A 65986-nucleotide genomic window follows, 5' to 3' on the forward strand; every position below is an offset into this window, starting at 1 on the left:
CGGGGCACCTCGAACTGGTCCACCACCATCTGCACCCCCTGCCAGGAGAGAGGAGCCTGTCAGGCAGGGGCAGCAGGTGCCGGGAGGGCATGAAGCCGCACGTTACCTTTCCAAATACATTTTTAATGTGGTTGCTCCACCTCCTCTCACCTCCCAAACTACTCCATGAGGGAAGCGCAGCCAGGGCTTGGGCTGCACCCCATGCCAGGGACGGGGAAGCCGCTCGGGGACCCACCTGGGGGACGTTGTTGATGTGCTGCCTCAGCGTGCGCAGCGTGGTGGGCACAGCCCCCAGCCCCGGCTCCATCTGCCCCTTCACCCGCTGGCTGCTGACCAAGGCGCAGGTGACACTGATCCTGCCGGGGGCAAGCAGGAGGTGATGGAGGTGCCCGGCAGAGCCTCCCAGCCCCATAGGGCAGGGCTCCCCTGACCCAGGGTGGTTCGTGGGGTGATCTGGGGGGACTCACAGGATGATGAGGGAGGTGAGGGACAGACAGGCCAGCAGGCAGCGACGGCGGCAGCCCAGCGAGCGACGGTGGGCACGCAGGCGGCCCCCGCACCGTCGGCGGCTCCGGCAGTAGCAGAAGCACATCCCGGCCACCGGCATGGCCACAGTGAAGAGCAGAGCCACCACGGCACAGACAACGTATCCCAGCTCATAATGCACCACCTACGTGATGGAAGAGCCTGATGGGCACCAATGCGCCCAACTTGGGGTGCTCCATGTGCCCAGGCTGCCTGCCCCATCTGGGTGCCTTCCCCATGGGATCCCACGCCCCTACTCACCTGTGATGTCCGCACCGAGCCAGGGTCGTTCAGGGCTGCTCTGAGCAGCTCTGCAAAAGAAACCACAGCACCAGTAAAAAAGAGGTCCCAGAGGTCCCACCCTGCGGACCCCCGCCAGCTCTCTCCAGGCAGTGGGGCTGGCACGGAAGCAGCATCCTGCTCCGTGAGGAGGTTCAGACTCCTCGGGGCGGTTCTGGACGCAGGGATTGCAGACAGCAAAACTCTGTAGGTCCTGGCAGCTGCGGCAGTGGGGTCCTGGCATCCCAGCGTGGGACTCACCTGTGGGCAGAGGATTCTGCTGGATAAGGTCCAGGCAGCGCCGGACGAGGCTGTAGAGGGGATCGAGGGAGCTGGGAACTCGGTGCAACGCCGGCACCCGGATCTCGGCATGCCTGTCGGTGAAGCGCAGGACACCGGCGGGGCCGGCAGGATGGCATTGCTGGGTGCCAGCGGGACGCAGCAGTGCCCAAGCCAGCAGCAGCAACCCGGCTGCCCGCATGGCTTTGGCAGCGAAGGAGAGAGCCGGCAGGGCTCTGTCAGCCTGCGAGCGGGCAGAGGGACATGCCCGGCCCTGGATGGCTCTCCCCGGCTCTGCTCCGGGAAACCTGCCTGACGGGTCGGCCGCCGCGCAAAGCCCAGACGCTGCCGTGGCTTGTTCCACAGATGGGCTCCCTGGGGCGGCTGGGCTTGGCGGGGCTGTGTGGAGGCGTCTCCCAAACCATCCCAGGCCTGTTTCACAAGCCCCAACATCCCTGAGTCACCACCATGGGATCCCCATGGTCAAGGCCGTTCCCAAAACGGATGGCAAAACCCCTCGGGGGTTGTGGAGGGAGGGCCAGGTAGCACCGAACCCTCTGTCTTCGGACTGGGAGTGCTTATCTTTACCGTGGCCACCTCAAGGAGAGATCTGGGATTTGAGCATCACTTTGCAGGTGGAAAAGCCCTTGGGGGTGGATCTGTGCCTACAGATGGGGTCCCCAAGGGGCAGAGCACCCTGTGGAACAACACCCTGAGATCTGGAGCAGCAACGGGCTGGGGAGGAGAAGGGAAGGCAGGAAGAACACGGGCAGAGGGATGCATAGCCCTGGCTAGTGACGCCTGCACGGTGTCCGGGTGTGAGATGAATTTTCCAGGCTCAGCTGGTCCCTGCCTCACACCCTGAGGCTGCTGCGGCTCCTTCCCAGGGCCGGATCCTGCTCTCCAGCATGGGCTGAGCACTAATTACAGGGTTGACTGGAAATGAAGGAGGTTCAACTTGATTTCCCCAGCACGGGGTGGGGGCAGCCCCCTTGTGCCCAGACGGCCTCAGGGCACCCTGAGAGCTCAGCCCCCTGCTCGGCCGGTCGAGTCGAGCCAGCCCCGGTGCTGACGCCTCCACCTTCCCAGCACTTCCTTGCCTATGGAAAAGAGGCTTTTCTCCCAGCTGGAGATGCCAGCAGCATCTTTCCAGGCTGGGCACACAGGGTGCTGTTCCCCCACCACCTTCTTGAGATGCTACCAACTGGAAAATCCTGACCTGGCTTGGCTGAATTTTTGTCCCAGGACAAAACTCCCAGGGGCAGGAAAGTGTGGAGGCTGGAAAGGGAGGATGTCAGGGTACAGGGACATACTTGTGTCTGCCTGTGGGAAAGGAGCCCCAGCCACTTCCACTGCCACTGGTGTGGTGACGGTGAGGCTGGTGATGATTTCTCATCCTCACGATGGTTTCGCCATCCCAACAATTACCCATCCCAGTGGTGGGGGTTTTATGGAGGTGATTTTCAGCAAGACTAAGGGTTGGGTCCTGCACTGGGATCACAACAACCCCATGAAGGCTCCAGGCAGAGGCAGAGCGGCTAGAAACTGCCCAGCTGAAAAGAACCTGGGGATGTTGGTCAACCATGGCCAAATATGAACCAGGGGGTGCCCAGGTGAGCAAGAAGGCCACCAGCAGCCTGGCCTGGAGCAGCAGTGGGCAGCAGGAGCAGGGCAGGGATTGTGCCCCTGTGCTGGGTACTGGGGAGGTCACAGCTTGAGTACTGGATTCAGGTTTGGGCTTCTCACTGCCAGAAGGACTTTGAGGGCTGGAGCAGTGCCAGAGAAGAGCAACAAAGTTGGGGAAGGGTCTGGAGAGTAGGGCTGGGGAGGAGCAGCTGATGGACCTGTGGGTGTTCAAGCTGGAGAAAAAGAGGCTGAAGGGAGACCTTCTGGTTCTCTACAGCTCCCTGAGTGGAGGCTGGAGCCAAGTGGGGACTGGGCCCTTCTCCTAAGCAACAAGTCACAGGACAAGAGAAAATGTCCTCAAGCTGCCCTGAGGGAGATTTAGGTTGGACATAAGGGACAATTTCTTCCCGCAGAGTGTTGTCCTGGCATGGCACAGGCTGCTCAGGGCAGTGATGGAGTCCCTGACCCTGGAAGGGTTTTGAAGCCATGGAGATGTGGAGCTGAGAGACAGAGATGCACAGTGACACTTGTACTGGCATGGCTATGCTGGTGCCAATATTGGGGCAGTGGTGCTGGTAGTGGGAAGGTGATGCTGACACCAGTACTGGGAAGGTGATACTGGTATTGGAGCAGTGATATTGGTACTGGGATGGTGATGCAGCACTCCTACTGGGATGCAGGTGATTGTACAGGGGTAGTGTTGCTGGTACTGGCACAGTGACACTGGTATTGGGATGATAATACCGTTTCTGGTGGTACTGGGACAGTGATGGCCATATTGGGCTGATGATGGTGGTACTGGGATGGCTATGGCGGTACTGGTGTGTGTGGTGATGGCGGTACTGGGTCGGTGATGCTGTTACCGGGCTGGCGGTGCCGGTTCCGGGGCTGTTGCACCCATTTCTAACCGCTAGGCGGCGCCAGCGCCTCAGGCGAGAGGCGGGGGCGTGGCCTCTCGAGGGGCAGGGCCTCGCCAGGTGCCTCTGGCAGGACGGCGGCCGCGAGGGGTCAGAGCCGGGGAGAGCGGAAGTGACGTCACGGGGCCGAGTGGCGCCGCTGTCGCCATCATGGTGGGCAAGTCCCGCGTACCGGAGCGGTGAGTGTGTGCCTTCCGTCTTCTCCGCGTGCAGATCCGCGGCTTCCTCCCTTCCCGCGCTCTCCCGGGGCTCATCCCGGGGCTCCGCGGCGGCCTGCGGCCAGCTACTGCCAAGAGCCGCGGGGCCCGGCCGGGCCCTGCCGCCGGCCGCGCTCTGTGCTCCGTTACATTGAACGTGGCACAGGCCCCGGCCAGCCAGCACCCGCGGCTGAAAGAGTAGGGGGATGGAGAGATGAGAGTCCCTTTGCCGGGCGGGTTTGAGTCTGGCTGGGCTGGGGGGGAGCTCGGGTCCAGATCCCTGTCAGCGGTTTGACATCTCCGTGCTGCGGGCTTTAGGTGGACCGACTACCTCCCGCTGGGCAGGAGGATGCCGGGCACCCGCTTCATCGCCTTCAAGGTCCCCCTGAAGAAGGTAAAACCCCACTGAACGCGGTGAGCCTGTGAGGGCGGCAAGTGGCTGCGGGGAGGGGTCGTTTTGTGGAACAATCGGCGAGTGAATTGCCTCCCAACAGAGCCACACCGCTTGGGTTTGTTGTTTGGGTTTGGTGAGTGGTTTGCAACGCGTAGGAGGGAGGAGCGCAGCAGCTGTTTGAGCAGTCAGAGCGTGTGACAGGATCACGGTGGTGTCAGCAACTCGCAGGTGACCACGATCGATTTCTGGGTGTGGTTGGCAGCTTTCTGGGTGCTGGCAGCACTGTCTTGGGACAGAGCGTTGGCACTGTCAGGACAGGAGGGATGCTGTGGGCAGCCCCTGCCAGTGCTGCCAGGTGCCTGATGGCCATGGCAGTGCCATAAACGTGGTGCCAGGGCCAAGTTTCAGGAGCAGAGGCTGTCAGAGGTCTGTAGATCTGTCTGGCTTGGCTCTGTCAGGGCAGGAGGAGTGCTGTGGGCAGCCCCTGCCAGGTGCCTGGAGGCCAGGGCAGTGATGCCAGAGCCAAATTTCATGAGCAGAGGCTGTCAGAGGTTGGTGTGACAACAGCACTGCCCACTTGGCTGTACCTGGAGGTCACTGCCCCTGTGTGTTGTGGGGAACTCTGCTCCAGAGTGGTTTGAGCACAGCATTTGTGCCTGAAGCACCACCTCTGTGGGAGTTACAGGGCTCATGATGGGGAGCAGTGCTGGTTACTCCTCTCCATTTCATCTGCAAAGCCTTTGTTACAGCTTCCACCAAACAAAAACTTAGTTTCTGAATGTGTTGTGCTGTGATGTGTCTTGCCACACTGTGAAGTCTTCAGTCAGTCCTGGAAACCCTCACCTGAAGAGTCCCAAAGCACTGAGGACCCAAGCATGTTGTGGTTTGGCTCAGTGTGACTTGTGTGTCAGCCTGCACCTGCCTTTCCTCGTTGCCTGCATCTCCAGTTTTTCAAGGGGTGACTTTTGGAAGGTTCTGGAGCTTGAAGACTGAAACAGAATCCCCAGGGAGGTGGTTGAATCCCCATCCCTGGAAGAGTTTAGAAACCTCAGAGATGTGGTGCTGAGCAGCATGGTTTAGATCCAGACTCAGAGAATGGTTGGACCTGGAGATCTTAAAGCTCTCTTCCAACCAAGCTGACTCTCTGAACCTCTTCCCAACAGTGACAGTGCACCTGAGTTTAGTGTCTGCTCTTAAACATTCTTTCCCCTCAGAGCTTTGATCAGAAGCTTCCTCCAGAGGAGAGATTTTCACCTTGTGACCTCCTTAAGAAAATCAAAGAGCAGAAGGAAGAGCTGGGGCTGATCATTGACCTCACCTACACAACTCGCTACTACAGGCCAGAGGTCAGTCTTGGTCTTGCTGCTGGGGCAGTGAAGCTCAGAGCAAGTTCTGATGTTGCTGATCAAGTGCACAAAGTCTCTTGTGAGGAATCAGCTGTAAAGAGAGTGTGAGGCACTGGCATCCTTTGGCAGGGGGCTGAGGTGAGGCATTGCAGGCCCATTGGGATGGGGTCTTCATCCTTGATCGAGTACAAACCTGGTGTCTTCAAGCCCCACGGGGCAGATCCTGTTTGTACCAACCAGCACAGGTTTGGGGACACCCTGAAGCTGCTCTTTGCAGGTTCAGCTGATGACAGCCAGCTCTGGCTTGGGTGGGTAATTGCTTGGAAAGGTTTTCCAGCCCTCTGCATGTGCTTCATCCTCCCCAGGGAGGAAAAAAGCAAAGGCATGAGAAGCAAAAATGCAAACAGGCTGCCCAGGAGTGTCAAGGCAGTGCAGCAGAGGTTTTCTTACCTACATCTGTGTTGCTAATCTCTTAGGCTCAGCAAAAAGCTGAGCAGCTCTCCTATGGGGACAGGCTGGGAGATTTGGGGCTGTTCAGCCTGGAGAAGAGAAAGCTCCAAGGAAACATTAGAGCAGCCTTCCAGGACCTGAAGGGGCTCCAGAAGAGGTAGGGAGGGACTTTGGACAAGGGCTGGGGGTGCCAGGATGAGGGACAAAGGTTTTGAGCTGTGAGAGGGGAGATTGAGACTGGAGATGGGGATAAAATTCTTGAGGGTGAGGAGAGAGTGGCACAGGTTGCCCAGGGAGGCTGTGGCTGCCCCCTTCCTGGAGGTGTTGAAGGCCAGGCTGGATGAGGCCTTGAGCAAGCTGTGCTGGTGGGGAGGTATCCCTGCCCATGGCAGGGGGCTGGAACTGGATGAGCTTTAAGGTCTTTTCCCACCTAAACCATTCTCTGGATCTGTGATTTCTTCTGGCTTCTGATCTGTGGCTGTCAGATCATTAAGAACCCTCAGGGTTTTCCTGGACTCTGTTGATGTTCTTCCTTGTAGGAGCTCCCAGCCACGCTCTGCTACTCCAAGATCTTGACAATGGGCCATGAAATCCCAAACAAGCAAACCATTTACCAGTTCAAATATGTGGTAAAGAAGTTTTTGGAAGACAACAAAGACAATGGTAAGTGGGCAGGGCACCCAGTGGAGTTGGGAGGCCAGAGAGGTTTTAGTGAGCAGCAGGAATTCATTGGCCATCTCTTGGTGTGTGAATGTCAAGGGTGGTTTGATGAGGAAAAGGAATTCAGCAGTGCAGAGGCTAGTTGGAGACCTGTAGGCTTGTGTTCTCCAGGGGTCAGGGCTGGGTCCAGCCTTGGGCAATGTCTTCATCAATGACTTGGATGAAGGGGGAGAGTGAACCCTCAGGCAGTTTGCTGGTGATGCCAAGCTGGGAGGAGTGGCTCACACCCACCAGGCTGTGCTGGCATCCAGTGAGACCTGGGCAGGCTGAGAGCTGGGAGAGAGGAACCTCTTGAAGTGCAACCAGGGCAAGGGCAGGGTCCTGCCCCTGGGGAGCAACAATGCAGCAGAACAGGGGAGGAGGGGATCTCCTGGGAAGCAGTTCCAAGGAGTAGGAGCTGGGAGGGCTGGGGGACCAGAAGATGCCCAGGAGCCAACAATGTGCCCTGGTGGCCAAGAAGGCCTCAGTGGTGTCCTGGGGGGCATGGAGAAGAGTGTGGGCAGCAGGACAAGGGAAGTTCTCCTGCCCCTCTGCTCTGCCCTGGTGAAGCCACATCTGGAGTCCTTTGTCACAGACACAAATGGGTTTCTGCTGGGGGGGATTTTGGAGATAGAGCACTGGAATCTAACCTGCTTGTTGTGTTCCAGATAAACTCATTGGAGTTCACTGCACCCATGGCTTGAACAGAACTGGCTACCTGGTCTGTAGGTGAGTTGGCTTTAGATGGCTGGTGGCATCACCACCTTCTTGTTGCTTCAGGAGAAAATAGTTTTGCAGCAGGACAAGAAGACTCAAATGATCTGCAGAAATAAGCTCACATGTAGTTAAGACAAGGATCCAGAGCTTTTCAGCTTTGAGAAGGTTGTTGTTAAGGGACACTTTTTATCCCTTATTCCACAAGACCCAGCATGGAAAGGATTAGAAGGGAGCTCTGGAGCTTATCCAGTCCACCCCCCTGCTCCAGCAGGGCACCCCCAGCTGCTTGCCCAGGAGCACAATGGCCAGGGGGGGTTGGAAGCTCTCCACACAAGGAGACTCCACAACCTCTCTGGGCAGCCTGCTCCAGGCTTCCAGCACTCACACAACAAAGTTGTTTCTCTTCCTCTTCAGATGGAACCTCCTGGGTGCCAGTTTGTGCCCCTTGTCCTGTCCCTGGGCACCACTGAGCAGAGCCTGGCCCCAGCCTCTTGCCCCCCACAGCTCCTTCAGCTCTTGCTGAGCATTGCTCAGCTGCCCTCTGGGGCTGCTCTTCTGCAGGCTCTCAGCCCCAGGGCTCTCAGCCTTTGCTGCTCCCAGAGCTGCTCCAGGCCCCTCAGCAGCTTCCCAGCCTGCCCTGGACTCTCTCCAGCAGTTCCCTGTCCCTCTTGAACTGGGGAGCCCAGAACTGGACTCAGGACTCCAGATGTGATCTCACCAGGGCAGAGGAGAGTGGGAAAAGAATCTCCCTTGCCCTGCTGCCCACACTCTTCTCTGTGCCCCCCCAGGACACCCCTGGGTCCTTCTTGTCTCTGAGGGCACATTGCTGGCTCCTGGGCACCTTGTCCCACAGCACTCCCAGCTCCTTCTCCTTGGAGCTGCTTCCCAGCAGGTCCCACCTCAGCTGCCCTGCTGCAGGAGGTTGTTCTTCCCCAGAGGGGCAGGACCCTGCCCTTGGCCTGCTTGCACTTCACGAGGTTCCTCTTCCCCAGCTGCAGCCTGGCCAGGTGGTTTTAACACCCAACACCAATATTCCATTCTGGCTATAAGGATTTGGTTCTCAGCTCCTCTTCCTTTTTCCCTCACCACTGAACTGTCAGTTTTTGCAGAGTTCATGGCTTAATTGGAGCTTCCTTTGCTGATCTCTTCAGGTACCTGATTGATGTCGAAGGCATGGAGCCCAACGCTGCCATCGAGCGTACGTCTGTCTGCTTCGCATGTGGCCTCTCTGTCCTGGGCTTGTGGCTTTAGGTGGTCAAAAGCTTTGGGCTGGCTCCAGAGAGCTAATTGTGGTTCAGCTCTTTTGTATGTGGAATGGGAGCTGGAGCTGTTGGGGTTTCTTGGAGGTACTTGGAAAGGATTGCTCAGGGAGGTGCTGAAAGTCCCCTCCCTGGAGGTGTTCAAGGCCAGGCTGGATGAGGCCTTGAGCAAGCTGGGCTGGTAGGAGGTGTCCCTGCCCATGGCAGGGGGTTGGAACTGGATGATCTTTAAGGTCCATTCCAACCCCTGATTCTATAAATTCAGTGTCTGGCCTGACTGTGGAGCTAGGGAGGGTTGAGTGAACATGGGGCGAACAGAGGGAAGGTTGGGTAGTGCCACACTGCAGCTCTGCCTTGTCACAGGCTGCCATGTGAGGGGCTGAGCAGAGTCACCCTTGTCACAGGCTGTGGTGTGAAAGGCTGAGTGGAGTCATCCTGTGTGAGCTGAGTGTGGTGACTGAAGGGGTTCAAATCCTTCTAAAAGAGTTTCAGTGCCCCAAAGAGGACTTGGACAGAGCTTTCTTGTAACTCAGATCTGCTTCTCTCCAGTGTTCAACAGGTCCCGAGGGCATCCCATAGAGAGGACCAATTACATCCAGGACCTTAGGAGGAGAGCTGTACAGAAGTAAGGGTTTCTTTTTTGTGTACCTGTGTCCAGGGAGAGCTGCTGTCCAGCTGCAGCTCCAAGGAGGGGAGGTAGAACAGGCCAGTGGGGAAAGAACAATGTGGGCATTTGGGAGACCTGGGCTTGGAAATCTCCATAGGTCTCCTGCCTGCCCTTTTTGGGGTGGGGGTGGGGAGCAGTGAATGGATTTTATGTATAAAATAGTTGTCATCACCTGGTGAATGGTTTCTGGACAAAGTCAAGTCATACAGAATTCTTTTGAAGGAACTGTGGAGTGGAGAGGTTGGACTCAGGCTCCTTCAAAGACAAATCCAGTGCTGCAGCAAGCACTAAAAAGCAGATCACCAGACATCATCCACATCGCTCCAACCAGCCCCCCTTGGCAGTGCCCAGGTAGGTTTTTGCTTCTCACCTCTGTGCAGACAGAGCAAGATGTTTCTCAGCTGGGAAACACTTCAGCTTGGCTTTGTAACAGTCACAACTCCCTTGTTGCTTGCCAGCTCTGTGCTGGGGGGGAGAAAGCCCTCCCTCAAAGTTGTCTGCAGCTTCTAGGACTTTGGGGTGCTGGGGGAGGAGAAGCTCAACAGGAGCCAGCAGGGAGCACTTGCAGCCCAGAGAGCCAAGCAGAGCCTGGGCTGCAGCCAGAGAAGTGTGGCCAGCAGGGCCAGGAAGGGGATTCTGCCCCTCTGCTGAGACCTCACCTGGAGCTCTGTGTCCAGTTCTGGAGCCAGGCGCTGGAAGGTGTCCAGAGAAGGGCCACGAGGAGGAGCAGAGGGCTGGAGCTGCTCTGCTGTGAGGACAGACTGAGAGAGTTGGGGTTGTGCAGTCTGGAGAGGAGAAGGCTCCCAGGAGACCTAATTGTGGCCTTCCAGGATCTGCAGGGGGCTCCAAGAAATCTGGGGAGGGACTTTGGAGGGTGTCAGGGAGGGATAGGACTGGGGGGGATGGAGCAAAAGTAGAAGTGGGGAGATTGAGATTGGATGTGAGGAAGAAGCTCTTGCCCATGAGGGTGGTGAGAGACTGGCAGAGGCTGCCCAGGGAGGTGGTGGAAGCCTCATCCCTGGAGGATTTTAAGGCCAGGCTGGTTGTGGCTGTGAGCAGCCTGCTGTGGTGTGAGGGTGTCCCTGCCCATGGCAGGGGGGTTGGGGCTGGCTGAGCCTTGAGGTCCCTTCCAGCCCTGACTGCTCTGTGATTCTGAATCAACATTGAATCATTGCTTGTGTCTACAGCAGCCAAGCTCTTTGCCTCTGAAGGATGTTCTTGTGCCTGTAGATGTGGAGTAACATGGCTGACAGTGCTGCTGCTTGTTCCCAGGGAGGGTGAATGTTCTCAGACTGTCTTGAGAGGTTTCAGGGAGAGCAGGAGGTTTTGGGATTGGGTGCCAAGTCAGGCTGCTCTTCCCCGAGAGTGAAGCAGTAACTTCCTTTCTGTTCCTAGGCTGCTCCCAGCTCAGGAGGAATGGCAGGGGAAGAGTGAATGCAGGTAAAGAGCTTCCTCTGGTGCTCAGGGACATGGTTTGGTGGTGACCTGGCAGCGTTGGGTTAACAGTTTGGACTTGATCTTAAAGGTCTAATCCAACCAAAACAATTCTGTGGCTCTCTGAATCTCTTGACCGGGGATGAACTTCCTAGAGAGGAGATGACCTCTGGCAGCTTCTGGCCATGGATGAGCTCTTGAAACCATTCCAGGAACAGACTCATGTTGGCCAGTGCCTGCTTCTGGCAGAGCAGTGACTCCTTCAGCCCTGCTCTTCAGGGGCAGATGAAATGTTTCCTGCTGCAAATGTTTTCCTATCACTCTGCACAGGCAAAGCCACACCTTGAGTAATGGGTTCAGGTTTGGGCCATTGAGGGCTGGAGCAAGGCCAGAGAAGGGCAACAAAGCTGGAGAAGGGTCTGGAGAGCAGGGCTGGGGAGGAGCAGCTGAAGAACCTGGGGGTGTTGAGCCTGGAGAAAAGGAGGCTGAGGGGAGACCTGGCTCTCTACAACTCCCTGAGTGGCAGCTGGAGCTAGATGGGGGTTGGGCCCTTCTGCCAAGGAACAGGACAAGAGGAAATGGCCTCAGGTTGCCCCAGGGCAGGTTTAGGTTGGACATGAGTAAAAATTTTTTTCCCAGCAGTGGTTCTCAGGCATTGTCTGAGGCTGTCCAGGGCAGTGGTGGAGTCCCCATCCCTGGAGGGGTTTGAAAGCTGTGGAGATGTGGTGCTGAGGGCCGTGGGTTAGTGATGACCTGGCAGCGCTGGGTTGAGGGTTGGCCTTGATGGTCTTGAAGACCAAAACAATTCTATGAGAGCTTCCATTACCATAAGAAGTCATCCTGTGGAAGGAAGCTGCTGGCTGGATCTTCTTGGGTGTGGGGTCATTCAGGCTGGAACAAAATGTTCCAAGTGAACTGCTGGAGGAGGTCCAGAGGAGACCACAAAGATGAGCACAGGGCACACTGGGGAAAGTTTGGGCTGTTCAGCATGAAGGCTCCAGGGAGACCTTAGAGCAGCCTTCCAGTACCTGAAGGGGCTCCAGGAGAGCTGGGGAGGGACTTTGGACAAGGGCTGGGAGTACCAGGCTGAGGGACAAGGGCTTTGAGCTGGGAGAGGGGAGACTGAGACTGGAGATGGGGTGGGGAGACACTGGCACAGGTTGTCCAGGGAGGCTGTGGATGCCTCTCTGGAGGTGTTGAAGGCCAGTTTGGATGAGGCCTTGAGCAAGCTGGGCTGGTGGGAGGTGTCCCTGCCCGTGGCAGAGGGTTGGAACTGGATGAGCTTTGAGGTCCCTCCCCACCCATTCCATGAATCTATGAATCTGGAAGGGCTGAGTGGATTCTCAACCATCCCTTTGATGCTCTGCACCCAGAGACACTGAACTGCCATGACTTCTCCTGGCACTGACTTATACGTTTCCTTCCAGGAGCTCCAGCAGCGCCAGGAAGAGTCGGCAGCGAGGCCCCAAGGTGCAGGCACACCCCCGGGAGCTGGCCCCCGGCGCAGCCGAACAGAGGCAGCCCTGCGCTCTGGCAGCCAGGAACTCGCAGCTTACGGTGCCTGCTGAGGAGCGGCGCAAGGGACTTTGCTTCTCCACCCAGACCCCCCAGTACCGCCCACCACAGAGATCTCCAGCAGCCAGGAAACGCAAGCGCCGGCGTAAGAAGCCTGCGGAGACAGCCTAAGGACCTCACCGAGGCGCGGCCAGGGCTGCGGCACCGCCCCGGGGGCGGCTCCGGGATCTCTCGGCTTCAATGAGCATCGTCTCTGTAACCTCCCACCAGCAGGAGTCAGGAACTGCCAACGCAGAGTTCTTAACCCTAACACACAGCTCTTGGGTTTGACTTCCCCCCTACCCCCCCCGCCTTCTTTCCTCTCTTCCCTTTGATACTTTGACGAATCCGACAGGAATTTTGTAACCCTCTGTCGTACCAGAGACTCCCTGGGGGATGTTGGAGCATGGGCAGAGTTGGAATGAAACATCCCTTTACCCTTCAACAAAAAAAAAGGGCTTTTCCTTCGTTTCTTCGGCACGAGGAATGGGATTCGGCCTGGAACGAGATTTATTTTTGTTCCTTTCACCCACTTTTGCTAAAGTAAAGCTCCGCCGTGTGTAAAGCTCACTCCCTGCTCCTGTTGTTTGTACCCTGGATGGGCCTGACGCGCCCTGCGGGAGTCACCCGAACAAAAGGCTGTGGGGCGGTGGACTCTGGCCTCGCCGCCTGCCGGTTTTGGGGTGAGAAGGGCGATTTTCGGGGTGTTTCGGAGCGGGGCGGCTCAGGGCAAGCCTCTGACGTCATGACGCTCAGCGTCCGCCCGGGGACAGGAAGCGGCCGGGCGGAAGTGAGGGCGGTGGAACGTGCCAGGATGTTGCGGCGGCTTCTGATTGGCTGTTGGAGGGGGGGCGGGGCTGCCGGCGTTGGGGCAACGAACCCGGAAGCGCTGAGGGGAAGCGGCGGCTGGCGGCTCCAGGTCAGGGCCGGGCCTCAGGCTGCGGGAGAGGGCGGGCGGGGGGGGGTCCTCTTCCTCTCGTGGGGGGGCCGAGCCAGGCAGGCTGCGCCGGAGGAGGGGTGGGTGTGTCTTATCGGCATTCCCCTCATGGGCCTCCGGTCGTGAAGGGCTCTGCCTGTGGATGTCTTTCCCTCAGCAAAGGGTGTCCGCTTTGGGGCTTCCCTTGTCGTGTTGTGTGCGGCTAGGAGCCCGTGGGGGCCTTATTTAGAGGGGAAGGGCAGGGAGAGGCTCTTCTGGGAGGGACAAGCAGTCTTGGGAGCTTCTCTGCTCTTGCCTTGCACGGCAAGGGCTGTGAGAGTTCTGGAGGGCTCTAATTTATTGGGGGGGCGGGGGGGACACGGGCAGAAATCTTTCCCTCTCATGGCATTCAGTGGCTGGAGGGCATCTGTGGTTTAGGCGTTGTCTTTATCTCGAGGGGTGCTGCAGGAATTAGAAGGGGGGCTCTGGGTTGGGGCCGTCAGGAGTTATGCTGCACGGATGGTGTCTGTTCTGTGTTGAGGGGAGAACTGTGGAACTTTGGCAGGTGAGCTTTGGATTGGGATGACTGAGAGCTCTGGCTTGGGAAAGCAGCCAAACCTATCCCCTGCTCCCCATGTACAAGCTCCTCCTCCAGTGAGGAGGAGAGGCTGAAGCCCACTCTGAGCTGTGGCTCTGGCACACCCTGTAAGTGAGCAATTTGGCACAGCAACCTCTGGCAGGACTCAATCCCACAGCCCCTATTTAGGGCAAGAGGCCTGTGGAGGCCACTCCAGGATGTGGGCTGGGAAACATGGGACTGGCTGCCTTAAAAGGGGGCTTCTGCTCTGAGGTAACCCCAGAAAGGCAACTCCTCCACTGCTCAGGATCAGGACCTTTCCCCTCTTTAGGAAGGCACTGGAGTAAATCATAACCTTGTGTGTGTGGCACTTGGGTTGCAGGAAGGCTTTCAAGGTGCTCTGGATTCAGGTCTGTGATTTCCTAGAGAGTTTAAACCTTACACTACACCAGGGTGGCTTTTCCAAGGGAAAAGTGCTTTTGCTGCAGCAAAAGAGAGGATTGAAGGCAGCCTACAAGAAAGCTGGGAAGGCCTTGTAGTGGTAGGATGAGGGGCAATGGCTTTGAGCTGGAAGAGAGGAGACTGAGACTGAAGATGAAGAAGAAATTATTGAGAGTGAGGGTGTGGAGAGACTGGAACAGGGTGCCCAGGGAGGCTGTGGCTGCCTCCTTCCTGGAGGTGTTCAGAGCCAGGTTGGATGAGGCCTTGAGCAACCTGGGCTGGTAGGAGGTGTCCCTGCCCATGCCTTGGTGGTTGGAACTGGATGATCTTGAAGGTCCCTTCCAACCTAAACCATTCAGTGATTCTGGCCCTTCAAACAGTCACAGTGGTTCCTCCACTTTGCATTTGTGGGCTTGTGCCAAGAGGCTGTGGGTGAGAAGGGCTTTGTTGGAGGCAGACATGGGGATCAGGTCGAGGTGCATTCCTGGGGTGTGCCTCCCACAGCACAGGGCAGAGAGGCTGTGCCCAGGCAGGGAGCAGTTTGGGATGGAGCTGGTTGGGTAAGGACAGCTCTGCTGAGCAGCAGTGGCTGCAAAGGTGACCTTTAGCTCTGTCCTCTTCTCACTGCTGTGAGAATGGTGAATGCTGACGTGTTGGAAACACCTTGTGAAGCTGCTTCTGCTCAAGCCTGGGTGAAGCACTTTGGCCACCTCCCCCCAGACTAGAGATCAGCGCTGGTTGTGCTGTGTGGAGAGACAACTGGGAAGGAAGCACTGCTGTGAGTGGGATTTGGATCATAGAATCTCAGAATTGGTTGAGTTGGACAAGACCTTTGAAACAATCAGCTCCAACCATTCTCTAACTCTGCCATGGCTGGAGCTAAACCATGTCCCTCAGCACCACATCTCCATGGCTTTCAAACCCCCTCCAGGGATGTGGGCTCCACCACCTCCTTGGGCAGCCTGTTGCAGTCTTTGAGAACCTTTCCAGTGAAGAAGTTTCTTCTGATGTCAAACCTGAACCTCCCCTGATGCAACTTGAGGACATTTCCTCTTGTTCTGTGCTTTGTTGCTAGGGCAGAGACCAACCCTTCCCCGGATTCATTGCCCTTCTCTGGCCCTGCTCCAGCCCTCAATGTCCTTCTTGGAGTGAGAGGCCCAACCTTGAGCCCAGCACTCAAGCTGTGGCCTCCCCAGTGCCCACCTTGGGGGCACAATTCCTGCCCTGCCTCTCCTCCCCATACCATTGCTGCTCCAGGCCAGGCTGCTGGTGGCCTTCTTGGCCACCTGGGTACCTCCCTGGCTCATCTCCAGCTGCTGGCACCCAGCACCCCCAGAGCCTTCCCCACAAGGCAGTTTCCAGCTACTCTGCCTCCAGCCTGGAGCCTTCCTGGGGTTGTGACCCAAGGGCAGGACCCAGCCTTTGGCCTTGTTCAACCTCATCCCATTGGCCTCAGAAGTGGATCCAGCCTGGTCAGATTCTTCTGAAGGGATCTGACCCCTCTGGATGGAGCAGACCATAGCTTGAAATCAGTTACCAAGGACTGAGCTTGAATTTCCTGTCAACTTTCAGGTTGTAAAGGTAAAACCCAAACTGTGCCCAAAAGGACCTGAGCTTCTCCCAACTTCTCCCCTCAGACCCTAGCTTGGCCCCTGTATTAAACAGCTCTCTGCTGAGGGGGGATGAGTTCTGTCAAGGAGGGACATTCCTGAGGAGACTCCATGAGTTCCCTGGCTTGTGCTGGAAAGAGTGGTCAGGGATTGGCACAGGCTGCCCAGGCAGGTGGTGGAGTCCCCAGCCCTGGAGGTGTTCAGGAATTCTGGGTTCACTTTTGAGCCCCTCCCAGAAGGACATTGAGGGCTGGAGCAGGCCCAGAGCAGGGCAACAAAGCTGGAGGAGGGTTTGGAGAACAGGGTTGTGGAGGAGGAGCTGAGGGAGTAGCTGGGGGTGTTGAGGCTGGAGAAGAGGAGGCTGAGGGGAGACCTCATTGCTCTCCACAACTCCCTGAAAGGAGGTTGCAGTGAGGTGGAGGTTGGGCTCTTCTCCCTCGTATCAGGTGACAGGTGGAAAGGAAATGGCCTCAGGTTGCACCAGGGGAGGGTCAGGTTGGCAATGAGGAAAAGAGTGCTGCAAGAGTGGTCAGGGATTGGCACAGGCTGCCCAGGGAGGCGGCAGAGTCCCCATCCCTGGAGGTGTCCCAGAGCCCTGTGGCCGTGGCCCCGGTTTGGTGGCCTTGGCGGCGCTGGGTTGACCTTGGGCCGGGCGACCTCAGAGGCCTGTTCCAACCCCCAGCAGCTCCACGACTCTGCCTTCCCTTTGCCCCCAGCAGCAGTCCCCAGCCCGCCGGGCAGCGCGGATGCCCGCGGCCATGCCCGACCAGGCCGAGGCCGGCCTGCCCCCGGAGGAGCGCCTGCGGAGGCTGATCCAGGCGGGCAGCGCCGTGGAGGTCAACGAGGACGTGCCCCCCCGGCGCTACTTCCGCTCCGGCGTGGAGATCCTGCGCATGGCCGCGGTCTACGCCGAGGAGGGCAACCCCGAGCACGCCTTCATCCTCTACAACAAGTACATCACGTAAGGCCTGCGGGCTGCCCCTGCCCTGCCCCCCACTGGCAGCCCTCTCCCTCCCTCCGCCCCCCTCCCCCCCCCCGGCTGCCCTCTCTCCACCCCCCCACTGCCCTCTCCCTCCCTCCGCCCCCCTCCCTCCCCGGCTGCCCTCTCTCCACCCCCCCACTGCCCTCTCCCTCCCTTCGCCCCCCTCCCTCCCCGGCTGCCCTCTCCCTCCCTCCGCCCCCCTCCCTCCCCGGCTGCCCTCTCCCTCCCTCCGCCCCCCTCCACCCCTGGCTGCCCTCTCCCTCCCCACCCCCGGCTGCCCTCTCCCTCTCCCTCCCCACCCCCCCGGCTGCCCTCTCCCTCTCCCTCCCCACCCCCCCGGCTGCCCTCTCCCTCCCCACCCCCGGCTGCCCTTTCCCTCTCCCTCCCCCCCCACCCCCCGGCTGCCCTCTCTCCACCCCCCCCTCGGCTACCCTCTCTCCACCCTCCTCCCCAGCTGCCCTCTCCCCACCCCCGGCCTCCCGGATTGGGTTGGATACCTCTGGCCAGCTGATGATGAGTCCAGGTAGCCAAAAAGGCCACCAGCAGCCTGGCTTGCAGCAGCAGTGGTGTGGCCAGCAGGAGCAGGGCAGGGACTGTCTTCCCTGTATTCAGCACTGGAGAGGCCACAGCTTGAGTACTGGGTTTGGTTTTTGGGCTCCTCTCTCCAAGAAGGACACTGACAAAGAAGCTGGGGAAGGGTCTGGAGAACAGGGCTGAAGAACCTGGGGGGTGTTGAGCCTGGAGGAGGTTCCCTTTGAACCCTCCCTGGCTGGGAGGTCCCCTCTGCTGGTGGAGCCTTCTGTCAGCAGCAGGGAAATCTTGGCTCCCTCTGTGTCAGAGCTTCCTGGTGCTTGTCACTGCAGGGTGGTTGGAGTGGCCTCAGGTGTTGCAAGGTTGGTGGTGACCTCAATGGATGGCCAGGGGGCTGTGGGCAAGCACCTCAGTCTCAGGTGACTGCCAGGAAAGGATGGAGGCTGGTTGGTGGATTCTGTAATGAACCACCTTTGGAGGAGGAGCTCTTCTACATTGAGGTTACTACAGCTCTGGGTTCCTCCTTCAGGTGCAGGTTCAAACCAGACCTGTAGGTTTGGTTCATACAATCCTGGAACCCCAGACTGGTGTGGGTTGGAAGGAACCTTTCAAGGTCATCCAGTCAGCAGCTAGAGCTCACAGCCCCAAACAACCTGACCTGCAGTTGTGCCAGGGATGGGGCAGCTCTTACCTCTCTGGGCAGCCAGGGCCAGGCTCTCCCCACCCTCAGTGTCAAACATTTCTCCTTTCTCTCCACTCTGAATCTGCCTCTTTTAGTTCAAAACCATTCCCCCTTGGCCTGTCACAGCAGGCTCTGCTCAAAACTCTGTCTCAAGCTTTCTGATCAGCCTCTTTGTCCTGCAAGGCCACCAGAAGGTCTCCTTGGAGCCTTCTCTTCTCCAGGCTGAACAACCCCAACCCTCTCAGCCTGGCCTCACAGCAGAGGGCTTCCAGCCCTGCCAGCATTGCTGTGGCCTCCTCTGGCCCTGTTCCAACAGGTCTGTGCTGAGGACTCCAGAGCTGGCCCCACTTGTTTTACATCTCAGAACATAATCCCTCCCTACCCTAAACACACACACACATACACAGACTGTCCCAGGAGGGACACAGGGAAGAGTTCTGGGTCCAAAGAACCTAAAGCCAAGCAATTGTTGAGTTCCTTGAGTACTGAGCACCCTTCTGGAAAGCCCCAGATCACCTCTAAAGCCAGCCAAGACCCTGTGTGGTGTTCCAGCTGTGGAGTCCCCAGCTGAGGGCCCACACACAGAATCACAGAATGTTGGAGGTTGAAAGGGATCTCCAGAGACCATCCAGTCCACCCCCCCTGCCAAAAGCAGGATCACCCAAGCCAGTCTGTACAGGAAGGCATCCAGGTGGGTTTGAAAAGTCTCCAGAGAAGGAGACTCCACAACCTCCCTGAGCAGCCTGCTCCAGGCCTCCAGCAGCCTCCATGCAGACAAGTGCAGAGCCAAATACTCTTGCCCAGGAAGGAGCCACCCTGGGGCTGAATCCCCAGTGCTGAGCTGGAGCACACTGTGGTGAGGTGGTGTCAGGTCTGGATGGTGTCTGAGCACCCAGAGCAGCTCCTGCAGCTGGTGCCTGTGGGTGCTGACAGCCTCACAGTGGCACAGAGCATCCTGGTCCTGTAGCTTCCTTACCCAAAGGCCTCTCCCAGTTTCACCCAGTGCCCCTCTGCTGTGCCCCTGCTGCCTGCTTACCCAGAGCCTGGTGGCATCTCAGTGGGCATCTCCCTGCCCCCATGTGCAGGATTCCTGCCCCTGAAGCCCAACACATTTTTCTGGGATTAGCTTTGCTTCCTGCCTTGCACTTGCTGAGCTTTTATGGGCATCACAGCAAGTGCCCAGACTGGGAAGTGTGAAACCCTTGGGAAGGTTTCCAGGCTGCTGCGTAGCTGGAGGAGAAACTCTTTAAACAAAGGAGCTGAGGGCACCTTGGCTCTCCTGCTGTGGCACAGATGGGTGCTGGCCTGGGTTCTCTCCAGCAGCTTTCACATGCTCCTGGCATCTGTGCTGAGCTGGCTGCTGGGCTGCCAGGAAGGGACAAAAACCCTTCCCTCAGGGGTGTGATTCCTCCTGTGCTGATGTGCTTCTGCCCTGGATTGTCATAGAAACACAGGATGGGTTGGGTTGGGAGAGCTCTCTGAGATCAGCCAGCCCAACATCAACCCAGCACCACCATGGCCACCAAACCCTGGCCCCAAGTGCCATGGCCTGTGGGGTGGTGGGTTCTGGAACACCTCCAGGGCTGGGGACTCCACCACCTCCCTGGGCATCCTGGGACAATCCCTGAGCACTCCTGCAGCAGAGAAACTTTCCCTAGTGTCCAACTTAACCCTCCCCTGGCACAATTCCAGGTCATTTCCTCTTGCTCTATCACCTGATAGCAGGGAGAAGAGCCCAAGCCCCATCTCCCTCTGGGGAAGTATAGAGAGCAATGAGGTCTCCCCTCAGCCTCTTCTCCAGGCTGAACACCCCCAGCTCCCTCAGCTGCTCCTCCCCAGCCCTGCTCTCCAGACCCTTCCCCAGCTTTGCTGCTCTTCTTTGTTATCTGAAGGTCTGAGCTTACTGTCTCCATCTCAGTTCTCTGACTGCAGCAGTAGGCTTCAGGAGGTTGTTTTCAAGATGTCCTTCCCCAGGGGTGTGACCCAGGCAGTGCTTGGTATCTGGAGCCTCTCACATGACTTGATCTGCTACACCCTGTCTGTGGGACCAGCATTCTCCCTCCTCAGCTGCAGTCAGTGCTGTGATTGTCTTCAAGTCATTGAATGGGTTGGGTTGGAAGGGACCTTCAAGATCATCCAGTTCCACCCCCCCTGGCATGGGCAGGGACACCTCCCACCAGCCCAGGCTGCTCAAGGCCTCATCCAGCCTGGCTTTCAGCACTTCCAGGCTTGGAGCCTGCTCAGCTTCTCTGGGCAGCCTGTTCCAGAGCCTCACCACCCTCCTGGGGAAGAGTTTCCTCCTAATGTCCAATCTCCATCCAGCTTCTTCCAGTCTGAAGCTGTCACTCCAGGCCTTTGTACAAAGCTACTCTCCAGCTGTCCTGGAGCCCCTTCAGGTACTGGAAGGCTGCTCTAAGGTCTCCCTGGAGCCTTCTCCTCTCCAGGCTGCACAAGCCCTGGCCTCACAGCAGAGCCCTTCCAGCCCTGCCAGCGTTGCTGCGGCCTCCTCTGCCCCCTCTCCAGCAGCTCCATATCTTTCTTGTGCAAGAGCACAGCTTGTTGCCCAGCTTGTTGCTCAGTGGGGCTGGAGGGTGGCAGGGCTGTCTCTGAGAAGAACCAGGCTGGTACTTTCAACACAAGTTTCTTATCACTTTGTAGGACATCTGCTCCCTGGTCTTCCTCAACAGCTGCTTCTGCCTCGGTCTGGGGGGATGTTCTCCTTGTGGCACCACCAGGTTAACTTTGGTTTTGTTAGGGCCAAATGAGATGGGAAAAGAGTGAAAATGTGGCTCTCTTTGGTGGTGTTTGGGCTCCTGCTTTGTTCCCCGTGGCTGGGAGCTGCAGGCTGTGAGGGGATGGCTCCAGAGGTTTGTGTGGGGCGTTGCAGGGGGCTCTGCAGACGCTGCCTTGGCCTGCGTGCCGCAGCGGCGCTGAACATCTCCCTGCTGGGGCTGCTCAGTGCCAAACAGCTGCTCCTCCACAGGGCTGGGGAGCAGGGGGAGCTTTGAACAAGCCCCAAACTCCTGGGCTTGCAGCCTTGCCAAGCCTCAGCTGAGCTGTGGGAAGGAAACACGAACTGGCCCTGACCTACCGCAGCCTCTCGCTGCCTGCTCTTGCCCCAGCGTCTTCCTCTGCCTGCCTGAGTCCTCCTCCTCCTCCTCTCATCCTGCTGCCCACTTTTTTACTACCCCCTTCCTGACTTGTGGAACCCCAGCTGTCTCTGCTGGTTTTTCCATCCTCTCCAGGCCAGCATCTGCTCTTAATCCTTCTTAATTAATCCCTTCCATTTTAATCTGCTAGCTGTTGGCAGTGCTCACAGCCTTGTTTTGTCTCCTCAGCACAGTGACCTACTTCACAGCCACCAGCTGGGAGTGGGTCCTGGCTGGGTGTTTAGGGTGGAGTGGCAGCTTCCCCATGGCTCCAGGCTGTGACAAGGTCACAGGATCACAGATCAGAGGAGGTTAGGGGTTGGAGGGCACCTCAGGAGATCATCAAGTCCAACCCCCCTGCCAGAGCAGGAGCAGAGAACCCAGCCCAGGAACACAGGAACACATCCAGACAGGGCTGCAAAGGCTCCACAGAAGGAGACTCCACAACCTCTCTGGGCAGCCTGCTCCAGGCCTCTGGGACCTTCACAGTGCAGAAGTTCCTCCTCAGGCTGAGCTGCAACCTCCTGCGCTGCACTTTCCATCCCTTGCCCCTTGGCCTGTTCCAGGGTGCAGCTGAGCAGAGCCTGTCCCCTCCCTCCTGCCCCCCAGCCCTCAGCTCTTGAGAGCCATTGAGCAGATCCCTCTCAGCCTTCTCCTCTCCACACTCAGCACCCCCAGGGCTCTCAGCCTCTCCTCCCCAGGCAGTGCTGCAGTCCCTTCAGCAGCCTTGCAGCCCTCCCTTGGCCTCTCTCCAGCAGCTCCCTGTCCCTCCTCAGCTGGGGAGCCCAAAGCTGGATGCAATATTCCAGGTGTGGCCTCAGCAGGGCAGAGCAGAGGGGGAGGAGAAGCTCCCTGGCCCTGCTGGCCACACTCCTCTGAATGCCCCCAGGACCCCCTTGGCCTTCTTGGCCCCCAGGGCTCATTGCTGTGCCCTGCAGCCCTTGCTGCCCAGCAGCACTGCCAGCTCCTTCTCCTTGGGGCTGCTCTGCAGCAGATCCCCTCCCAACCTGTGCTGCTGCAGCTTCTTCTTCCTGCCCAGCTGCAGGACTCTGCTCTCCTCCTGGCTGAGCCTCAGCAGGTTGCTCTCTGCCCAGCTCTCAGCCTCTCCAAGTCTCACTGGGGTCTCAGCAGGATTCTGCTGAGCTTATGGTCTCTGCTGAGAGCATCCTCAGCATCTCTTTGGCAACCAGGAGCATTCAGGGTTGCAAAAAGTCCTTCATTTTCCCAGAGGACTGAGCCAAAAGGCTCCTTTTGGATGTTGTGAGATTGCCTGTAGCTTCCCTCCAAGTTTTCTCTTCTCATGGGCTGGGCTGAGCTGATTTCTCCATCTCTTGTCCTAAATGTTTGTTCCTCCATGCAGAAGGTCAAAGTGAGCAGTGAGTCCTTGAGCTTGGTTTCAATGCCCTTGGCTGCTCTCAGAGGTGCAGGCAGGTGCCCAAGGACCTTCCTGGATTGCTGACATCATCCTTGATGTTTTAGAGCAGCTATTAATGTTTATCCCTGAGGATCATCTGCAAAGTCCAGGTGGAAGAAAAGTCTCCTGTGTGATGTGCTCCCATGGGCCCAACCTGATCCAGCTGGAGGTGTCCCTGCTTGTTGCAGTGGGGTTGGACAAGATGACCTTTGAAGGTCCCTTCCAAACTGCTGCATTCTGTGATTCCATGACCAGATGAGATCTCCTGTGTGCCATGAGCCAGAGGGACAGGGGGCAATGGATTTGAGCTGGAAGAGGGCAGATTGAGACTGGAGATGAGGAAGAAATTGTTGAGAGTGAGGGTGTGGAGAGACTGGAACAAGTTGCCCAGGGAGGTTGTGGATGTCCCCTCCCTGGAGGTGTTCAAGTCCAGGCTGGGTGAGGCCTTGAGCAACCTGGGCTAGTGGGAGGTGTCCCTGCCCATGGCAGGGGGTTGGAACTGGATGAGCTTGAAGGTCCCTTCCAACCCAGCCCATCCCATGAAGATCTCAGGAGGCCATTGGCTGATGCAGAAAGGCAGAGACCGTCCTGCTGGTGAGCAGCACAAGGCCCAGGGAGGTGACAAAGCCAGGGGACAGTGCTGGAAGGGAGTGAGCCAGACTCCCAGAAATGCCACTAAGTGTGTGGACTGTGTCCCTCCCTGCTGGGCTCAGGAATCAGTTCCTCTCTGCTTTTCAGGCTCTTCATAGAGAAGCTGCCCCAGCACCGTGATTACAAAGCTGCTGTCATACCTGAGAAGAGAGAGACAGTCAGAGTGAGTGTCAGAGTGCCAGGTCCTCAGCAGCTGCTGCTGGACGTGTTTGGAGGTCATCAACCTTGGGTTCTCCTGGCTCTGCATAAACCTTGAGAAGCCTTGGCCCCAGCCAGGCTGTCCTAACCCCTTGGGAGTTCTGGTTTGGGTTCTCCTTACCCCTGCCCTGGGGTTGTCCAGTTTGCTTTTTGCTGAGCACTGGGATGTCCTTTCCTCAGCTTGCCAGGGTGCTGCCCCCCCTCATTTCAGCTCCACTATCACCTGCAAAGGTTGGATCAGGTGATGCTTGGGGTCCCTTCCTGGGAGTCTGTCTGTGGTTCTCTTGGTGTTTAAAGAGCACTGAGGTTTTCCATGCATGGGGGCTGGATGCTAAGTGTGGTGGCTTTGCCAGGAGGTCCTTGGAGACAGCTCCCAGCCTCAAGGAGCTACCACTCCTCAACCTTGACCAGGAGAGCTCTTGCTGAGTGGTGCTGGTGGAGCTGTCAGTGCCCACCTGGTCACAGCATGCAGCCTGTCCTCAGCTGGTGGTGGAGCTGCTTGGCCCTTCCTGCCTTGAGAACAAGCAGCTGCTTCATGATCTCTGGGTGCTGCATTGGTTCTTTGATCTGTCTGGGGTTGGTTTGTCTTGCCTTGGGGCTGTCACACTCATGCCTCTGCTTCCTCCCCTCAGAAGCTGAAGGAAGTAGCTTTCCCCAGAGCTGAAGAGCTGAAGGAGGAGCTGTTAAAGAGGTACACCAAGGACTATGCTAAGTACAAGGAGCAGAAGGTGAGTGAGAGGAGACTGGAGGCCTGTGCTCCCCAGAAGGCACTCAGCCACAAAGGGTTTGGAGGAGGGGAAGTCTCCAGGGCTCCCTGAGTGCTCTGAAGTGTGCAACCCCAGCTTGCAGGGTCCAGCTTCATCACAGGGCTGCCCTGGTTGTGTCTCTGCTGCCATTGTGCAGGAGGATTTGTCACAGGTGTCCCTCTGGCCCTTCTCATTCTGCATCCTGAGCCTGGACAGTTGTTGGGTTGGATTTTTTTTCCCCACTCTCTGTCCCAACATGAAGTCTGAATCTTATGACCCAGAAACTCAGCATGGGCAAGGATCTGAGGTTCTGTGAGCAAAGCAGAAGACTGCAAGAGGTGATTTTAGAGACAGGGTAGAGAGAAAGATAGGCTGAAAGAATTGGGGCTGTTCAAGCTGAACAGGAGAAGGATCCAGGGAGACCTCAGAGCTGCATTTCAATAGCTGCAGGGGAGCTACAGGCAGGCTGGGGAGGGACTGTTCAGAAGGGGCTGTGGGGATAGGCTGAGGGGCAATGGCTTGAAGCTGGAGCAGGGCAGAGTTGGGTTGGACATCAGGAGGAAGCCCTGCACAGTGAGGCTGGGGAGACACTGGGACAGGCTGAGGCCCTGTCCCTGGAGACAGTCAAGATCAGGCTGGCTGTGTTCCCTGGGCAGCCTGCTCCAGTTGGAGATGGCCCTGCTGAGTGCAGGGGGCTTGGACAGGATGACCTTGGAGGGTCCCTTCCAACCCAATGCCATCTGTGAAATCAACCTGGAGAAGTGATTTTTAAGGACAGGGCAGAAGGAAATCAACCTGGAAGTGTGTTCCTCTGGAGGAGGGGAGGGTGAGGCAGCAGCTCTGCCCTGCTCTGGCTGCTGATGGGAGTGGGGATCTCTACGTTGCAAGCTGAACCTTCCCTGCAGGGTTATGTTCTGCAGAGCCTTTACCAGCAGGCTGGGCTTGCTGAGGGCCTGCAGTGCAGAGACTTCATCCCCTGCTGGTGTTCCCCTGCCTGCTGATGTCCCCTGGCCTGTTTCTCCCTGCAGAAGGAGAAGGAGTTGGAATTTGCACGCAGCTTGGCCTTGCAGCAGCAGCTGGAGGAGGAGAGGAGCCGAGTGGCCCTGATGAAGCAGCAGCAGGCAGAGCAAGAGCAGTTCCAGGCCTTTGAGGAGATGATTCGCCGCCAGGAGCTGGAGAAGGAGCGCCTGAGGATAGTGCAGGAGTTTGGAAAGCCAGAGCCAAGGCCTGAGGCTCTGGATGGACCTCTCATCCCTGGTGTGGAGAAGCCTCCCACTGATCTAAGCCCAGCGGTTCCTGCCTCTCCAGTGTCCCCTGCCAGCCCCTCAGCAGGAACTGTCTCCTCCAGGCCTCCTGTTGTGGACAGGTCTTTGAAACCAAGCGCTCTGGGGAGCACAAACAACAGTTAGTACCTCTCACTGCACCCTGCTCCCTTAGCTGGGGCTGAGCCAAACAAGCTGAGGAGCTGCTTTGGCTGGGGGGCTCTGGGAAGTGTCTCACCATGGCTCCATCCCCTCTGGGTGGTCTCCTCCTCGGCCAGGAAAGGTTTGCAGGGCTGAGAGGAGCTCTTGCACCACACACACACTTCTCCAGCCCAGCCTCTCTGCTGGTCTGGAGCCTACAATCTCAGTTCAGGAAAGATGTTGAGTTGCTGGAAGGTGTCCAGAGAAGGGCAACAAAACTGGGGAGGGGTCTGGAGCACAGCCCTGTGAGGAGAGGCTGAGGGAGCTGGGGTTGCTTAGCCTGCAGAAGAGGAGGCTCAAGGGAGACCTTCTTGCTCTCTCCAACTCCCTGAAGGGAGGTTGGAGCCAGCTGGGGGTTGGTCTCTTCTCCCAGGCAGCCAGCACCAGAACAAGAGGCCACAGTCTCAAGCTGTGCCAGGGGAAGTTTAGGCTGGAGGTGAGGAGAAAGAGAGATTTGCCATTGGGCTGTGCTGCCCAGGGAGGTGGTGGAGTCCCCATCCCTGGAGGTGCTTAGGCTGTGGCACTTGGTGCCATGGTTGAGTTGATCAGATGGTGTTGGGTGATAGGTTGGACTGGATGATCTCCAAGGTCTTTTCCAACCTGGTGAATTCTCTTAGTGACTTCTCTCTCTTTGGCTTTCCTACCTCCAGATACTGGTTGGAGATGGGATTTAGTCCCTGACTGGGCTGGGGAAATTCCACTCTTCTGCCAACTGTGGCTCTGATTTGGCCCCTTCCAAGTGGCTGGTTCTTGACCAGTGACTCCTCTTGCTTCCAGGGACATTTTTAATCTCATTGCAGTGATACTTTTTGGTATCCCTGAAAGAAAGGAGTCACTGGTGCAGAACCACCCACCTGGAAGGGGCTGAATCAGTGGTATGAAGCTTTTAAGTGCTGGAGTGTCCTTTTCTTTACCAAAACACTTGGGGTTTGCCACGCTGCTGAAGGTCTCTGTTTGGAAGGAAGCAGTGAGTGTCCCTCAGGGGGTGTCCCAGGGCCATCATTTCTCTCTCACTGCTCTTCTAAGGCAGGCCAAGAGAGCACTTCATGCTTCCAGGCTGAATTGTCTCAGTCTAGCCCCTTCAGGTGCCCCCTAAGGAACCCTTCCTGCCCCCCTGGCACTGCTCATGGTGCTCCCCTTCTCCCCACAGGTGCCAGCTTAGATGTCCTTCGCCAGGTCATTGTCCCTAGGGAGCTCTGCCAGAAGTTCCTGCAGCTGGCTGACGCCAACACCGTCAGGGGGGTGGAGACCTGTGGGATCCTCTGCGGTAAGCTGGTAAGGTGGGGACCCTACTGATGACCCTGGGTGACTCTGGAGTGGTGCAGGGGGGCTGCTGCCAAGGTGGGCAGTAGCTTTGGAAAGGGGTAAAGGTCCCCTGCTGTCTGCCACAGGAGGCTGTGGTGCAGCTTCACCAATGACCCAGGCTTCCGTGGGGGCTTTAGGGAAGAGCTCCAAAGGAGCCTGCAGGAAAGCTGGGAAGGGACTTTTTAACAAGGGCTTGTAGTGATGGGATGAGAGGGGATGGATGGAAGCTTGAGGAGGGCAGATGGAGGCTGCAGATTAGGAAGAAATTCTTGAGTGTGAGGCTGGGGAGAGACTGGAATGGGTTGTGGCTGCCCCCTCCTTGGAGGTGTTCAGGGCCAGGCTGGATGAGGCCTTGAGCAAGCTGGGCTGGTGGGAGGTGTCCCTGCCCAGGGCAGGGGGTTGGTACTGGATGATCTTGAAAGTCCCTTCCAACCTGAACCAAGCTGTGATTCTATGACTCTGCTTCTCCTTTCCCTCCCTTCTATGTTAGGAGTTCCTCACACTGAGCAAGGTGCTCTCTACTGAGCCCCAGGAGGTATTCAGCTTCCTCTTCCCTGCTGATGACTCTGCTGGGTACCTGCCTCAGGTGCTTCTGTGTTGCTGGTGACAGGCAGCTGGTGTCTTGTCTTAGAGTCAGATCATGGAATGCTTTGGGTTAAAGGAGCCTTTAAAGGTCACAGAATCACAGAGTTGTTTGAGCTGGAGAAGATCTCCAAGATCATCCAGTCCAACATCAACCCAACACCACCATGGCCCCAAGTGCCATGGCCACAGGGTTCTGGAGCACCTCCAGGGATGGGGACTCCACCACCTCCCCGGGCAGCCTGGGACAATCCCTGACCACTCTTGCAGCAAAGAAACTTTTCCTCCCCTGGCACAGTTTCAGGCCAGGAAACTTATGTTGGTCATCCAGCCCAAGCCCTGCAGTCAGCAGGGACATCCCCAGCCAGAGCAGGTTGCTCACAGCCCCAAACAAGCTGACCTGCAATGGTGCCAGGCATGGGGCAGCTCTCACCTCTCTGAGCAACCTCTGCCAGGCTCTTCCCACCCTCAGTGTCAAACATTTCTCCCTTCTCTCCAGTCTGAATCTCCCTCTTTTGAGTTCAAACCCTCACCCCTTGGCCTGGCACAAGAGGCTCTGCTCCCAACTCTGTCCCCAGCTTTCTTTAGGCCTCCTTTATCTCCTGAAAGGCAGCAATGAGATATCCTTGGTAGCTTCAGGACTGAGGTGTCCCAGCTGTGGAGGAGGATGACCCTCACCCAGACAAGTCTGTGCAAACACCAGCTGGAGCCTGTTGGTCCTCCTGCAGTTGGTTTGCACAGGTTTCAGCTGGCAGCTCCAGCTTGCTTCCCCCAGAGTCCCTTGGGGCTGCTTTGCTTGCAGAAGTTTGCTTTGAAATTCAGTTCTTTGATGTAGCAACTCTCTGCCATCCAGCTGCTTCCAGACATTGTTTCATCATGGAGCATCATCTCCCAGGCAGTGGAGAGAGTCACTTCTTGTGGGGGTCCAGGGTCTCTCTGAGCTCTTGTGGATGCTCTGCATGGCAGGGAAAGGGATTAGAAAGTCCTGGGTCATAGACTCACAGAATGGTTTTGGTTGGAAAAGCCCTTTCAGACCATGCAGCTCAACCATTCTCTGACACTGCCAAGGCTGGGGCTGAACCATGGTCCTCAGCACCACATTGAGCCCCTAGACTGGGCACAGCTGAGACCACTGCCTGAGTTCTGGGTTCAGTTTTGGGCTCTTCACTTCAAGAAGGACCTTGAGGGCTGGAGCAGGTCCAGAGAAGAGCAACAAAGCTGGGGAAGGGTCTGGAGAACAGGGCTGAGGAGGAGCAGCTGAGGGACTTGGGATTGTTCAGCCTGGAAGAGGCTGAGGGGAGACCTTCTGGCCCTCTACAGCTGCCTGAAAGGAGGTTGGAGCCAGCTGGGGGTTGGTTTCTGCTCCCTAGTCTCAGGTGATAGGAGAGGAAATTGCCTGGAATTGTGCCAGGGGAGGTTTAGTCTGAAACCCCTCCAGGGATGTGGATTCAACCACCTCCCTGGGTGGTTTAGAGGCTTTGACACCCCTTTCAGTGGAGAAGTTTCTTCTGAGGTCCAACCTAAACCTCCCCTGGGGCAACTGGAGGCTGTTTCCTCTTGTCCTGTCCCTTGTTAAGGAGAAGAGCCCAACCCCCACCCCCGGCTCCAGCCTCCTGTCAGGAAGCTGTAGAGAATGTGGAATCATCCTGAGGATGGGAAATGCCCTCTGCAGCAGTGAGTTTGCTGCCTGGGGGGAAGGTGGGGGCTGGGGAGGGGTGAGTGACAGCCTCCCTGTGCTGCCTTGCAGATGAGGAACGAGTTCACCGTCACCCACGTCATCGTCCCCAAGCAGCACGCGGGCCCCGACTACTGCAACACCGAGAGCGAGGAGGAGCTCTTCGTCATCCAGGACCAGCACAGCCTTGTCACACTGGGCTGGATCCATGTGAGTCCCCTGCCTGCTTCACATTCCCCCCTGGCACTCAGCTGGAAAGGGATGCACAGAGCAGGGCTGGTGGCGGAGAACTTGCCAGAGGAGACAGCGCAGAGCAGGCAGCATCCTCCAGGTGGATTTCTGCCTCTGCTTACAGTCACAGAACGGTTTGGGGTTGGAAGGGACCTTAAAGATCATCCATTTCCAATCCCCCTGCCCTGGGCAGGGACACCTCCCACCAGCCCAGGTTGCTCAAGGCTTCATCCAGCCTGGCTTTCGACCCTTCCAGGCTTGGAGCCTCCACAGCTTCTCTGGGCAACCTGTTCCAGAGCCTCACCACCTCCTGGGGAAGAGTTTCCTCCTAATGTCCAATCTCAATCCAGCTTCTTCCAGTCTGAAGCCTTCCCCCCTTGGCCTTGGCCTCCAGGCCATTCTACAAAGTCCTTCTCCAGCTGTCCTGGAGCCCCTTCAGGTACTGGAAGGCTCCTCTAAGGTCTCCCTGGAGCCTTCTCTTCTCCAGGCTGCACAACCCCAACTCTCTCAGCCTGGCCTCAATTCAGAGCCTTTCCAGCCCTGCCAGCATTGCTGTGGCCTCCTCTGGCCCTCTCCACCAGGTCTCTGTCTGTGCTGAGGCCTCCATAGCTGCCCCAGCACTGCAGGGAGGTCTGAGCAGAGCACAGCAGAGAGGCAGAATCCCCTCCCTGCCCCTGCTGCCCACACTGCTGGGGCTCAGCCCAGGCCAGGCTGGGGCTGAGGCTGGCAGCGCTCAGTGCCAGCTCCTGTCCAGCTTTGCACCCCCAAGGCCTTCTCCTCAGGGCTGCTCTGCAGCCATTCTCCACCCAGCCTGGATTAGTGCTTGGAATTGCCCTGACCCAGCTGCAAGGACCTTGCTCTTGGCTTTGTGAGATTTCTTTGAGCAAATCCAGATCTGTTTTAAATTTAGGTCCATTCCTAAAGCCTCAGACCCTTGGAATACCGGGTGTGAAGCTCAGGTTTCATCCAGCTGAGTCCAGAGGCAGTGTTGGGGCATCCCAGGCTCTCCCATGTGTTGTGTCCCCCACAGCAGGGCCGCTGCGTGCAGCCAGCTCAGCGCTGCTCCGGCCTGGGCCCGCGGCGGGTTCCTGGGCTGGCTGCGGCACTGCCCTCTGCCTGTCCCCACGGGGCCCTTGGCAGTGGGATCAGGGCCAAGGAAAATGTTTGGTGCTGCTGAGGAATCTCTGGAAAGCAGCAGCTGCCTCTCAGGGTTTCACAAACAGATGCCTGCTGCGTGTGCCTGGCACGTGGGGGGTGTCTGCTTTTGCTGATAAGCCCTCGGGGATGGCCCTGAGGTGTTCAGGGCCCTTCAGGAATCTCTTGGGCATTGCTGCTGCTCTTGGCAACAACAACAACCCCCTCCCCAAACCTAGCAAAGGGAGGGGAGGTAAAACCTGCCAGCAAGAGTTAGGCTGTGAAATGCAGCTGCCAGCTGGAGAGGGGGGAGGTGCTGGCTGGTTCTGCTTATGGAGTCACAGAATGGTTTGGGTTGGAAAGGACCTTAAAGATCATTTAGATCCACCCTGCCTGCAGTCAGCAGGGGCACCTTGCAATAGAGCAGATTGCTCCAGAGTCCCAGACAACCTGACCTGGAAGGGTTCCTGACCTGGAAGGGTTCCTGAGCTGGGGCATCTCCCACCTCTCCAGGGTCTTCTCACCCTCACAGTGAAGAATTTCTTACTACTGCCTGGCCTGAATCTCTGCTCTTCACTTCAAAACCATCACTCCCTTGTCCTGTCACTGCACTCCCTGATCAAGACTCCCTCCCCATCCTTCCTGTAGCCCTCTTTTAGTCCTGAAAGGCCTCCAGAAGGTCTCCCTGGAGCCTTCTCCAGGCTGCACAACCCCAACTCTCTCAGCCTGGCCTCAATTCAGAGCCCTTCCAGCCCTGCCAGCATTGCTGTGGCCTCCTCTGGCCCCTTTCCAATAGGTCCCTGTCTGTGCTGTGCTGAGGAGTCCAGAGCTGCCCCAGCACTGCAGGGGGAATCTCAGCAGAGAGGCAGAATCCCCTCCCTGCCCCTGCTGCCCACACTGCTGGGGATCAGCCCAGGCCAGGCTGGGGCTGGGTTGGCAGTGCTCGGTGCCAGCTCCTGTCCAGCTTTGCACCCCCAAGTCCTTCTCCTCAGGGCTGCTCTCCAGCCCTTCAGCCCCACTTGGGTTTGTGGGATGGCCCTGAGCACCAATAGTCATAGAATCAATAAGGTTGGAAAAGACCTCAACTATAATGGTACAAGAGTCAGAGCCTTGGCTGTCCTGGTGGGTTCTGGTGTCTCAGCAGTGCCTTGGCAGGATGTTCTGTGCCCAGTGGTGCTGTGAGGTGAGCAGTGCCCTGTGGGGACAGGAGTGAAGGCAAGGACCTGGCAGTGTGGCTCTGTGGGACATGACCAGAGAGGTAGAGCTCCTGCTGCAGTGATTCCAAATGGAAGAGAGGAGCAGAAAATAAACACTGTGTGTGCAAACATGTCCTGTGTGCCACCCAAGCAGCTGTGGCCCTGCTCTGTCACAGCCTTCCCTAGCCAGGCTTGGTCCTTTTGCACTCCTTGACAGCCTGGGCTGCATCCAAAGCAGTGCAGGGAGCAGGTCAAGAGAGGGGATCCTGCTCCTCTGCTCTGCTGACACCTCACCTGCAGTGCTGTGTCCAGCTATGGGGCCCCCAAAAGAGACATGAACCTGCTGGAGAGGGGCCAGAGAAGGCCACAAATACAATCAGAGAGATGGAGAACCTCTGCTTTGGGCACAGGCTGGGAGAGTTGTGGCTGTTCAGCCTGGAGAAGAGAAGGCTTCAGGGAGACCTTAGAGCCCCTTCAAGCTGCATTTCAGTATCTGCAGGGGACCTGCAGGCAGGCTGGAGAGGGACTGTTCAGAAGGGGCTGTGGGGATAGGACAAGGGACAATGGTTTGAAACTGGAGCAGGGCAGAGTTAGGTTGGCCATCAGGAGGAAGCTCTGCACCATGAGGGTGGTGAGACACTGGGACAGGCTGCCCAGGGAGGTGGTTGAGGTTCTGTCCCTGGAGACATTCAAGGTCAGATTTGATGTGGCTCTGGGCAGGTTGCTCCAGTTGGAGATGTCCCTGCTGAGTGCAGGGAGTTGGACAAGATGCCCTTGGAGGGTGAAGTCTCTGACCCTGCTGTAAGCTGCTCTCTGTTCTGTGCCTCTGTTGCAGACCCACCCCACACAGACAGCTTTCCTCTCCAGTGTTGACCTGCACACACACTGCTCCTACCAGATGATGTTGCCTGAGTCCATTGCTATTGTGTGCTCTCCAAAGTACCAGGAGTAAGTATGGAGTGGGGAAGACCTTTTCCTCTGCCTGTGGGGCACAACCAAAGGTTGGGCAGGAGGTTGTGCCCAGGGACAGGACAGGCTGGAATCCTGGGTCCAGCTCTGGGCTCCCCAGCTGCAGAGGGACAGGGAAGTGCTGGAGAGAGTCCAGGGCAGGCTGGGAAGCTGCTGAGGGGCCTGGAGCAGCTCTGGCAGGAGCAAAGGCTGAGAGCCCTGGGGCTGAGAGCCTGCAGAAGAGCAGCCCCAGAGGGCAGCTGAGCAATGCTCAGCAAGAGCTAAAGGAGCTGTGGGGGACAAGAGGCTGGGGCCAGACTCTGCTGAGTGGTGCCCAGGGCCAGGCCAAGGGGCACAAAGTGGCAGCCAGGAGGTTCTGTTTGCCCCTGAGGGGAAAGTTGTTTGTTGTGAGGGTGCTGGAGGCCTGGAGCAGGCTGCCCAGAGAGGTTGTGGAGTCTCCTGGTGTGGAGAGCTTCCAACCCCCCCTGGGCATTGTGCTGCTGGGCAAGCTGCTGGGGGTGCCCTGCTGGAGTAGGGGGGTTGGACTGGATGAGCTCCAGAGCTCCTTTCCAAGACCCAGCTGGCTGTGAGGCCTAACTTCATCAGAAGGCATCCAAGGGCTGTTTACCACAACCCTTCCTCTCTCAGTCTCCTGCTGGCAATGAGCAGCCAAGTCCCACAAGCAAGGTGTTAGCAGAGGGGCAGCTCCTCTGAGCTGGGCAAGGGGGGAGGTCATGACAGGGCTGTGGTTGGCCACCCATGGCAGGAGACCTGTCTGTAGCCACAGGGCTGTGGAGAGGAGTGTCCCAGGCAGACAATCATCTGCTCTTGCTGGGGATGTGCAGCCTCAGGCAGGCTCCTTCAGGCAGAGGGAGAGCTGCTGCTGTTGGCAGAGGCTTGGGCTGCACAGAGCCTCTGTGGTTTGCTCCAGGACAGGGTTCTTCAAGCTGACTGAGCACGGCCTGCAGGAGATCTCGTCCTGCCGGCAGAAAGGATTCCACCCACACCCCAAAGACCCTCCTCTCTTCACAGTGAGTCACCCCAAGGGGCACTGGGGGGGCTGGAGGGCTGCCTTGGACACTTCCCTTGAGTTTATATCCATGGGGAGGGGCCAGGGTGTGGGCTGGGACTGCAGGGTCAGCCTGGCGGTGGCTTGGCTCTCTCCAGAGCTGGGGTGCAGGTTTCTGAGCAGTTAGCACAGGTGGCACCAAGAAAGGAGCTGCTGGAGAGGGACTTGATAAGAGCCTGTGGTGGTAGGACAAGAGGCAGTGGTCTGAAACTAGAGCAGGGTAGGTTTAGCTTGGACAGTGGGAAGAAGTTCTTTACAGGGAGGTTGGTGAGACACTGGAGTGGGTTGCCCAGGGAAGTTGTGGACATCTCATGCCTGGAAATGTTTGAGACCAAGTTTGGATGAGGCCTTGAACAACCTGGGCTAGTGAGGAGGTGTCCCTGCCCATGGCAGAGGACTGGAAGGAGATGATCTTTAAGGTCCCTTCCAACCCAGGCCATTCTGTGGTGGAGGTGGGAGCAGGGCAGGTCCAGGTTTGTGTTGGAGAGAAAGGCAGAGCTGGGTTTGTGTCCTGCCACTGTGTGGCACCAGGCAGGATATGCTCCTGGTCTGGGAGGGCTGCTCTGAGAAGGATCCTGGCTGCAGGGGAGACTCACCTGAGCTGTGGGAACATCTCAGTAACCTTTTCTCTTCCTCTTCCCCTCTCTTCCAGACCTGCAACCATGTGTCTGTGGTCGAGAGAGACGTGGTCCTGATGGATCTCCGATAGGCCTCTTGCCTTAAGCACTGACAGAGGACCCCTCCCCACCTTCCTTCTAGGCCTAGGGAATTTGGGGGTTTGCCCTCCTGTAGCAGGTGATTTCTACTGTGTAGTGCCCCTGCCCCTTCTTCCCCCAGGAGCCATGGTGAGATCACTTCCCTGACCTCACTGGGAGCACCTGGAAGCCTCAGTGCCTGGTGTGGGGCTGCCAAAGTGGGGCTGAGGTTCAGGGTGTGGGGAAGAGCTGAGTGGAAGTCCAAAGGCAGAAGCTAACACTGGTTGTTTAATACTCTTAAGCTATGGCTTGAACAGCTTCTTGGCAGGAGCTGGGGGAGGGGTTCCCTGTGATTTGCTGCAAACTTGAGGTGTGGAAACCTCTCCAAGTGCTTTCTAAAGTGGGACTTGCCCAGACTGAGCTGTGCTCTGTTTTGCTCTTCTCTCTGGGTTGCTGTTGGCTCAGTGCAGCTGAGAAGTTTTTGCTAGAGTCTAAAGATGGAACCTTCCTAACCCCTCTCACCCCATCCAAGAGCTTTGTGCTGCTGAGCCAGAGGGAGTCCTGCTGGCTGGAGTGGAGAAGCCTTTGCTAGAGTCTAAAGATGGAACTTTCCTAACCCCTCTCACCCCATCCAAGAGCTTCGTGCTGCTGAGCCAGAGGGAGTCCTGCTGGCTGGTTCTCAGGTCTCTTTCCAGTGAGGTCAGAAGGGTCCCAGGCTCCTTTGGCAACCCCTATTTCAGCATTCCAGGGGATGTGGCACTGCTCTGCAGAAGCTGCTTCATTCCAGCCCTGGAGAGGGTGTCTGGATTCCATCTCCTAGGTGAGAGCCCTTGGGCTGCCCAGTGAGGGCTCGGGGTCAGCTTGCTGCTGGTGCTGCTGTGGAGGAGCCTCTGCCTGCAGTGTGTTGTGTGAAGGCTCTGGATGGCCACCACCCCTCTGAGACAGGACTCTAGCAGCTTTTGCCACTCCAGTCCTCAAAGCTCACCACACCCATTGCCTCCACACTTCTCAGAGCAGTCTGAAGTCCTTGCCAAAGCCGAGTGCCCCGTGACGTCGCCGTTACGCAGTACCCAGCCGGGGACCTCCCCTGAGTGACTGTGAGACATCATCCAGCAGCCAGTTCCCTTCCCTGTGCTACCCATCTGGAGCCTCTGCCCCTGCTGCTGGTGGGGGAGAAGCTGTGCTGCAAGGTGGAAAGCATCTGGCCTCCAAAGGGCTGAGCGTGACCCACAGCATCTCCACATCCTCCGGCAGGATGCTGTGAGGAGCAGTGTGTGGGGAGGGGAGGAAGGCTTGGAGGAGCTGCCAGCCCACCTGCTGTGCATGATGTGTGTGCTCCATGGCATGGCCTCGGCCTTCCACATCCAGCAGCCTTTGGTGTTCAGTTAACACAGATGGATTGGATCAGCTTGGCCTGGTTTCAGCTGCCACTTGTTTTCCTTTGAGCTGACTCCGTGGGGTGGAGGGATCTGACGTGCCTGAGAGCGGGGAGGGAATCCAGGGAAGGGTCTGGAGAACAGGGCTGGGGAGGAGCAGCTGAGGGACCTGGGGGTGTTCAGCCTGGAGAAAAAGAGGCTGAGGGGAAACCTTCTGGCTCTTTACAACTCCCAGAAAGGCTGGAGCCAGGTGGGGGTTGATCTCTTCTGCCAAGGAACCAGGGACAGGACAAGAGGAAATGTTCTCAGGTTGCCCAGGGGCAGGTTTAAGTTGGACATGAGGAAAAATTTCTTCCCCTTGAGGATTGTCCAGGCCTGGCCTAAGCTGCTCAAGGCAGTGGTGGAGTCCCTATCCCTGGAGGGGTTTCAAAGCTGTGGAGGTGTGGTGCTGAGGGCCATGGTTTGGTGGTGCCTTGGCAGTGCTGGCTTCAGGCTTGGACTCCATGATCCAACCAAACCCACTCTGACCCCAGGATTCTTTAGGTCTTGGGTCTGAGCTGCTCTCAGGTCTGAGCTGACCTCAGCAGAAAGCTCCAGGCAGGGAGAGGAGCTGGGGGAAGATCCCTGCTCCAGTCCTCAGTCGTCCCAGTGACCGACAAAGCCCGGCAGGGAATTTCTGGAGCCGCGGGGGCTGCCCTGCTCCCGTCAGCGGCCAGCTGCCGCCTGCCGCCCGGCCCTGCCCACGGAGCCGGCGCCGTTTTCAGCGCAGCTCTTTCTTCAGCACATTTTCTTTTGCGCATAAAAGTCGCTGAGTCAGCACGTTGTGCAGCAGGCTGGACGCTGGCACCGCTCCCTCTGTCCCTCTCAGCCACCCCCTCTGGCCAGCTGCGACTCGTAGCCCTCAGAACCGTTCAAGTCCCGCGGTGGGGGGCTGGGGCGAAGTTGGCTAAACCCAAACACAAACCTTGCTTCGCACGAAGGGTTTATCCCCTGCAGCGGCACGGGCGGCGTGTTTGGGGGGGTTCCTGCAGGTAGAGATGCTTCTGGCTGCCTGGGGGATGGGAATGGCAATGCCCTGCCCCAGCCCCCCCTCGCCCTGCCTCAGCTCCGCTCGCCCTGTCCTGGTCCTGCTCGCCCTGTCCTGGTCCAGCTCGCCTTGTCCTGGTCCTGCTCGCCCTGCCCCCGCTCCGCTCGCCCTGCCCCCGCTCCGCTCGCCCTGCCCCCGCTCCGCTCGCCCTGTCCTGGTCCTGCTCGCCCTGCCCCCGCTCCGCTCGCCCTGTCCTGGTCCTGCTCGCCCTGTCCTGGTCCCGCTCTCCCTGCCCCCGCTCCGCTCGCCCTGTCCTGGTCCTGCTCGCCCTGCCGCCGCTCCGCTCGCCCTGCCTCAGCTCCGCTCGCCCTCTCCTGGTCCTGCTCGCCCTGCCCCCGCTCCGCTCGCCCTGCCCCAGCTCTGTTCTCCGCTTCGTCCATCAGTGGTGGCAGCAGCGGTTTGAAGCGTGACCGCTGCCCTTGCGGGGAGGTGCTGAGGGTCGTCGGTGTGCCAGGAGTTCTGAAACCCCACCACAAGGCAGGGATTATCTCCCTCCTCGTCCTGCCATCACCCCAGCCGGGGCCAGGCTGGCCCGGGCCGCGGGATGCTTGGCGTTCCTGCCAGCATCCCAGAGCCGCCGGCGGGATGCGCTGCGCCGGCCAAACCTTTCCTTTTTAGGCTGCGCTCCCGCTCGGGGCTTTGCCGCCACCGTCCCATCCCAGATTCACACTGGCCAGGCCGAGGTGTCCCATCCTAGCTGGCTGGGTTGGAGTGCTTTGGGGGTCCCGCAGAAATCCACGAGGAGCTTGGAGCTGCCCCACGAGCACTCGGGATGGAAAAGTGATGACACTTGGTGCTGCAGCCCGAGGGCTGGAGTTGACACCCTGTGGTCTGTGGGTCAGGGGTGTCCCCCATGGCTTTGGGCATTGTGCCCTCCACCCTGGGGTGGGACAGGGTCCTGCCATTGCCTCCAGGCGGCCCCCCACCGTGGCTGTGCTCCCTCCACACAGGGCTCTCCCAGCACAAGCTGCTGCCTCCATCAAACCCCTTCTTTTGTTGCCCCTCATTTTCTGCCTTGGCACAGGCTGCCCAGGGAGGTGGCAGAGTCCCCATCCCTGGAGGTGCTCCAGAAACCTGTGGCCATGGCCCTTGGGCCCATGGTTTGGTGGCCATGGTGGGGTTGGGTTGATGTTGGCCTGGGTGATCTCAGAGGCCTTTTCCAACCCAAACAAGTCTCTGACTCTGCTGGGTTTGGGGTTAATTCTTTTTGTTCCTTGGTTGGGGTTTTTTTTCTGCAGCATGTCATATATGGCAACCTTTTGCCTCAGTGACCTCATGTTTGGCAATGGACCAAGGGAACTGGGCTGGGATGCAAGGCAGCAGCAGGGCCCTGGGGCTGGGGGCATGTGGTGAGGACACTGAGTGGTGCACGTCCAGGGGACCCAGGGGACAGATGCAGCCCTTGTGTGCTGAGGGTTTCCTGCAGGAAGGGAGAGAGCCGGGGCAGAGCCTCCCACTGAGGACGCTGTGGAGGTGTGAGGGGGCTGGCTGTGCCTGGGAGGCTCCACGTCCCTGTCCTGCTGGGTGACAGCTCAGAGTCTGCTCCCTCCCTCCAGGACTCCTGGGTCCCTTCTGGTGGTGGGATCCTAGAGCCCTGGGTCCTTACTGCAGCACCAGTGCCCTCATGTCCCTGCCCTGAGCACAGCTTGGGAACACGCAAAGCAGAGCAGGAAGCAGCCTGGGCACCACGTGCCTCAGTTTCCCCACCTGCAGTCCACATCCCCATGGCTCTGGGTGGTGATTCTGAGGCACCTCTCCTGCCTGTTCCTGCCCCATGTGCTCAGGGAAGGTGCCCAGTACGGGGCTGTTGCCCTTAAAAAGACACCAGGAGGTTGGCAGCCTCTGGTTGTCCTCTGCCAGGGCCGCAGGCTGCTGGGCTCTGCTCACCACCTGCCACAGCTGCATCTGCAGGGCTGGGGGTGGCTCTGCCCTTCCCTGCTGCATTTGGGCAGGGGACAGTACCCACATCACCCCTTGGGGGGTCCAGGCTCATTCTGCCTCCAAAATCCTGCTGGGCAGACGGTGACAGCCCAGAGCCTGTTCCCTCCCTCCGGGACTCAGGGACACGCCAGGGCTGGGTGCAGCCCTGACGCAGGGCTGGGCTTTGGAGCCACCAGTCCCAGCCCTGCTCCAGCTGAGGATGTGAGGGGACAAGGACCTTCAGGGCACCAACAGCCCCAAAACGAGGGCAGGGAGAGAAAACCCCTACAGAGACACATCCCAAAGGATCCAGATGCCAGGGGGAGACCAGAGCACTTCTGGTATCCGGGCGATGCCAAATCCCTGTCCCGGCCGCGGGGTGTCCCCGGGGGCTCTGCCCCTCTCACAGCCACCTCCAGCCGGCTGGGGGCTTTCTCCAGGCTCACCCCACGACCCGGAGATGCTTCCAGCTCCCTTTTGCCGAGATGGTCGCTTATAAGGACTTGAGTCTCTCTTGTTTATCGCAGCGCAGCGTAAAAGGCAGGGGCTCCCGGCCGGCCGCTGCCTCCCAAGCATCCCCGCACGCATTTTTCTTAGGCTAATTAAGCAGGCTGGGTCCCACCGCCGGCCCGAGGTCAATTTAATGAAATAAAACACCTTATATGGCCATATGGCCACCACACCATCCCCGAGCCTATTTAGGGTCTTTGTTTAGAGAGGATCCGCCTCTGAGGTTGCAGGAGCTCGCTGGTATTTATACCAAAGCTCCTCGGGACTGGGTCCCAGAGGAAAGGAGCCCTCGCCCGCCGCGGTGAGTACTGCCCAGCCCCCCTGCCCCCGCCCCGGGCAGGGAAAACACCCCAGGGGGTGCTGAGGGGGTGTGGGGATGCTCGCAGTGCTTATGGGGTGGCTCCAGATTGGCTTGCGTGGCAAAGAAGAAGGGGTTCATAGAATCGTGGAATGGTTTGGGTTGGAAGGGACCTTAAAGCTCAGCCAGTTCCAACCCCCCTGGCAAGGGCAGGGACACCTCCCACCAGCCCAGGCTGCTCAAGGCCTCATCCCTTGAGGACCTCCAGGGAGGGGACATCCACAGCCTCCCTGGACAACCTGTTCCAGCGTGACCCCCGCAGCTGGGGACTTCTGTGGAGGTGACAAGAGTTGGGCTGTGGCCAAGGCAGGTGGTGCTCTTCCAGGTCCCTGTCGTTTGGGGGTTTTGCAAGGGTTTTGCCTGTGTTCCTCTGGATTTGGGAGTGCATCCTCCAGCAGAGGGGGGCACCGGCTGGGAAGGGCCATTTTATTCCCATTTTTGGGAAAGGATGTGAGGGCAGAGTGGCACAGGGCTGCCAAGGCAGGACTGGATGAGTGGGCATCGCCTGCCTCCCCCTGCCTGTTCGGGGGACACCAGCTGGTGACAGTGATGCCACAGCTCCCTGGGGAGCACCTCTGGGGGGCCAGCACGGGCAGGAGGCTGTGGCACCCATTTGGGGCACCAGCTGGTGAAGGATGGAGAAGCAGTACTGGCATGGAGCGGCACCCATGGGGGATGAGCATCATCCTGCTCCCAGCATTGCCACACCTGGCGGCCACCCCCTGGTACGGCTCACGGAGGATTTTGCCGGGCCGAGGACTCCGACCCTTCACCACCCACGGCCGGAGGCGGCGACGCGGCGCAAGCCCTGCCCAAGCCTTTAACTCTGCTCCCCTGCCGGCTCCAGCTTTTCCCCCAGGTCCCCCTGAATACCAACCGCTCCCGGCCCCACCATGTGCGAGGAGGAAACCACCGCCCTGGTCTGTGACAACGGCTCCGGGCTGTGCAAAGCTGGCTTCGCCGGCGACGATGCCCCCCGCGCCGTCTTCCCCTCCATCGTGGGGCGGCCCCGCCACCAGGTGGGTACCCAGGGGCAGCCCCCATCCGCCCCCACCCCCGCCACTGTAGTCACCCGGAAAGAGGCTAACGAGGCGGTCTCTGCCCTGGCACTAGGGTGTCATGGTAGGCATGGGGCAGAAGGACAGCTACGTGGGCGACGAGGCGCAGAGCAAGAGAGGTATCCTCACCCTCAAGTACCCCATCGAGCATGGCATCATCACCAACTGGGATGACATGGAGAAGGTGAGGCCACCTCCCTGGCACGGAGAGAGGGCACTGGCCCCAGCTGTGGTGTGGGGGTGAGAGCTCAAAGCTCCTTTGCCTGCCCTAGATCTGGCACCACTCCTTCTACAACGAGCTGCGTGTGGCCCCTGAGGAGCACCCGACCCTGCTCACCGAGGCACCCCTCAACCCCAAGGCCAACCGGGAGAAGATGACCCAGGTAGAGTGCTGCAGCACCCCTGGGGATGGGGATAGAGAGGGAATGGAGAGAGGAGTGGGGATGGGGATAGGAGTGAGGATAGGGATGGAGATGGGGATGGGGATGGAATGGAAATATAAATGGGGATGGAGATGGAATAGGAATGGAGATAGAGATGGGAATGGGACTGTGGATGGACCCTCCAAAAGCCCAGGAAGGCCTGGAGGATTTGGGGTTTAGAAAGCCCAGAGGAGCTGGCACAGGGTGGAGGAGCAGGTGGTGAGGTGCATCTTGATGCTTGAGCTCCATGGTGTGCTCAGGGAGCAGGGGGTTGCTCCACAGCACATGGGCCCACAGTGCCCACTGCACAGTGGACTGCCCTACAGTTTTTTCCATGCCATGCACAAGCCCACATGGCCTCTGTGCCCTGTGGGCCACACACTGCCCCACATGTCATGCAGTGCCCCACATGGCTTCCCATGCACCACAGCCATGCCTGTGCTGTGCCCTGCAGCTTGCTGACCCAAGTGTCCATGTGGCACTCACCTATTTTAACACGAGTCCAAACCCTCCACCTGTTGGTCCATGCAAGCCCCAGACCTCAGCTCTCCAGGAAGGCCTCCATGGGTGAGGCTGAGATGCCACTGGAGACCCCCATGGTCCCACTTAACCCACTGCCCCTCTCATCCTCCCCTCAGATCATGTTTGAAACCTTCAACGTCCCTGCCATGTACGTTGCCATCCAAGCTGTCCTCTCCCTCTATGCCTCCGGCCGCACAACCGGTGAGTAGGACCCATGGCATCTACCCCCTGGGCACCATAGAATTGTTAGGGTTGGAAGGGACCTCAAGGCTCAGCCAGTTTCAACCCCCCTGCCATGGGCAGGGACACCTCACACCACAGCAGGTTGCTCACAGCCACATCCAGCCTGGCTGCAAACACCTCCAGGGATGAGGCTGCCACCACCTCCCTGGGCAACCTCTGCCAGTCTCTCACCACCCTCATGGGGAAGAACTTCTTCCTCACATCCAATCTCAATCTCCCCACTTCAAGTTTTGCTCCATCCCCCCCAGTCCTATCCCTCCCTGACACCCTCAAAAGTCCCTCCCCAGCTTTCCTGTAGCCCCCTTCAGACCCTGAAGAAGGTCTCCTGGGATCCTTCTCTTCTCCAGACTGAACAACCCTCATCCCCAGTGGGGAAGGGACCAAGCCAGCTTTGATCCCCACCCCTCACCTTCTTGCCCCTCCCCAGGTATCGTCCTTGACTCTGGGGATGGTGTCACCCACAATGTGCCCATCTACGAGGGCTATGCTCTGCCCCACGCCATCATGCGCCTGGACTTGGCCGGCCGCGACCTCACCGACTACCTCATGAAGATCCTCACCGAGAGAGGCTACTCCTTCGTCACCACCGGTACGGGGCTGGGGGCGGGCGGGGTGGGCTGGGGGGTGATATGAGGTAGGCTGTGGGGTGGGCTGTGGGGGGCTGTGGGGCCCCAGGGTGCTGCCCCGGGTGCCAGGCTGAGCCTGCTTGCCGTCGCCCCCCGCAGCCGAGCGGGAAATCGTGCGAGACATCAAGGAGAAGCTCTGCTACGTGGCCCTGGACTTCGAGAACGAGATGGCCACAGCTGCCTCCTCCTCCTCGCTGGAGAAGAGCTACGAGCTCCCCGACGGGCAGGTCATCACCATCGGCAACGAGCGCTTCCGCTGCCCCGAGACCCTCTTCCAACCCTCCTTCATCGGTGAGCCCACCCCTGACTTCTCCCAGCTCTGCCCTCGCTGGTCTCCCCCCATCCCTACCACCCCGCCAGGGAGCAACCAACTCCCCCTGGGCGCTGCCCTGCAGCGGTGCTTTGAGCCTCTCCCAAGCGCTCTGAACCCCGAAGGGAGTGGCGAGCCCACGGGGGACCCTTTTGGGGAGCCCTGAGGAGAGGGCCTCAGGGTGCTGACAGCTCCCTTTTTCCCCCAGGCATGGAGTCAGCTGGCATCCACGAGACGACCTACAACTCCATCATGAAGTGTGACATCGACATCCGCAAGGACCTCTACGCCAACAACGTCCTGTCCGGCGGCACCACCATGTACCCTGGCATCGCCGACCGCATGCAGAAGGAGATCACAGCGCTGGCTCCCAGCACCATGAAGATCAAAGTGAGTTGGGTGGTGCTGCTGCTGCTGCTGGGGGGCAAACAAACCGTGGCCTCCCCCCTCCCAGCTCGGCGCCCTCCCGGCGCGGGTCTGGGGGTGGCAGCACCCTGAGGGCTGTGTCTCCGCAGATCATCGCCCCCCCGGAGCGGAAGTACTCGGTGTGGATCGGAGGCTCCATCCTGGCCTCCCTCTCCACCTTCCAGCAGATGTGGATCAGCAAACCTGAGTACGACGAGGCCGGACCCTCCATCGTCCACCGGAAGTGCTTCTAAATCCCCTTCCTCGCCCTGTGGCGGTGCCCCTGGCCCGGCCTGGCCTGGGGGTGCTGCTCCTCCTCCTCCTCCTCCTCCTCCTCAGTCCCCGCTGCTCCCCACCCTGCTGCCCACTGCGCATTAAAGCCTTTTCTCCAGACCCCTACTCTGCAAGTTTTGGGGGGTAGAAAGGGTTGGGGGGCTGAGAATAATGTGAGGAGAGGGGTGGGGGAACCCCCACCTCCTGTTGGTGCCCATGAGCCTGTGTGGGTGCCCCTGGCACCAGGTTGATGTCCTCGACTCTGCCTTGGTGCTTCCAGCCCTACACTGATGTCCTTGACCCCAACTTGCTGTCCCCAACCCCATGCTGGTGTCTCCAACCCTGTCTTGATGTCTTTGACCCAATGTTGGTGACCTCAGTGTTGTCTTGGTGCCCCTTGACCCCATGTTGGTGCCTCTGATGTCACACTGATGCCCTCCACCCTGTGTTGATGTCCCCAACTCCATGCCAATGTACCTGATCCCGTGAAGTTGGCCCCAGCCCTGTGCTGCTGTCTTTGACTTCATGCTGGTGCTCCCAGCCCTCCATTGGTGCCTCCAACCCCATGCCAATGACCTTAGCCCTATGTTGGTGCCCCTAATAGCTTGTTGGTGCTCCCAACCTCATGCTGGCATCCTGCTGGTGCCCCCATGCTGGTACCTGCCTGTGTTGATGCCCTTGACCTCATACTGTTGCCCCCAGCCTTGTGTTGGTTGGTGCCCTTGGACCCATACTGGTCCCCCTAAACCCATGTTGATGCCTTTGACCCATACTGGTGCCCCCAACTCCATACTGAATCCCCTAACACCATGTTGATGCCTTTGACCCATACTGGTGCCCCTAGTCCCATACTGGTGCCTTCAACCCTTATTGATGTCCCTGACCCATACTGGTGCCCCTAAGCCCAGGCTGATACCTTTGGACCCATACTGGTGCCCCTAAGCCCATGCTGATGTCTGTGACCCATACTGGTGCCCCAAATCCTATGCTGGTGCCCTCCACCCTTACTGATGCCCCCAGACCCATACTGGTGCCCCAAATCATATACTGGTGCCCTCAACCCTTACTGATACCCCCAGTCCCACACTGGTGCCCCTAACCCCATGTTGATGCCCTCGACCCATATTGGTGCCCCCAGACCCATACTGGTGCCCCTAACCCTGTATTGATGCCCTCGGACCTGTACTGGTAGCCCCGCCCCTTCCCTGAATCCCCGCCCCCTCGTTTGCATACGCGTCCATAGCCCCCCAGTCACTCCCGTGACGCTTTCCCCTCCCCTCCGCTTCCAGCATAGTGACGTCAGGGGGCGGGGGCAGCGCGCGGCACTCATTAGCCACGGGGCGGGAGCAGCGCGCGGCATCATTAGCATATGACGCGCGAAGGCGGAAGCAGCGGCGGCGGAATGGGGCGGGGAGGGAGCGCGTTGCGCCTGGCGCTGGAGGGGAACATCGGTACCGGGGCAACTGGGGACCAGGGCAGCAAGGAAGGGGCCGTGGATTTGGGGCGCAATGAGGGGGTGCGGGTTCGTCTGGGAAGGGTTTGGGCTGCGATATAGGGGGAAGAGTCTGGGGGGAGGGTACACAAGGGACAATGAGGGGTCGGTGGCTTTTGTGGTGCAGAGGCAATTTGGGAAAGGAGGGCTCCCGAAGGAAGCAGGGTTGGGGGATGGAGGATTTGGGGTGCGATGGACGTGGGGGGATTCGGGGTGGGGGTTAATACAGCGGGGGTCTTCGGGGTGACAAGGAGAGGCTTGGTGAATTTTGGAGGGCAGGGATAATTTGGGGGGGGGGGGGGGCGGGTGAGCCTGGGGAGGGGGGGATGAGCGTTAGGGGTCCAATGTAGGTGGGAGGATTTGGGATGGGGGTGAGTACAGCAGGGGTCCCGGGGTGACAAGGGGGGATTGGTGGATTTTGAGGTGCAGGAACGATTTGGGAGGGGGTACCTAGGGAAGGGTGTGGGTGGGATAAAGGATTTGGGGTGAGATGGACTTATTGAGGGGTTTTATAGGAGCAGGGGGGCCCTGGCATGACTCCAATGTCTGTAATTAATTGTTGGGGTTTTGGGGAGGGGGGACACCGCCTGAGCCCCCTTAGGGTCCAGTTTAATGTCTGTAATTAATTGCTGGGGCACAGGAGGTGTACCCCAAAACCCTTTCTTAACCCATGGGCAGCAGCTGGGGTCGGGGGGGGGGGGGTCACAGAGGATGACTCTGCTCTGTGTCTCCACCTCTCCTCACAGCCGTGGGAAAATCGACCTTCCTGAGGCTGCTGGGTGCCACCTTCCCCCAGTGGCACTTGGTGACCGAGCCTGTGACCCAATGGCGCAAGGTGCCAGGCAGCAGCGCGGCCGAGGTAACCCCAGCGGGCACCCAGGGCGTGGCGGCAACCTGCAGCACCCCAGCACGGGGGGGACAGCCTCACCCCACAGCTCTTCCTCTATAGGCAGCTGTGGGCTCCAACAACCTTCTCCAGATGATGTACCAGGAGCCAGCACGGTGGTCCTACACCTTCCAGACCTTCTCCTGCATCAGCAGGATGAAGATGATGCTGGAGCCACCTCCCGAGCAGCTCCCTGGCACCCCCCACCCTGTCAGGGTTTTTGAGCGCTCGGTCTACAGCGACAGGTACCAGTCCCTCTCCCCCACCCCTCCCCCCAGAATCACAGGAGTGTTTGGGTGGGAAAAGACCCCCAAGATCATCCAGTCCATCCAGCAGCCCAACACCACTGTGGCCACCAAACCATGGCCCCAAGTGCCATGGCCACAAGTTTCTGGAACACCTGCAGGGATGGGGACTCCCTGAGCAGCCTGTTCCAGGCTTTGAGAATCCTTTCAGTGAAGAAGTTTCTTCTAATGTCCAATCTAAACCTCCCACTGTGCAGCTTAAGGCCATTTCCTCTTCTCCTGTCTCTTGTTCCTTGGCAGACAAGCCCAGTCCCCAGCTGGCTCTAGCCCTGTCTCAGCTGCACAGAGCCAGAAGGTCTCCTCTCAGCCTCCTCCAGGCTCAACACCCCCAGCTCCCTCAGCTGCTCCTCCCCAGCCCTGTTCTCCAGACCCTTCCCCAGCTTTGTTTCCCTTCTCTGGCCCTGCTCCAGCCCTCAATATCCTTCTTGGGGTGAGGAGCCCAATCCTGACCCCAGCACTCAAGGTGTGGCCTCCCTAGTGTCCAGCACACCCAGAAGGGGAAAGTGAAGGCATCAAACAGGACAGTGAGCACCTGCAGCACCCTGGTTGTGTCTCCTGGGACCCTCAGGCTGAGCAGAGTCACCAGCCCTAGTGGAGCCCTTGATGGGCAATTTGGGGCTTGGTTAGCCCCCAGCTAATTACACCTGGTGGTTGCCCCATCCTCACTGGGGTCAGGTGGTGGCTGGAAACCCCTTGGGCAGTGGGTGGCTTGGACATGGAGCTGCACTGGGCGAACCCTAACACTGCACAGCCCCAAATTAAGAATTTTACCCTTAATTAAACACCCACAGTCCCCATGGGTGCAAAACCAGTGACAAAGGGGAGTCAGGAAGGGTCTGGAGAACAGCTCTGATGAGGAGAGGCTGAGGGAACTGGGGGTGTTTAGCCTGAAGAAGAGGAGGCTGAGGGGAGACCTCATTGGTCTCTCCAGCTCCTTGAAAGGAGCTTGGAGTGAAGTGGGGGTTGGGCTCTTTTGCCTAGGAACAAACAACAGGACAAGAGAACATGGCCTCAAGTTGGAGCGAGGGAGGCTCAGGTTGGATGTGAGGAGCAATTTTTTCACTGGAAGGGTTGTCAAGGCCTGGCCCAGGCTGCCCAGGGAGGTGGTTGGATCCCCATCCCTGGAGGTCTTTGAAAGCCACAGGGATGTGGTGCCTGGGGGTATGGCTTAGCTGTGGCCATGGCAGAATCACAAACATTCAGGTTGGACAAGACCCTCAGGATCACCAAGTCCAACCCAGAGCCCTACTCTGCAAAGTTCACCCCTAAACCATAGCCCCAAGCACCACATCCAAACCACCTTTAAACACATCCAGGGCTGGTGACTCCACCACCTCACATTCCAATGCCTGACCACTCTTTTTCCTGCTGTCCAGTCCAAACCTACCCAGACACAGCTTGAGGCCATTCCATCTTGTTCAATCACTGATGACCTGTGAGAAGAGACCAGCACCAACCTCTCTACAGCCTCCTTTCAGGGAGTTGTAGACAGCCAGGAGGTCTCCCCTCAGCCTCCTCTTTTCCAAACTAACCATCCCAAGCTCCTTCAGTCTCTCTTCATCAGATTTATTCTCCAGGCCCTTCCCAGCTTCCTTGCCCTCCTCTGCACTGGCTCCAGCACCTCCACATCTCTTTTGTATTGAGGTGCCCAAAACTGGACACAACACTCAAGGTGTGGCCTCCCCAGAGCTGAGTACCAGGGGGCAATCCCCTCCCTGCTCCTGCTGGACACAACATTGGTGATCCCAGCCAGGAGGCCTTTGGCTTTCTTGGCCACCTGGGCACTGCTGGCTCCTATTCAGCTGCTTGTCACCCCCAGGTCCCTTTCTGCCAGCAGCTTTCCAGACACACTGCCCCAAGCCTGTGGTGTTGCTTGGGGTGGTTGTGCCCCAAGTGCAGGACCTGGCACCTGGCCTTGTTGAAGCTCCTCCTGCTAATGTTAGCCACGGATCCAGTCTATCCAAGTCCCTCTGCAGAGCCTCCCTACCCTCGTGAAGATCAACACTGCACCTAACTTGGTGTCAGAGTAAGGTTAATGGTTGGACTCGGTCGCCTTGAATGCCTTTTCCAAGCTGAATGGTTCTGTGAAGCCCCCCCGGGGCATGGGGGTGGGTTGGAGGCCCCATGGCCTTGGTGCCAGCTCTCTCCACCCCTCCCCAGGTACGTCTTTGCCAAGAACCTCTCTGAGGCTGGGCACCTGCAGCCCCTGGAGTGGGCCATCTACCAGGACTGGCACGAGTTCCTGCTGCGCCACCTGGGCACCCACGTTGCCCTCCACGGCTTCCTCTACCTTCGGGCCACACCTCAGGTGGGTGCTGTGAGACCCCCGGTGCCAGCCCCACCCTGTCCACTTGGGAAGGGGATGTGGCAGCTGAGGGGCTCTGCCTGGAGCCCAGCCAGCCCTGCGAGCTGGCAGAGCCTCGGGGCTTCACCATCACCTCCTAGCCTGGAGGAGTGGGACCTCTCCCCCTTCCCATGGGAATCTCGGAGGGGGATTGGTTGTGGATCCTAGGGCAGAGTTTGGGGAGGGAGAGGTGGATCCTAGAGTGGAACTTGGAGAGGGAGGGTGGATCTTCGAGGGGATTTTGGGGAGGGAGAGGCAGATCCTAGAGTGGAATTGGAGAGGGAGAGGCAGATCCTAGAGTGGAGTTTGAGAAGGGAGGGCTGGAACCTAGCCTGGAGTTTGGAGAGGGAGTGCTGGATTCTAGAGCAGAGTTTGGAGAGGGAGTGCTGGATTCTAGAGTGGAGTTTGGAGAGGGAGAGGTAGATTCTAGAGTGGAGTTTGGAGAGGGAGGAAAGGCTGCAGCATCCTCAGGGCTGCCTAGTGCCCAACCATGCTCCTTCTGGGGCTGCTCTGGTGGCCGCCAGCTGCCTGTGTCCATAACCTCCTGGCTCCCCTGCCTCCTGTTTCCCTTCTACCTCTCCCATTAACATCCTGGCTGCCCTACATCCCATGAACCTCCCTTTCTCCTCTCTCCCTTGAACCAACATCATCCCCCCTGCCAATGAACCTCCATCCCCCCTATTAACCTCCACCTCCCCCACCCCGTTGCCCCCCGCTCCCTGCCGTGACTCTCCCGGGTGCAGCGGTGCCTGGAGCGGCTGCGGCGCAGGGCGAGGAGCGAAGAGGGTGGCGTCCAGCTGGGATACCTGCAGCAGCTCCATGCCCAGCACGAGCAGTGGCTGGTGGACAGGACCACAGAGTGAGTGCCAGCCTGGCCCCGGCGCGCTCCCCCCGGGCACCGCTGTGCTGATCCCCTGCCTCGGGGGTTGGTGCTAGCCCCTTCTCTCCTTCCTGCCTTCAGGGTCCACTTTGAGGAGGTGAAGCAGGCGCCTGTCCTGGTGCTGGAGGTGGAGAAGGACTTTGAGCACGATGTGGCCATGCAGAGGGTCCTCATGGCACAGGTGGGCATGGCCAGCGTGGCAGAGCTTGGTGGCATCCTGCTGCCAGGAGCGTGGCCTCCCAGCCTCCACCTCACCTTCATCTCCCCCTGGGATAAACAATTCACACCCCCTCGGTCCAAGCTGCTTTAAACCATCCCAAAGCCAGCCCAGCACCATCCCACTGCCATCCTAATGCCATCTGAGCATTTTGCTAGCACCGTCCCAGTTCCACCCTGGTGCTATGCCAGCACCATCCCAGTGTGATCCTAGCACCCTCTCAGTGCCGTCCCAGTGCCATTCCAGCACTATCCTGGTGCCACCTCAGGACCACCCTGGTGCAATCCTGGTGTCATCCCAGTGCCATGCCACTGCCATCCTGCTACCATCCTGGTGCAGCTCTGGTGGCATCCAAGCACCATCCATGTGCCATCCTCATGCAATCCCAGCATTATTCTGGTGCCATCCTCATACTACTGTGGTGTCATCCTGGTGCTATCCCAGCACCATCCTGGCACCCTCCTGGTGCCATCCTAGTACTGCTGTGGTGCCATCCCAGCACCATCCTGGTGCCATCCTAGTACTGCTGTGGTGCCATCCTGGTGTCATCCAAGTGTGATCCCAGTGCAATCCCAGCACTATTGGGTGCCATCCTGATGCCATCCCAGCAGTGCCATGCTCTCAGTCAACTTCTCCTTGCAGGTGGAAGCTTTTGTGAGTTCGCTGCAAGCCAAAGCTTTGCCATCTGATCCCAGTCCTCACTGAGCTCTGGCAGCAGCCTCCCAGCCCAGCAGTACCCACCAGTGCCCAGAGGAAAGGGGGCATCACCTCTGTGAGCTCCAGCCCAAGATCCTGACAGCAGGGGGCCAAATCCTGGCCCCCCTTGGCCCCTGTGTTTGGGGCAGGGGCTGGTTGGAAGCGGGGTGCTGAGTTTCGGGGTGCCGTAGTGGGCTCTTCGTGTGTGCTTTGGGGACCACCCCCACCACCCCTTTCCCACCCACAGGGATTCCCAGCTGGGAACACTGGAGCCACTGGTGAAATTCCAGGGGAAAATGTTGCAGTTCTGTTAATTTATTGTTTATTTAATAATTCCCCCCTTTAATTAAAAGCAAAGAACCTTTGAGCTCCTCTGTCCTGAACCCCGAGTGGCATTCTGAGGGGGCAGGAGGGGAGGCTGCCAGGAGGTGCTGCCCCCTGGGTGTACCTTGGGGACACCTTGTTCTCTGATTTTGGGGTGTTTGTGGCCAGGGGTGACCCCAGGGAGGTGGGAGGGGAGCTGGAGCTGGGCTGGGTTTGGGGGAAAAGCACAGGGATTTGGCACCTGCTGGGTGGTCTCTGCTGGGGAGGGGAGGTTGGATCTTTAGGGGGGCACTTTGGTGTTGGGTAAGGGGGAAGTGCCCCGGGGTGGAGGGGGGGTGTGTGGGGATGGCCCCCCTCTGCCTTTAGGGGAGGCTGTGCAGGGCTTGGGGTTTGTGTGACCACAGGGTGGGGGGGTGAGCACCTGCCCCAGAGGTAGGGGGGGAGGTTGGGGGGGTTGGGTGTGGGGTGGAGAGGGCAGATTGAGAGGTGTGGGTGGGGAGGATTTAGAGGCAGGGGGGTGGGGGCTGTGGGGTGGGGGGCACAGGAGCTGGGCTGCCCCCCATGGGGTGTTCTCCAGTGACCCTACAAGAACAACGGTTGTGGACCTGCAGCCAAAGACCCTGCAACAACCACCTGGTGCCCACCCCCCTATCCAGCCACCCTACAAAAATAAACCAGTGCCCCCACCCACACCTGCCAGGGCCCTATAATAACAAACCTGGTACCCCCACCCCTACAATCACAATCCAGTGCCTCCCTAACCCCTCCCCCCCCTCCCCCCCAATAACAACCCGGTGCCCCCCTCCCCCATCCAGCGACCCCACAATAACAAACTTGTGTCCCTCCTCCTTCCACACCCCCACAATAACAACCTGCTTCCCGCCCCCCCCCATCCCACACCCCCTCCAACAAGAACGCGGCGCCCCCCCCCCCAAATCCCACAACCTACAACAATCCCCCCCCGCACTTCCTAGCCCCCTCCTTCCTTCCCTCTAAACCCTCCACCACCCTCAGCGTTCACCCCCCACAGCCTCCCCCCATAACCCCAGAAGGTCTGCATGACCTCCCTGCCCCCCTCCCCAAACCATTGCTCACTGAAAAGCATTGTGGGGGGTGGCACAGGGCGCTGGCCTCGGCGATCCCCCCCCGCCCCCCCTTCCAAGGCCCCAGAGGGTCCCCCCTGAGCGGGCGCCTGCAGAACAAAGGAAGCAGCAGCAGCAGCATCGTGCAGCTCCACTGCAGCACCCTCCTGGCGGGGGGGAGTGGGGGAGGGTGATGTTTTGGAGGGGAGGGGGCAGAAATTAGCTGCATTTCAACCCCACTTTAGATTCGCGCCCCCCCTACCCCCCCCCCCCGGGCCTTAAATCCCCCCCCACCCCCCCCTGCATGCACTTAGCTCCCTCCCACTCCAGTCCCCCAGTTTCCAAGAGGGTGCTGTACCCCCTCCCCCCGCCCCCTTTGGTTTTTGTCCCTCCGGTAATGATCTTTGTATCTCAAATTGGGGGGGGGGGAGGGATTATGGGGCGATGGGGTTTAGGGGGTGCGTGTGGAAAGTTGTGGCTGCGAGTTGTGCGGCGGCGAAGTTGTGTTGAGGCTGCGTGGGTCGGAGGCAAGAGGCGGAATGAAAAAGGCAAAGGGGGTTGGGAAGGAATTGAAGGGGGTGGGATTTGGGGGAGAGGTGGGATCCTGGGGGGGGGGGTGGGATTTGGGGGGAGAGGTGGGATTTTGGCGGAAGATGGGATTTTGGGTGGAGGGTGGGGGAGGATGTGGTAGCCCCCCCCCTCAGTTTAGTGGGAGTTTAGGGGAAGGAGGGGTGGGGAGACAGCAGGGCCACCCCCCCCCCCCTCCCCTCAAACCACCCCCGCCCCAGGGTGGAAATTAAAAGTCGGGGTGACTTGGTGTCAGCTGCTTTGTCTCTTGTCCCCCACAGAAGCCCACGGTGTCCCCAGCGTCGGGGGGGGGGGGGGGGGGGGACAGGCAGGACGTGATGCCCCCCTGCCTGGGCATCCGCTTCGTCTGCCAGCCCCGGCCAGCCGCCGGCTGCCCCCGCTCCACCGCGGCGGGGGGGGGGCCCGGAATCTAACGTTCCCCCCACGATGGAGAGATATGACGGGCTTCGCCGGGAGGTGAGTGCTCGCCGATTCGTGTCTACACCCCCATACCCCCCCAAACCCATCTGTGCCCCCCCGCTTCCCGTGACACCATCACCTTTTGGAGTGATTTTATGTCCTCTTTGGGTTGCTTCTGCCGTCGCCGTATCTCGCCGGGGGCTCCCTGGGGTGGGCAGGGAAAGCCCCTGCTGGGTTTGTATTTTGGGGGTTATTTCCATGGGAAACGGCACCTTAAAAGCCACTTTGATATCTTAACACACCACCACCCCAAAACAAAAAAAAACCCCAATCTCACGTTGCTGGGGCATCCCCAAATCGCTGCGGGGTGTGGGTGGCAGCTGGACCAAACCCCACCTCCACCGGCAGCTGCTTTGGGTCGAAAAGGGCAAAACGCTGCTTGAACACCCCCCGCCCCGGGGGCCATCCCCAAAATGGAGGGGGACTAAGGAAGGGGACACATGGGGAGGGCAGGACCATGCCAGGGGTTGGGAGGGGGCTGGGGAGGGAAAGGAGGAACATGCCCAACAAGTCGTGGCACTTTCACCACCGAAACTTACTCCACAGGAACACCATCGGTGCTTCTGGTTTGGCCGGGCCGGGGGGGCTGTAACTGCGATTCACATCGTGCCTGTCGTGCCCGAGCAGGTGGAGGATGGGGGGGGGGGGGGGCTGCTTCAGTTGGGGGGGGGGGGGTCGTCTGTGGTGGTGAGGAAGAAACATCTGCTTGGGGGTTATTTTTAAGACTTTTGCTCCCCTAAATTGATGATGTTTGGGGTGGGGTTTGGTTTTGGGGGTGGGGTGGGGGGAGGTGAGGTGTGTGGTTGGGGGGGAAGGGGGGTGAGTGGTCGCCTCTCACCTCTGAATTGTATCCGGTGGAGTTTTGCCCTTGGCATGGTTGGTGGGAGGACGGGTCGGGAATGTGGGGACATGGGGACGTGGGGAGGGGAGGTTGGGCTGGCGCTCAGCACATGGCAGGGCAGAGGGAAGGACTTTGCCCTCGGCAAAGCGCCGGTGAAAGGGCTGACGGTGAGGATTCGAGCCCAGGCAGCTTCCCGGGGGGAGCGTGCAGAGAACGGGAGGATTTCTGGAGGTGCCGCTGGGGCTGGGGTCGGCAGGGCGGGGATTGCCCCAGGAAAGTGCCAGTGGCTCTTGCGCCTACCCCGAGCTGGCCTCGTGGTGCCAGCGGCCGAGCGAGGGCTGTGTCTTGTTCCCACGTCCCTGCGCCTTTCCCGGGGTGGTTTGGCAGACGAAGCGAGCTGGGAGCCAGCCCCGTTTCCTCGACACCGGTTCTGCTCGTTCCTCCGGCTCGGCCGGGCCCGGCTCAGCCGGAGTCTCCCTCACACCTCCACCGCGGAGCCTCCCTTGTGCCGTCTCGCTTGGGCTCTGATTTCCACGCTGGGTGATGCATCCCCATCCGTAGGGATCTGGGGAAAGGAGGGGGAAGGAAGACACCGAAGGTTGAGGTTTTGCTCTGTCCACATCTGTCGGTGCTGCCGGACCCTCTCTCACGCTCCATGCCTTTGCCATTTGCATAACTAATCAACACCTCCGGAACCTGCTTGTTACCGGCAAAGCCTCGTCCAGCACCGGGGAGCTGCCGGATTTCCCTCAATCCACCCAGCAAAACCCGGGTCTGGTGGAGGGGAGGGTGCTGCAGCTCATCTCCCCCAGCCTGGAGTTAAGTAAACCCAGTGGGAAATTCCATTCCTGGCAGGAATGGTTACACCAGGACCCCAAATCCCAAACTCCGTTCCTGGCAGGAATGGTTACACCATGACCCCAAATCCCCTTTGCCAGGTGGAGGCAGCCGGTGTCTCTGGCATGTCCCCAGTGTTTAGGACTGAATTTGGGAGTTGTCCTGGTGCCAGGCTCTGGAGCTTTGGGATAATCTCATTTAAAGCCTCACTAATTAAAGGCACTGAACTTGTCCCTCTCGAGGGGTTTCCCTGGTGGGGTCGGGGTGGGGTTTTCATTACACTGGCATAAAATTGTCCCAGAAATGGGTCTGGCACGTCCAAAAAAGCAGCAGGGCGATGGATGGGATGAAGGATGGGATGAAGGAAGGATGGGCTGCGACTCGTGGCATTTTCAGCCATGCCATCCCAGTGTCACCCAAAGGACCATCACTTGCCTGCCGTGGTCCAGCCGGAGCGATGCTCTCTGTGTCCCACTGGCAATATTCCCTATCTCCGGAGCAAATTCCATGTGGATGCCGACAGATGCACTGCCCTGTCCGGCAGGAGGAGAAGGAGGAGGATGGGAGGCAGGAGGTGTCTGCTTTAATTAAACCCCCGCCGCGATTGCCTCGTCGAGCTGCTGCGCGGCGGTGCCGAGCTTGGCCGGGCAAAGGGGGCTTTGGAAATGGGTTGGAAATGGGGGGGAAAGCAGCTCCTGGCACCAGTTTGTCCTATTTATTCCCGTGGGAGTCGCTGTGCCGGGAGCAAAGGTCGGATCCTGGCTTTGCCATGGGGCTCCTGGCTCATCTGGGGCCTTTCTGGGAAGAGACAAGCTCCGGCAAATATCCATCCCGGCTCCCTGGGTGCCTTCTCCAGCAGGACTTGGCACCTGGGCTATCCATCCCACCGGGCCTGGGATTCCTTGGGTCCCTCCTTCTGCTGCACATCCCTATGGAAAACCATTTTCACCGGGATGCTCCCGAGGAAACCTGTGGGACCTTCGAGTTTGTAGAAGTTTTTCTGGCCTTTTGGGCGGGAATGGGCTTGGAAAGCTCCACACCTGGAGCATCCCAGGAGCACCCCAGGAGCATCCCCCCACAGCCCGGGATGGGGAAGGGTTTCTTTAGGAATTTGCTTTCCTGTTCCCCGTTGTCCTTCTCCCCTGCCCAAAATTCCTTCTGCTAAGACCTGCCAGCTCCAGACTGGGGTGGGAAAAGCTGGAGCTGATCCCATCAGGGCTGGTTGAGGAACTCCAGCCCTGGCTTAACCCTTTCACTGCCCCATTCCCACTGGGAAAATGCATTTTCCACCTTCTTCTCACCAGGGCTTTGATTTTGGGGAGAAGGGGACAGCTGGGTGACATGGGGGTGTGGGGGTGTGTGTGCTCTTGTGAGAGATTTAAGCCTATCAAAGCTCTAATGTCCCCAAATTAATAACACCCCAAACTTAAGAAGGGCCCTAAATTATCAACACCCTCAAATTAACATCCCCAAATTAACGAGGACCCCAAATGAACAATATCCCCAAGTTCAGGAGGATGCTGGGGGAAGTTAACAACAGGAAAAAATAGGGGGGAAAGGCAAGTATGGCTTTGGGGGGGGCAGGTCAAGTGTGGCTTTGGCGTGGGGCAGAGCCTGAGTTTGGGGGTGGCGAAGTGTGGTTTGGGGAGGGCAAAGCCTGGTTTTGAGGAGGGAAGTGTGGTTATGGGGGAGCAGACTGTGGTTTAGGGGGGCACAGTATGGTTTAGGAGGACAAAGTGTGGTTTTCTGGGGGGCAGAGGAATGGCAAAGAATGGGTTTGAGGGGGCAGAATGTGGTCTGGGGAGCTAAAGGGTGGTTTGGGGGAGGCTAAGCATGATTTTGGGGATGCGAAGCGTGGTTTTAGCTGGGCAGAGCTTGGGTTTGGGGAGGGCAAAGTGTGGTTTGGGGGGGGCAGAGCATGGTGGGGGAGCAAAGACTGGTTTTGTGGGGGGAGGATATAGCTTGGGGGGGAAAGAGTGGTTTGTGAGGTGGCTTAAGCATAGTTTTGGTGAGAGACTAAGCATTGTTTGGGGGTGGGCAAAGTGTGGTTTTGGTAGGGCAGAACATTGTTCAGGGGGGGCAAAGCGTGGTTTTGGGGTTCCCCCAGCTGCTGTAGGGGGTCCAGCCCCATGATGTTGCTGTTCCCTGTCCCCGCCGTAGGCTGCTGCCTCAGTTTCCCGGGGGGGTGAGGGAGACACGACACGGGACACCCACAAGACCGGGGCTTGGGGGTCCTGTTGCCTATTTTTGGGGGGTGTCTGTGTGGGAGGGGGTTGTTTGGGGGGGTGAGCGGTGGCAGCGCGGGGGAGGCGACACCCCCGCTGCGTGCCCGTGCCCGTGTCCCCTTGTGTGTGTCGGCGTCTCCCCCGTCCCCAGCTCCTGCGCAGCGGCCCCGGCGGGGCGGGGGGTGGGGGGGAGCGGGCGGGCGGTGTCGCGCTGCGTGGGGTAGTGTGCGTGTGGGGGGAAACATATTTGTCGTGAGGAGGGGGGCGAGTTGCGTGGAGGGGGAAGGAGGAGGAGGAGGAGGAGGAGGAAAAGAAGGAGAAGAGAAGGAGAAGGAGGAGGAGGAGGAGGAGAAGAGGAGCGGAGCAGGGGGGGAAGGAGATGCGGCGGTCAGGCCCCCCCCCGGCTGCAGCAGGGCGGCGGTGAGGGAGCGCGGAGGAGGAGGAGGAGAGGGAGACAAGATGGCTTCCTCCTGAGGGCCGGAGCCGCGCCGGGCCCGGCGGGGGCTGCGAGGGGGCAGCGGCGGGGGGAGCGGCGAGGTAAGCATCCCCCCAACCCCCCCAAAAAATTCCCCCTACACCCCCCCTTCACCCCCCACCGTCTTCCCCTCGATCCCCCGCCACTGCCCTGTGTATTCCCCATCCCCTCTATCCCCCCCCCTCCCCCGTCCGGGCTGGGGGAGGTTGGGGGGGGGGGGGGGGGGGCAGATGTCGTGTCCGTGACTCTGTCCGTGTCCGTGTGTCTGTCCGCGTGTCCCCCTCCCCACCTCCCCCGCGGTGTTTGCGCGGTCGGTGCCTCCGCGGGCGCGGAGCGGCGGGGCCGGGAGGACAAAGCGGCGAGGCCAGGGTTGGAGTCGGGGGAGGGAGGAGGGGGGGCGGGGGGCACAGACGGAGACACCCTCGCACCCCCCCTAAAACATAACCCCCCCCGGCCTGGCCCCGGCTTTGCCCTCTCCTGTTTGCAGTGGTTTGGGGCTATTTTGTAATTTTTATCCCTTTTCTTTTTCTCCAGCAGCTTGGAGCGGGTCGGGGGGAGGGGGGGGAGGGGGAGGAAGCCGGGGGGGGGGACCCCTCACCCCCTGCTCCCCTCCCTCCCCCCCCCCCCTCGGCTTATTCCACCATTGCTTTTCAGCTTTTTTCCCCCCTTTAATTTTGATGCCCCCCCCCCCCCCCCCCCAAAATGTGCTGAGCTCAGAGGGTGATGCTGTAACAAGGGCGATGAGGCTCCCCTGGCGTGACGTCACCGTGACGTCACCCAGCCGCCGCAGCTGTCATCCCTCACCGTGACGAGGACACAGGGTCCGGTGGCGGTGTCACCGCGCCCCCCCCCCCCGTGTTTCATCAGCTAGGATGGAGCTGGGCAGAAAAGGGCAGAGCTGGTCCTGCCCCGCGTGGGGGGGAATGGGGAAGGTCTCACTCCAGTCCATCCCAGTGCCAAGGCTGCTGCTGGCTTGGTGGTGGTGCCGGGGGGGCGGGGGGAAGGGAAGGATCCGAGCGGCTGCGGATGCTGGTGGCACCTGGGGGTGAGGGAGAGCCTGTTGGCACGAACGGCCTGCCCGAAGTTTGGTGAGCGGCTCTGGCACCACGTGTGGCCGAGGGCTGGGGATGCCGCACGCCGCGGAGGCGCCGGCACGTGTGCCGCCCACGCCGGAGCTGTCCGCGCCTTGCCCAACCCCGTGCCAGGGTGCCACCGGGTGCCACCGGCTGCCGGCATGTGGAAAAGCACCGCTGCTGGGGTGTGCCAGGGTGTGGAGAGCGCCGGTGCCGGGGTGCGGTGGGCACTGGTGTTGGGTACTGCAGGGTCCTGCTGGGGTGCAGTGAGCACCAGTGCCAGGGTGCTGGGAAGCAGCTGGTGCTGGGGGTGCTGGGAGGCAGCTGGTGCTGGGTACCGCAGGGGGCTGGGATGCAGCAAACACTGGTGCTTGATGGGTGCTGTGGGGTGCCAGGATGTGGTGAGCACCGGTTCTTGGGTGCTGGTACCATGGGGCGCTGAGATGTGGCAAGAACCAGTGCCAAGGTGCTGGATACTGTGGGGTTCCAGGATTCAGTGAGTACCAGTGCCAGAGTGCTGGGATGTGGAGAGTGGCAGTGCTGGGTACTATGGGGTGCCAGGATGTGACAAGCACCAGTTCTGGGCTGTTGTGTACTGCAGAGTGCCAAGAGGCAGCAAGCACCAGTGCCAGGGTGCTGTGTACCATGGGGTGCCTGGGATGTGGTGAGCACTAGTGGTGGGGTGCTGGGTACCATGTCGTGTCTGGATGCAATAATCATTCGTGCTGGGGTGCTGGATACTGTGGTGTGCCAGGATGCATCAAGCACCAGTTTTAGGGGGCTGGGTACCATGGGGTGTCTGGAAGCAATAAGCACTGGTGCTGGATACTCTGGTGTGCCAGGATGCAGCGAGTACCGTTCTAGGGGGCTGGGTGCCATGGGATGCCAGGATGCAGCAATCACCAGTTCTGGGGGGCTGGGTACCAAGAGATGCAGCCAGCACCAGTGTGGCCCCGAGGTTGCATCATGCTGGGGAGGGCTGGGCAGCGCTGGAGCAGAGTCCTCAGGGCTTGTTCCTGTGGTGGCCCCATAAACGAGCGCCGCTGGTGGCCTTTGGCACCTCATTAGCTGTGAGGAGCTTTGCTCTGCCGATTGCAGACCTGGACTCCTTATCGCAGGTAATTAAGGGGAGAGGTGGCTTGGAGGAGCAGCTGATGGGGCTTTGGGAAAGCAAAATGTGTCCCACTCCTCCAGCTTTGCCTTTTCTTGGTGGGACTGTGCTGACCCTCTTTGGGATGAGGACAGTGAAGTTGGTGGCTGGTGGGACACATGGCTGTGTTATGAGTTCGTGTCCCAAAAAGCTTTTCCTGGGGCATCTCCAGTGCTGGCACACTGAGAGTGAGCTGTCCCCATGGCAATGGGGTCTCTGGTCCCCTCTCTGCATGTCTTGGGGTCTGTAGTCCTTGTCTTTATGGCACCAGGGTCCTTATTCCCCTGCTTCCATGTGCTGGGTTCCCCAGTCCCTGTCCCCATGGCATCAAGGTCCTTGGTCCCCTGTCTGCATGTGTTGGGGTCCCCAGTCCCTGTCCCCATGGCATCAAGGTCCCTGGTCTTCTGTCTGCAGATTTGGGGTCCCCAGTCCCCTGCCTGCATGTGCTGGTGTCCCTGGTGCCTGTCTCCATGGCATCAGAGTCTCTGCTCCCCTCCCCGTGTGATGGTGTCCCTGCTCTTCATCCCTGTGGCACTGTGCCTGTGCTGGTGTCCCTGCTTCCTGTCTCCATGGCACTGGAATATTTGGATTCCTGCCTGCACGTGCCCAGCCCCCATCCCCACAGCAGAAAGGTCCCTGGCCCCCTGCCGATGTGTGCTGGGGTCTTTGTTCCCCATCCATGTGGCACTGGGGTCCTCTGACCCCTGCCTGTCTGTACCAGGGTCCCCTGTCCCTGTGGCATTGCGTGTCCCTGCCCCTGTGGCATCAGGGCTCCCAACCTCCCCATCCCTGCTGCATCAGGGTCCTTGGTCCCCTGCTAGTGTGAGCAGCGGTGTCCCTTGTCCTATGCTCATGCATATTGGGGTCCCTGATCCCCTCCCTGCATGTGTGGGGGCCCCTAGTCCCCATCCCCATGCCCTTGGGGTTTTCAGTCCCCTACCTGCATGTGCTGGGCTCCCTTGTCCCTGTCCTTGTAACACTTGGGTCCTTGATCCCCTGCCTGCATGTCCTGGCATCCCAGGTCCCCAGGCTTATGGCAGTGGGGCCCCCATTCCCTGCCCACGCATGCCGGGGTCCCTGTGTCCCTCACTCCAGGCGGGCACAGGGAACCTTTCTGTTGGGACACCGAAGCCACCATCTCTTGTCCCCTCACACCAGCCCCAACGCACCCCAGCCCTTCTGGGGACCCGTCCCCTCTCTCTCCTCCTCTGCCAGCTCTTTAATCTCGCTGCTTTGAGCTCAGTGAGGAGTGTGCCAGACCATTTTTGAGGATGAAAGAGCTTTTTTATTTATCCCCCCACCTCCCCGGGCCGGCATCCAAGGGGAGATGAAATGAAACGGGAAGAGGCTGGAGGTGAAACAGCTGCGATCTGCTCCATCCCTTCTCCACATCTGCCCACCACACCACTGCCAGTCCCTCAAACTCAGCTCAGCCTTGATTTTGCTCCTCTTTCCTGGGGCCAAAACGCCCCTTTTTTTGGGGGGGGGTGTGCTCCCCCCCCAAAGCAGCCAGGTTGCTCGGTGGCGGCGGCGCAGGGCTGGCGGCGCGCGGGGCGGCCGGGAGTCGCGAGGCAGGGTTGTGTGCTGGCGTGGTGGGAGTCGTGTGGCAGGGACAATGCTGTGTGTTTGTTTGCTGCAGCTAAAATGGCAGTTCTTAAAGGGGAAAGAAGGGGGGAGTTCAAAAAAAAAAGAAGAAGAAGGAAGAGAAGTGCTTCTGCACATCCAGTCGCTGCATCTTGTGATGAAAGGAGATTCTGCTGTCGAACGGAGGAGCTGGGGACTGCCAGCTCCCCAGCTGGCAATTTCCACCCCAGCCAAATGAGGGAAGGAAAGAAAAAAATCACCAAACCAACCCAGAGAACAGTCCCCACCCCCCTCCAAGGCACCCACAACTCTGTCAAAAAGAAAAATAACCATGGGTTGGAGCAGGTTGTAATTGCTGCAGTCATCAGTGCAGAGGCTGGGGGATGCTGCAGAATGCTTGGAAGGTTCCTCTCCTTGGAGCTGGTGGCATGGCCTTGGGTCACTGCAGCTCCCGCTCCCCGGCTTCCCAGCTGGGCTGAAATGGGTTCAGGAGCATCCTGGGAGCTGCAGTCTGTTGTAAATGTGGTGCTGGAAGGAGATAGTGGTGCAGGAGAGGAGTGACCAGCAGCACTGGGTCAAGGGAGGTCCTCTTCCTCCTCTACTTTGCCCTTCTGAGACCACATCTGGACTGTTCTGTTCAGTTCTGGGCTCCCCAGTTCAAGAGGGACAAGGAACTACTGGAGAGTGTCCAATGGAGGCTGAGGATGATGAAGGAAGGGACTGAAACCTCTGTCTGATGTGGAAAGGCTGAGAGCCCAGGGGCTGTTGAGCTTAGAGAAGAGAAGGCTGAGAGGTGATCTGCTCAATGGTTACAAATATCTGAAGGGTGGGGGGCAAGAAGCAGGGACCAGGCTCTTTTCAGTGGTGTCCTGAGACAGGACAAGGGAAATGGGCACAAACTGGAACCCAGAAGGTTCCACTTCAACATGGAGAGAAACTTTGGTGTGAGGGTGCTGGAGAAAAGAAAATTCTTTGGTGTGAAGGTGTTGGAGGCCTGGAGCAGGCTGCCCAGAGACCTTGTGGAGTTTCCTTGTGTGGGAAGCTTCCAGACTCCCCTGGGCATTGTGCTCCTGGGCAAGCTGCTGTGGGTGTGCTGCTGGAGCAGGGGGCATGGACTGGGTGATGACCCCAAGCATTCTATGATTGTAAGGGTCTGTAAAGACCCTGAGCCTCTTAGAAACCCCAACTGGTGTTGCAATTAAACCACAGCACTTAACACCATTAAACTTGGCAGTGATGCACTTAGAGCTGTTGCACTGAGCAGTGTAGCACTTGGAGGCCTCTTGTGTGAGGCTGCTGTGCTTGGAGGCCTCGCACTTTAGAGCTGTTGCATTTAAAGCCACTGCACTTAACGTTCTCACATTGAAGCTCTTGCACTTAAGTGTTGCAGGTGACACCATTGCACTTAATGCTATAGCACTTAAAGCTGTGGCACCTAATGTTGCACTTAGGTGTTGCATGTAACACCATTGCTTGTAAACTTCTGCATGTACCACCATGGCATTTGACACTGTCACACTTAATGGTGCTGCACTTAATGACCTGTCTGCATCCTGCCCTTGGGACCAAGAGGGCCAATGGTCTCCTGGGGTGCATCAAGCCAAGTGTGGCCAGCAGGGCCAGGGAGGTTCTCCCCCACCTCTGTTCTGCCCTGCTGAGACCACTCCTGCAATACTGTGTCCTGTTTGGAGCTCCCCAGTTCAAGAGAGACAGAGACCTGCTGGAGAGAGTCCTGGGGAGGCTCTGAGGATGATGAAGGGCCTGGAACATCTCTGCTGTGGAGAAAGGCTGAGAGCCCTCAGCCTGTTTGGTCTGGAGAACATCTCTGCTGTGGAGAAGGCTGAGAGGGGATCTCATCAATGTCTATCAATATCTGAGGGGTGGGACTCAGGATGAAGGGGCCAGGCTCTTTGTAGTGGTGCCCAGTGATAGGATAAGGAACAATGGGTACAAGCTGGAACCCAGGAGGTTCCATCTCAACATGAGGAGAAAATTCTTTGTAGTGAAGGTGCTGGAGGCCTGGAGCAGGCTGCCCAGAGAGGTTGTGTCTGGAGACTTTCAAGGCCCACCTGGATGTGTCCCTGTGTGACCTGCCCTGGGTGACCCTGCTCTGGCAAGGGGGTTGGACTGGATGATTTCCAGAGGCCTCCTCCAACCCCTCCCATGCTGTGATTCTCTGATCATTCTAGTTAACACTACTGCACCCTGTGCTGTTGCACTTAAAGCCATTGACACTTAAAGCTGTTGCACTTGACACTGATGCCCTCAAGGTCGTTGCATACAATGCTGTTGCACCTAGCTGCTGCTTCTAACTTCCAACACTGCACTTAATGCTGTTGCATTTTACATCATACTTCACACTGTTGTACTTAAAGCCATTGCACTTTATGTTGTTGTACTTAAAGCTGTTGTGTTTTACATAGTGCTTGACACTGCCCTACTTAACACTGTTGCACTTAGTTGTTGCATCTAACACTTGCACTTAGCTGCAGCATCTAATGCTGTTGTCCTTAGTTGTTGCAGCTAACACTGTTGCACTTAAAGCTGTTACATTCTATGTCATACTTAACACCATTGGCCTTAAAGCCCTTGCACTTAAAGCCCTCCACTTAAAGCTGTTGCCTTTACATTGTTGCACTTAGTGCCATTGTGTCTGATGCCTTAAACTTAAAGCTGTCCTGTCTAATGCTGGTACATTTACAGCCCTCACCCTCAACACTGTTGCATCTAACCCTGCTGCCCTTCACACTGATGCACTTAAGGCTGGTGTAGATCATGCTGCTGCACTTAGTTGTTGCATCTAATTTATTGCAGTTAAATCTGGCGCATTTTACATCATGCACAATGCTGCTGTGCTTAAAGCACTTCACCCTGTTGCATTTAGGCTGCTTCACTTAACACTGTTGCACTTAAGGTCAGTGCATGCAATGCTGTTGCACTTAACACTGATGCGCCTAAGGTCAGTGCAGGTAATGCTGTTGCACTTAAAGCTGTTGCACTTAAGGTCAGTGCATGCAATGCTGTTGCACTTAACACTGATGCACCTAAGGTCAGTGCAGGTAATGCTGTTGCACTTAAGGTCAGTGCATGCAATGCTGCTGCACTTGACACTGATGCACCTAAGGTCAGTGCAGGTAATGCTGTTGCACTTAAGGTCAGTGCATGCAATGCTGCTGCACTTAAATCTGTTGCACTTAAGGTCAGTGCATGCAATGCTGCTTCACTTAAATCTGTTGCACCTAAGGTCAGTGCATGCAATGCTGTTGTACTTAAATCTGTTGCACCTAAGGTCAGTGCATGCAATGCTGTTGTACTTAAATCTGTTGCACCTAAGGTCAGTGCATGCAATGCTGTTACACTTAACACTGATGCACCTAAGGTCAGTGCAGGTAATGCTGTTGCACTTAAAGCTGTTGCACTTAAGGTCAGTGCATGCAATGCTGTTACACTTAACACCGATGCACCTAAGGTCAGTGCATGCAATGCTGTTGTACTTAAATCTGTTGCACCTAAGGTCAGTGCATGCAATGCTGTTGTACTTAAATCTGTTGCACCTAAGGTCAGTGCATGCAATGCTGTTACACTTAACACTGATGCACCTAAGGTCAGTGCAGGTAATGCTGTTGCACTTAAAAGCTGTTGCACTTAGTCCATTGCATTTATGTTGTTGCACTTAAATCTGTTGCATCTGAGGCTCTTGCACTTAAAGCTGTTGTATCTAAATGCCCTTGTACTTGAAGCCGTTGCACTTAACCCTGTTGCACTTCATGGTGTTGCCCTTAACACTGCTGCACTTGAGAGTCCTTGCACTTCATGCTGTTGCATTTAACACCACTGCATTTGACACCACTGCTCTTAGCACCATTGCATTTAAAGCCAGCCTGCTTCATGCTGCACCAACTAAAGACCATGAGGGTGGTGAGAGACTGGAGCAAGTTGCCCAGGGAGGTGGTAGAAGCCTCATCACTGGAGGTGTTGAAGGCCAGGCTGGATGTGGCTGTGAGCAACCTGCTGTAGTGTGAGGTGTCCCTGCCCATGGCAGGGGGTTGGAACTGGCTGAGCCTGGAGGTCCCTTCCAACCCTGACAATTTTGTGATTCTAAAGGTGTTGCAGCTAAAGCCCTCACACCTGAATTGCTGTGATAGGACAAGAGGGAATTGATTTAAGCTGGAAGAGGGACAATGTAGACTGTAGGTGAGGACAAAATTCTTGACAGTGAAGGTGGGGATATACTGGCACAGGTTGCCCAGGCAGGCTGTGGATACCCCCTCCCTGGAGGTGTTCAAGGCCAGGCTGGATGAGGCCTTGAGCGACCTGGGCTGGGGGGAGGTTTCCCTGTTCATGGCAGGGGGTTGGAGTTGGATGATCTTGGAGGTCCCTTCCAACCCAACCATTCTTCTTCTTCTTCTTCAAATCTTGGAGGTCCCTTCCAACCCAACCATTCTTCAAACCTATGACTCCTCACCACCAAAAGCCACCCCAGGCACCCCAATCCTTGCAGCAGGGCCAGTGTCTCCTTGCCTAGGAGGAGGCCAGGCTGAGACACTTGGGGTTGTTCAGCCGAGAGAAGAGAAGACTTCAGGGAGACCTTAGAGCAGCCTTCCAGTACCTGAAGGGGCTCCAGGACAGCTGGGGAAGGACTTTGTAGAATGACCTGGAGGCCAAGGACAAGGGGGGAAGGCTTCAGACTGGAAGAAGCTGGATTGAGATTGGACATTAGGAGGAAATTCTTCCCCAGGAGGGTGGTGAGGCTCTGGAACAGGTTGCCCAGAGAAGCTGTGGAGGCTTCAAGCCTGGAAGTGTTGAAAGCCAGGTTGGATGAGGCCTTGAGCAAGCTGGGCTGGTGGGAGGTGTCCCTGCTCATGGCAGGGAGTTGGAAC

General features: G+C 58.5%; 5 protein-coding genes across 7 annotated transcripts in view; 4 read left to right on the forward strand and 1 right to left on the reverse strand.

The window, feature by feature from the left end:
• Positions 1–1288, reverse strand: part of PROM2 (prominin 2) — an 8793-nt gene extending 7505 nt beyond the window's left edge. The window contains exons 1-5 of the mRNA XM_054175299.1: positions 1066–1288; positions 787–836; positions 468–670; positions 236–356; positions 1–38 (exon numbers count right to left, since the gene is read on the reverse strand). The exon at positions 1–38 is cut by the window's left edge and continues 26 nt beyond it. Of these exons, the coding sequence (XP_054031274.1) occupies positions 1–38; positions 236–356; positions 468–670; positions 787–836; positions 1066–1285 (632 nt within the window). The 5' untranslated portion in view covers positions 1286–1288. The remainder of the gene's footprint in view (positions 39–235; positions 357–467; positions 671–786; positions 837–1065) is intronic.
• A 2411-nt stretch (positions 1289–3699) lies between these two features.
• On the forward strand, positions 3700–12627 carry DUSP11 (dual specificity phosphatase 11). The gene is made up of 10 exons (XM_054175294.1): positions 3700–3805; positions 4142–4217; positions 5432–5563; positions 6553–6676; positions 7381–7441; positions 8581–8627; positions 9238–9313; positions 9578–9706; positions 10751–10795; positions 12217–12627. Exons 1-10 carry the CDS (start codon positions 3777–3779, stop codon positions 12473–12475), a joined length of 978 nt encoding a protein of 325 aa, XP_054031269.1. The 5' UTR covers positions 3700–3776; the 3' UTR covers positions 12476–12627.
• A 4006-nt stretch (positions 12628–16633) lies between these two features.
• Positions 16634–36206, forward strand: STAMBP (STAM binding protein). Its single transcript, XM_054175289.1, has 9 exons — positions 16634–16848; positions 23384–23459; positions 24127–24222; positions 25269–25644; positions 26854–26978; positions 29338–29475; positions 32662–32774; positions 33706–33805; positions 34496–36206. Exons 1-9 carry the CDS (start codon positions 16634–16636, stop codon positions 34550–34552), a joined length of 1296 nt encoding a protein of 431 aa, XP_054031264.1. The 3' UTR covers positions 34553–36206.
• A 3146-nt stretch (positions 36207–39352) lies between these two features.
• ACTG2 (actin gamma 2, smooth muscle) lies at positions 39353–43697 on the forward strand. 2 transcript variants are annotated; one of them, XM_054175292.1, is made up of 9 exons: positions 39353–39732; positions 40637–40808; positions 40903–41031; positions 41120–41230; positions 41908–41992; positions 42462–42623; positions 42760–42951; positions 43179–43360; positions 43486–43697. In XM_054175292.1, the coding sequence occupies exons 2-9, from the start codon at positions 40683–40685 to the stop codon at positions 43627–43629; spliced, it is 1131 nt and encodes a 376-aa protein (XP_054031267.1). In that variant the 5' UTR covers positions 39353–39732; positions 40637–40682; the 3' UTR covers positions 43630–43697. The 2 variants fall into 2 exon arrangements, with proteins under 2 accessions (XP_054031267.1, XP_054031265.1); XM_054175290.1 differs by lacking the exon at positions 39353–39732 and having other exon boundaries at positions 40131–40808.
• Positions 43698–45017: 1320 nt separating this feature from the next.
• Positions 45018–50800, forward strand: DGUOK (deoxyguanosine kinase). Of its 2 annotated transcripts, none has more exons than XM_054175295.1 (7): positions 45018–45099; positions 45887–45999; positions 46090–46271; positions 48492–48639; positions 49419–49534; positions 49637–49736; positions 50415–50800. In XM_054175295.1, the coding sequence occupies exons 1-7, from the start codon at positions 45018–45020 to the stop codon at positions 50475–50477; spliced, it is 804 nt and encodes a 267-aa protein (XP_054031270.1). In that variant the 3' UTR covers positions 50478–50800. The 2 variants fall into 2 exon arrangements, 1 of the variants encoding a protein (XP_054031270.1); XR_008462971.1 differs by having other exon boundaries at positions 45037–45099; positions 49612–49736.
• The last annotated feature ends 15186 nt before the right edge of the window (positions 50801–65986 follow it).

Source organism: Dryobates pubescens, chromosome 31 (genome assembly GCF_014839835.1).
Source record: "Dryobates pubescens isolate bDryPub1 chromosome 31, bDryPub1.pri, whole genome shotgun sequence".
Classification (NCBI taxonomy): domain Eukaryota; kingdom Metazoa; phylum Chordata; class Aves; order Piciformes; family Picidae; genus Dryobates; species Dryobates pubescens.

What these genes read in the sequence shown, in the direction of transcription:
- DUSP11 (XM_054175294.1), top strand. Translation starts at nt 3,777, where the DNA reads ATGGTGGGCAAGTCCCGCGTACCGGAGCG. An exon ending in AAGTCCCGCGTACCGGAGCG is followed by an intron (nt 3,806 to 4,141) that starts GTGAGTGTGTGC and finishes TGCGGGCTTTAG; the next exon opens with GTGGACCGACTACCTCCCGC. An exon ending in CCCCCCTTGGCAGTGCCCAG is followed by an intron (nt 9,707 to 10,750) that starts GTAGGTTTTTGC and finishes TTCTGTTCCTAG; the next exon opens with GCTGCTCCCAGCTCAGGAGG.
- ACTG2 (XM_054175292.1), top strand. Translation starts at nt 40,683, where the DNA reads ATGTGCGAGGAGGAAACCACCGCCCTGGTCTGTGACAACGGCTCCGGG. An exon ending in TGGGGCGGCCCCGCCACCAG is followed by an intron (nt 40,809 to 40,902) that starts GTGGGTACCCAG and finishes CCCTGGCACTAG; the next exon opens with GGTGTCATGGTAGGCATGGG. An exon ending in CCAGCACCATGAAGATCAAA is followed by an intron (nt 43,361 to 43,485) that starts GTGAGTTGGGTG and finishes GTGTCTCCGCAG; the next exon opens with ATCATCGCCCCCCCGGAGCG.
- DGUOK (XM_054175295.1), top strand. Translation starts at nt 45,018, where the DNA reads ATGACGCGCGAAGGCGGAAGCAGCGGCGGCGGAATGGGGCGGGGAGGG. An exon ending in GGCGCTGGAGGGGAACATCG is followed by an intron (nt 45,100 to 45,886) that starts GTACCGGGGCAA and finishes CTCTCCTCACAG; the next exon opens with CCGTGGGAAAATCGACCTTC. An exon ending in AGAGGGTCCTCATGGCACAG is followed by an intron (nt 49,737 to 50,414) that starts GTGGGCATGGCC and finishes TTCTCCTTGCAG; the next exon opens with GTGGAAGCTTTTGTGAGTTC.
- STAMBP (XM_054175289.1), top strand. Translation starts at nt 16,634, where the DNA reads ATGCCCGCGGCCATGCCCGACCAGGCCGAGGCCGGCCTGCCCCCGGAG. An exon ending in GGATCCTCTGCGGTAAGCTG is followed by an intron (nt 26,979 to 29,337) that starts GTAAGGTGGGGA and finishes GCTGCCTTGCAG; the next exon opens with ATGAGGAACGAGTTCACCGT. An exon ending in AAGACCCTCCTCTCTTCACA is followed by an intron (nt 33,806 to 34,495) that starts GTGAGTCACCCC and finishes CCTCTCTTCCAG; the next exon opens with ACCTGCAACCATGTGTCTGT.